The sequence below is a fragment of the Ovis canadensis genome, chromosome 1 (genome assembly GCF_042477335.2).
Source record: "Ovis canadensis isolate MfBH-ARS-UI-01 breed Bighorn chromosome 1, ARS-UI_OviCan_v2, whole genome shotgun sequence".
NCBI lineage: Eukaryota > Metazoa > Chordata > Mammalia > Artiodactyla > Bovidae > Ovis > Ovis canadensis.
The window spans coordinates 2,140,503-2,212,591 of record NC_091245.1 but is presented as its reverse complement, the minus strand read 5'-3'; the positions used below and the strand labels follow the sequence as shown (position 1 = coordinate 2,212,591).

Sequence of the window (72,089 nt, the reverse complement as noted above, 5' to 3'; positions counted from 1 at the left end):
TGAATTCATGAGTTCTCTAATGTTTTCAGGCTTTGGATTTAAGCCTCCTGCTTCTGGCTTTCAGTTTTATTTTTACAGTAGCCTCTAGACTTCTCCATCTATACAGCACCGATGATAAAACATCTAGGTTAAAGATGAAAAGTTTCTCCACATTGAGGGACACTCAGAGAGGTTCGCTGGGTTATAAGGAGAAGAGAAGATGGAGGAGGTAGTTAGAGGTAACTGGAATGAGATGCGGTGAGATCAAAAGAGAAGAGAGCAAACTAGCCAGTAGTCACTTCCTTATGTGCGCTCTATAGTTTGGCCCGCTCAGGGGTATTTACAGAGTTATACGGGGAAGAGGAGAGGGAGGAAGTGGACAGAGGTGACCAGGAGGATCAGAGAGAGGAATGAGTGGGAGAGAGACAAATCCTGCCAGTAACCTGTTCCTTAGGTGTTCCCCACCGTCTGGAACACACAGAGATTCACAGAGTTGGATAGAGGAGAGATGGGGGGGAAAAGAGACAGAGGCCACCTGGTGGAGAAAAAGGAGAGTCCAGAGGAGGAGAGAGTGGTCAAGCCAGTAATCTCGCTCTCAGGTAAACTGGGGTAGTGAAGTTTGGGTTTTTAAATGTACAAAATTGGCAATAAACACCTAAGAGCAAAGATTAAAAATCTAGAGTAGAGTTTGGATTTTCAAAGATACAATATTAAAGAGAAGCAGAAGGAAAAAGGAAGAAAGAAAAAAAAGAATTATTAAAAAACAAACAAACAGACAATCAAAAAAAAAAAAAAACCATCAAAAACCATCCAAAGACTATATATGGTGTTTGCCTTAAAAAAAAAAAAAAGGTCTTTAAAAAAAATTAGTAATAATAGGTTATAGAAATAAAAATTTGAGGAGAAATAGAAGACAACAATTAAAAAAAAAGTTAGAGAAAAAAGCAAAAAAAAAAAAAAAAGGAGTGCTTTTAAAAATATTAAAAAATATATATATATCTTGCCCTTTCTGGTATTATGGGCCGTGTGGGATCACTTCCAAGGTGGTTCCCTCTGATTAACTTCTTCTGTTTGCTGGTTTTTTAGGATCACTAGTTCAGTCGCGCTGTGGGGAGGGGGGATGCTGCAAACAAATAGCACTGTCGTGTGCACACAGTATCTCTGCTCCGCTTGACCTGTCCTTTCTCGCGGCGCACAAACCGCTCCGGTTCTACGATGCTCAGCTGGGAACCGTCTGGGGCCGGCCCTAGGCTGCGTGCACTTCCCCGGTCCAAGCCGCTCAGGTTCGGCGCTCAGGCAGCCCTCAGAGGCACAGATTCGGCTGGAACTGCGCTTTGTGCCCTTCCCAGGTCCGAGTAGCTCAGGAGTTTGGTGAGCGCGGTCGCCGCGGCTTGTCACCTTTTCTGCCGCTGCTGCTCAGCTTTCTGGGCGGACTGCTGGCGCACCCCGTGAGGCAAATTGTGACTGTCCAGCTCCCCCAGAAGTCTTAGCAAAGGAGCCTGCTTGCAGTTAGGTAAGCAAAGTCTCTCCGGGTCTGCAGTTGCCCCTTTCCAGACCTTACGGCTCTGGCTGCCTGTCCCCGGCGGGGGATGGTCTGCAGCCGGCTTTCTCCGTTCCGTCCTTTGTTCTGTGCTCGGTCCTGGCGGGGTCTTATGTTCGAGCTTTTCGCGTGGTAGCTATCCCACAGTCTGATTTGCTAGCCCAGGTTAGGTCGTTCTGGTTGCGCGTGGGGCGTTCCTGCCCGATTCTTACAAAGCTCTGCAGCCCGCGCCTCCCGCACATCCCTGCCCTGCCCCCACTTCCCAATGGCGGATGCAGGCGTCTGTGCTGCTTTTCCGCTGGGGGAGTTACTGTTGGGCTTGTAATCTGTTGGTTTTAATTATTTATCTATTTTTCCTTCCTGTTATGTTGCCCTCTGTGTTTCCAAGGCTCGCCACAGACTCGGCAGGGAGAGTGTTTCCTGGTGTTTGGAAACCTCTCTTCTTAAAATTCCCTTCCCAGGACGGGCTTCCCTTCCCGGGATGGAGCTCCCTCCCCACCTCCTTTGTCTCCTTTTTCGTCTTTTATATTTTATCCTACCTGTTTTTGAAGACAAAGGTCTGCTTTTCTGGTTGCCTGATGTCCTCTGCCAGCCTACATAATTTGTTTTGTGAAGTTTGCTCAGCGTTGAAATGTTCTTTTGAGGAATTTGTGAAGGAGAAAGTGATCTTCCCGTCCTATTCCTCCGCCATCCACCAACAGCATTTGAAACAAAAGTAAAAATAGATACATGGGATGCCATCAAAAATAAAAATGTGTGCATTAAAGACTTAAATAAAAGTGCGGAAAGACAACCTGTGGGATGGGAAAAATATTTGCAAATGTTATGTCTGATAAGAGTTTAATATTCAGAATATATAAGGAATTATTACAATTAAACAAACCGATAACCTACTTTAAATTTTTCATATTATTTAGTTTGGTGAAAAAGTCATTGTGGTTTTGGCTTGTGAATTTTAAATCACATAACTGGGCTCAAACACACCTTTATTAATCAAAATAGCCACCTTTACAGTCAACACAATTTTGCCCTTGTGAAATAAGTTAACTTTTTTCAATAGCATAAAAACCCATGCTTTAGGATTCAACAAGATCTTGGAAAAAAGCATTTTCTGCCTCCTGCTGGTTGTGGAAGAATTTTCCTTGCAAAAGGTGGTAAACTATTGAAGAATCAGTAAATTGGTGAGAGGTCAGGTGAACATGGCAGATGAAGAAAAACTTCATAGCCCAATAGGTTCAACTTTTGGCGCACTGGTTGTGTGACATGTGGTCAGGCATTGTCCTGGAGAAGAATTGGGCCCATTCTGTTCACCAATGCTGGTGGTAGGCACTGCAGGTTTCAGTGTATCTCATAGTTCGCTGAGCATACTTCTCAGATTTTGCCGGGATTCAGAAAGCTTTAGTAGATCTGATGGGCAGTAAACCACCAAAGATTGGTCGTGACCTTTTTTTTGGTGCAAGTTTGGCTTCAGAAGTGCTTTGGAGCTCTTCTCGGTTCAACCACTAAGCCGGTTGTCACTGGTTGTATAAAATCCATCTTTCATCGCATATCACCATCTTTTTTCAGAATTTATTTTTAATTGAAGGATAATTGCTTTACAGTATCGTGTTGGTTTCTAGCAAACATCAACATGAATCAGCCATAGGTTTACCCATGTCCCCTCCCCCTTGAACATCTCTTCCACCTCCCTCTTCATCCCACCCTTCTAGTGAGAGGGTAACAGGCAGGAAGTCTAGGGGTCCCCCAGAGGAGGACCAAATTTAAACTGTCAGACTTTTTTTTTTCCCTTCTCTATGCAAAATTAAAAGGAGGTTTCTGTGGTGACCCAAGGACTAAAGGGCAGATAAGACCAAGGAGGCTCTTGGAATGCAGGAATGGAAAAACCAGACCCTTATCATCCTTCCCTCCCCCATTTTGTAACTATTAAAGGATTTCAGGTCCTCCTGAGCAGTATATCCTGTCTCCCTTCCTACCCCACACAGGGAGAAGGTATTTGCCTTACTCTTCCCCCCACCCAGTATGCATGCCTCATCCAATCAGCAAATGACCCACAAGACCCTAACCCTACTCCCTGTACCCTGGGTATAAAAGCGGATTAAGGACCCCTGTTCAATGCTGGATCTCCCTTGAGATGGCCTGCTGTTCTAACAACATCTCCCACTCTAATAAACTTTATTTCCCTCTCATTCTGTCTCATGCCTGGAAATTCTTTTCCAACCCATGCCTGAACCACGACATTTTTTTTTCTTTTCTGTGTTGCCGTGACAGCACCTGGTTCTGACTGAACTTAACTTTATCTCAAACCTTGAGCTAACCAATGCGTTTTTCTCACGGAGATGTCTTTCTAAAGTTATGTTAAAGAACTATGTATTTGCTTGGAAATCTACCTTTCTTCAAGATTCATGTCCACTGTTTTATGGCCCAGGATGACTCACCTGCCAATGCTGTCTCAAAATGCATGTTGTGAATGAGGGCTCTGGTGCAACTCTAAGTTTTGAGGCATTTCCTTTCTCTCACCCCACTCCAGTACTCTCGCCTGGAGAATCCCATGGACAGAGAAGCCTGGTAGGCTGCAGTCCATGGGGTCACTAAGTCGGACACGACTGAGCATCTTCACTTTCACGCATTGGAGAAGGAAATGGCAACCCACTCCAGCGTTCTTACCTGGAGAATCTCAGGGATGGGGGAGCCTGGTGGGCTGCTGTCTATGGGGTTGCACAGAGTCAGACACGACTGAAGTGATTTACCAGCAACAGGTATATAGCTCCTTGCTAAAAACTAGCAAGGGGGCACTCTTTCTGTCTCCTTCTGATGTCAGTCAGAAGCTTTCTCTATCTCTCTTATACTTTATTTAATAAAACTGTTACACAAAAGCTCTGATCAATGAAGCCTTGTCACTGGCCCCACAGTGAATTCCTCTCTTCCAGAGGCCAATAATCCCAGCGTCATTCACTCATAGCAGCAACCTTTCTCTAGGTTGTTACCTAGTCCTGGTTTGAGTTCCTTGAGTCATACAGCAAATTCCCACTGGCTACCTATTTTACATGTGGTAATGTATGTTTCCATCTTACTTTCTCCATACGCTCCCACAAGTCACAATCTGATCAAGAAATAGTTTTTTTGTTGTTGCATAGAATAAGAGAAGATTGCATTTCAAGACAAGGATTTTTTTGATTTGCAATCAGCTCATGAGGCACCCACTGACTGAGCTTTTTTATGTTTCCAATTTGCTTCAAATGCCAAACGTCCACAGAATGGTCGACAATGAGTTCTCCAGCAACTTCTTGTGCAGTTATAAGGGGATAAGCTTTGGTGGTCCTCTCAGTTGGTTGTTGCCGTCTTTGGATGGTCAGCCAACATCCCCCTCAACGTCAAGGCCCCCATCTCCTTTGCAAAACTTCTTGACCCGCCACTGTACTGTGTGTTCATTAGCGATTCCTGGGCCAAATGCGTTATGATGTTGTGAGCTGTCTCTGCTGCTTTACCATCCATTTTGAACTCGAATAAGAAAATCACTCAGATTTACTTTTTGTCTAACATCATTTCTCTAGTCTAAAATAAATATAAAATACACAGCAAGTAATGACATTAGCAAAAAATATAAAGTGAGAAGCATGCATTGAAATGATGTATAATATAACCACATTTATTTAAGAATGTATTCCAATATAAAATGGCAAGTTCAACAATGCAAAACCACAATTACTTTTGCACCAATCTTAATACTTGAAGCTATTTCTCTAAAAGATGATCTATAGATTGCCATCAAACATGAGAAAATGCTCAAAATCTCTAATTGTTAGGGAAATAAAAACAACAGAGATAATACTTCACCACCATTTATGATGGCTCAAGTGAAAGAGAAAAGAGCACATATTAACTATTATGTGGATAAAATGGAACAGTTTTGCACTGTTGGAAGGAAGCAAAATGATACATCCACTTAGAAGTCATATAAGATTTCCCTCAAAATGAGAAAAGATAACCACACGATACAACAAAACAGCTGAAGATATACTAAAAGAAAGAAAAGAAAGAAAAAAGGCAGTCTCTCTGAGATATTTGCATGCCCATTTACATAGCATGTTTTTCAACATAACCAAAATGTGGAGGCAACCCACGTGTTCCTAGGTGGATGAAGGGATAAGCAAAAAGTTGTATACACATGTGATGGATTACAATTCAGCCCTGAAAATGACAGAAATGCTGTCGCATGCTGCAACATGGGTAAACCTTGAGGATTCTATGTTGAATGAAAGACCAGACACAAAAAGACAAATACTGTATGCTTTACTTATCTGGGCCATCTAAAGAAGTCACATGTGTGGAGACAGAAGGTAGAATGGTGACCACCAGTGGTGAAGGTAAGGGGGAAACAGGGAGTTATTATTTAGGGGGATGGAGTTCTAGGTTTGCAAGATGATAAAGTTCTGGAGATCTGATACACAGTGAGGTGAGTATGCTAACAGTACTGAACTACACTCAAAATTAGTTACAACAATTGATTTTTACATTAATAGGTAGAAACTTCTAAACTTTACTATAGGATCAGCATCAAAACTACAACGTGTTTTGTGTTGAAATGTGATGTGTTTATTTTCCACTGAAACACAATAAGCAAACTAGAGCTGTAACATGTATATTTTGGAGTTCAATATCTACTTAACACTGAGCTCAATTTATACACCAGCATTAGATGTGAACAAAGAACCAAGTATGTGTCAGCAGCTTGCAAAGCATTATATAGGATGAACCAAAAAAGAAACTACTTCTAACATTGTATAATTCCCTTCACTACAGTCTGAAACATAGGTTCACATAAGCAAACCCAACTTACAGGGTTTTAAAAATAATTTTCTTCCACAGTATAGGGCAATTTCTATTTCATCTAATATTTAACGTGCTTTCCTGATTTATTTGAAAGTGAAAATGAGTGTTGCTCTACTAAGAACCACTGACATTATACTGTTGGCACCATCAACCTGCAAGTATGATGAGAAATATACACTTGTGTAAAAAGATTGCACTTTTCTATTTCCTTTAGAAATTTAAATTAAGATGGTAGAAGACCCAAGATAATTCTTCTGAAATTTCATGGAATGAAAAACTATAAAATAAAGAGAGAGATAGGTGAGGGAAAGAGAGAGATTAGAAAGAAAGGAAAGAAAAGGAAAGAAGGAAGAAAGAAGAGGGAGGAAAGGAGGAGGAGAGAGGAGACGAAAGAGAGGAAGACAGGAAAACAGGAGATAGAATAATACAGCATGAAACAATCATAAACCATGTCATTTTGCCACTGAAAACTGGGGGAACTTTTCAAAGAATTGCAGCATTATATCAAGAGAATACGGTAATCTATGGAAGACTTAGAATTAAGTTTGGAGCCCAAATATGAGACAATGGGGACAAGAATCGGGTAGAGGCCTCTGAGTAGGTCCCAACTGAGCAACGGTGAGCGGCAGCCTGATGACGGGGTGTGAGCCCCTCCCCACAGTCCTCCTGAGCAAAAAGAGAAGATGGAGAGCTGTGGCCAGAGAGGCAGGGCCTGTCCCCACTGACCCTACTAGGGACAGAGCACCCTTGTGTCCAGAGGAGAGCCTCCTGGTAGTGGCCATGGGAGCGGATAACCCTTCCAAAAGAAGACACCTTAAGGAGGCCACTGGGTTCTGAGTCCAGACCACGTGCTGAGTTCCATGGAGCATGATGATGAAGCTCTGAACATGTGGCTCAAGGTTAAGGGGCCAGGCTCCCAGGGAGTGTGGGAGACAGAGAGTAAGGAGCTATGCTCTCTACAGGAAAGTGCACCTTCCCTTTCCTCCCCTGCTCCCTGCTGCAGCTACCAGGACCTTTGTCCTTATCCAGAGATGTCTGTGCTGATGAACGATCACAAATGGGAAAGTGTCACCTGCCAGGCTGGGTGGTATAAAGTGTCAGTTGGAGTTTGGGTATCCACGCTGACTCCCTAGGGCTCCCAGCCTCTGTCTGAGGGGAGAACCCAAGACAGGGAGCACTAGGAGCCTCTGAAGGTGCTCCCTGCTGCCTTGTTGGGTGGCAGCATCCGTGAACAGAGGCAGAGGAGGAAGAGCAGCCACATGCAGGGTTGAGGGGAAGCCTGGTCTTCTAACTCTTGACTGGCTCTGGTGACCCAGGCCATCACCAAGAATGGGCAAGGCCCAGTGTTCTAGGGCCCCTCTTCTAGGTGGTCCACGGAGACTGCTGAGCACATATTTACCTAGATTAGAAATGAAGGGGAAAGAGAGGCATCAGAGTTTGTGTTGTTTAATACCTTCACCAGAGGAAGTTGAACTTGGGACATGCATGCTGTTTCAAAGACTGTCTGCTAATCACTCTGCGCACTGTGTTATGCAGATTTCAAAATTAAGGTCTTGGGTAACATGGGTCATTAGTTCTCTAGTGGGAATGAAGACGCCTTATCTGCCTTTATTTCTCACACTTGCAGTTTGTGGAGCATCATGTGCTTCATAAAGAGTAGAATGCTACACTGGATGAAAGGGTGAATTAGATAAATAGGGAATGAATTTCTCAAACCAAACCCAGTCCCGTCCATGAAGCCATCTTGTCTTGTTCTCAGGACACTGTCTCTCTGGCCACCCTCCGTCACGTGGCTGAGTGTCTCTGCCCCAGTCTCCTCAGGGCATCCTTCACGTCCTTGTTTCTCAGGCTGTAGATGAGGGGGTTGAGCATCGGGATGACCAGGGTGTAGAAGACAGAGACCACCTTGCCCTGCTCCATGGACGCCACAGCTCCTGGCTGGGCATACATGACAAAAACGGTCCCGTAAAAGGGGGACACGGCTGTCATGTGGGAGCCACAGGTGGAGAAGAGCTTGTGCCTCCCTCCTCCTGAGCGCATCCTCAGGATGGTCACTGTGATGTAGCCATAGGAGATGAGGACCACAAGTGTGGTGCCCACGATGATGAGGCCACAGAGGCCTAACATGACCAGCTCATTGGTCGTAGTGTCGGCACAGGCAAGCTTGAGCAGTGGAGGGATATCACAGAGGAAGTGGTCGATGTGGTTGGAACAGGAGGCTGAATGTGAAGCTGGTCTCCAGGATGGAGTTGAGGCAGCCTCCACAGTAGGAGCCTAGCACAAGGCAGGCACAGACCGAGGGGCACATGGTGATGGGGTAGTGCAGGGGGCTGCAGATGGCCACGAAGAGGTCATAAGCCATCACGGCCAGGAGAAATGCCTCCGTGGTGCCCAGTAGGGCAAAAAAGAAAAATTGAATGATACATCCCTCAAAGGTGATGACCTTGGAGGAGGACAGGAAGTTGACCAGGGCCTTGGGGGTGATGACAGATGAGTAACACAGGTCCACAAAGGAGAGATTCTTGAGGAAGAAGTACATCGGGGAGTGCAGACGGGCATCCAGCGTGATGACCACCATCATGGTGAGGTTCCCCAGGACGGCCACCACGTACAGGGCCAGGAACAGAGCAAAGAGCAGGGTTTGGGTCTGCGGACCACCCTCAAATCCCTCCAGCACAAATTCCTGCAAAGACATCGCCGAGAGGTTTCCATCGCCTGGGGTGACATGGCTCTCAGCTGAGCAACAAGCAGCAGACAGCAGAGAGCAGGTGAGATGCAGTGAGAGGGAGCAGGTCACAGTCAAAAGGGAACAATTTCTTGGAAAACAGAAACCCTTCAAGGCCTTACAGCCCACTGACCAACAGACCACCAGCTGCTCTATTTGTCTCCTGATGAACTCAGACTGACCTGAAATGGCAAACATTTCCTCTGATTTACTAATATCTAAGTGTGCTTGGAGGGCTTCCTTGGTGGCTGAGAGGTAAAGACTCTGCCTGCAATGCAGGAGACTCAGGTTGAATCTCTGGGTTGGGAAGATTCCCTGGAGAAGAAATGGCAACCCACAACAGTATTCTTGGCTGGGAAAACTCATAGACAGAGGAGCTTGGAGATTTACAGTCATGGGGTCACAAAGAGTCGGACACAACCAAGCCACTAAATAGCAACAAAGTAAGCTCAAAACACTCACTCTGTGGGAGACTCTGAGTGTTTGCTCTGAGATGATTCCAGGGCTCATGTCAAGCTGAGAGTCTACTGTGCAAGAACGGCTTCCATCTTCTTGTCCTTGCTTTAAAGGACATGTTGTCCCTTCCCATGGGTTTGATCCTGAGCTGTGCCTTTTCTGAACCTTCTCTAGTATCTTATCCTGCATTTTTGCCCCTGAAGGAAATGGTAACTGACTCCAGTACTCTTGCCTGGAAAATCCTATGGATGGAGGAGCCTGGTAGGCTATAGTCCATGGGGTCGCAAAGAGTCAGACATGACTGAGCGACTTCACTTTCCTTTTTTTTTTAACTCATTCTTTAATTTCATAAATTGTTAAACACTTTGTGCCATCAGGATATTACTCAATGATAGTTCTGTCTCCAGGCTACTCTACAAGCATATCAGGGCCCTGCCCTCACCAGGCTAGTGTGGTGCTTTGCCTGTCTCTCCAGCAGGCCCTGAGATCTAACTCGGCATGTTTGGCACTGAGCTGGGACCTTGATAGAAACCATAATTAGAGATCTCTATCCTTGATATTTTAAAGGTTCTTTCTTGCAAGGTCCAGGTACTGGACAATCTATGGACAGGGGAGAGCCCAGCTCTATGGCCACAGACACAGCAAGACAGACACTGTAACACATTCAGCACATGGGTATGTCATCTCTCTGTCCTTACTCGATACATCTGGCTCCTTGGCACACCACGAGGGCTTGATTACTTTGAACAATGAGGACCATTAACATTGGTGGCTCAGATGGTAAGGAATCTGCCTGCAATGTAGGAGACCTGAGTACAGTCCCTAATTTGGGAAGATCCCCTGGAGAAGGGAATGGCTACCCACTCCAGTGTTCTTGCCTGGAGAATTCCATGGACAGAGGAGCTTGGCGGGCTACAGTCTCTGGGGTCACAAAGAGTCGGACACGACTCAGCGACTGATATTTCTACTTTCAACACTGTCACATCTGCACCCTTTGCATCTCCCATAAGGCGCCTCTTCCTGTCCCTGTCAGCCTAGCACTCCCTGCTCTGTCCTGAGCAGAGCTGAGCACTACACTCACGTGGGACATGGGAACCAGCTCTGTGATGGTCAGAGGAATGGTTGGGGGAAGATCCGTCCTAAATGAGAAGGAGTGGTGAAGCAAGGTGGATCTGAGCCACAGTGCCTCCTAGGAAGACAGAAAGGATTAGTAAGAGGGTGGACGTCGATTTTAGAGCTCTTTTCTGTTTTCTAGAGGTCATATCTGCCGCACCACAGTGCTGGCCTGGGGCTGGGGGTGTGTGGGCAGAGGATGGGTGGTCAGTGGTGCCTATAGAGGGTTGATGACCCTGAAGTTCCCTCAACCCTAAGTTTTCTTAGAAGGTGGTCTGAGAGCGTTCATTCTTTCCAACAAAACAGAAGGTAGATGAGCGTGTAACTTGTCCAGTTTTCCTCTCCTGGCAGTCCTGACTCCAGCTCTCACGTGATGGCAGAGGGGGCGGTCTGACCTGGGTGCTCAGGCAGGGTTCAATATAATATGTGTTTGAAACGGTGCTAAGAGCAGAGTTGGTGGTCTGCCTTACACTCCATGGCCACCCAGCCTTGCCTCCCACCTCTGTCCTGTGCAAACAGTCTCATTCATCACGGCCAAGCTTTTGCTGTCCATTCTGTTCCCTCCCTGGCCATACACACAACAGATTCACTGTGACCACAGTGACCATCTTCTCCCCACCACCCCAGGCTGGCTGTCTTGCTTCTATGTCCCCTGGGGTTGCTGTTCTGTTTCCAGGACAGTTTGTCCACCTCAGGGGCCTTTGATCATCACAACAGTGACCCCTAGGATGTCTGAGGAAGCCCGTGAGTAGAGGTTGACATGTCTACCTCAGAAACCAAGCTTGGTTTCTGAGAAAACAAACTCACACATTGCCTTGGCTTATTGAAATGACTCAATGGGCCTATGGTTGCTGCTTCAGTAGACCTGCTTGTGAGCTGAGCCTGAGATGTACCTTCCCAGATAAAGCGAAAAGTCTACTGATATCTGTAAGCCTCCATTTGTATTAACTACGCTTGACTCCTTCAGGTAAACTTGTTACTCCTACAGCACCAGCATCACCTGGAGAGTGTCAGAAATATAGAATCTCAGGCATTAGATTAAAGCCCGCATTTATATGAGACCCCCCCTTATTATTTCTACTTTCTTTAAATTTCAGACCTCTGCCATAATTGGCCCCGGCTCATAGTAGTAGGTGGGGGGGGGGGCAGAGTGTTAATCAGGCTTCAGGCTCCCAGGACTCATCTCTCAGTGATGCTGATCCACACCCTGCTAAGTGATGACTGAACTGCTCCTGTGATGTCAGAAGGGGCATGACTCACCAAGGACATTTTGCTCCCAGGGTCAACAGGGCCCCTGACCCAGGTCTGTGCTGATGATAATGAGTTGGTACAGAGGACTCTCCACCCTGTTCAGGCCTAGCTTTCTGTGCAATGAAGGGTAATTGAAAGGTTTCTGAGGAAGGCACCTGGGGTCACAGTGAGAGGCAGGCTAGGTACTCCAATTTGATGCAGGAAACGCTTGGGTCTTTAGTCTTGGTACAAGCAGGAAATGGGGTGGACTCAACTCATCTGTTCCTCTTTGTCCTGTCCCCTGAGCTGGCTAGTATTCATGGCATCTACGTCTTTAGGTCATTCTCCTGGGAAGATGCTCTCCACGTGGTGCAGCTGGGACTCTTGGCCTCAAATGGCCAATTAGCTGTTACTTGGCCTCTGATTGCACTGGGACTCCCAACTCCCCAGGTCCCAGAAAGATGCAGTCCTGTGGCCAAACTTCCTCTGATACATCTCAACCCAAACAGAGGAGTCAGGAAGCCCGATCTCCCTCCAGGAGTACTGGGGTTCATCCAATGGGGAGCAAGTTAACTTAGAGTGACCCAGTGGCCCTCTTTGGAAAGGCCTCCCCAGGACTGCAGGGGTGTCTTCCTGGCCCACAGCCTGCCTTCTTCCTCTGCTTCATCCTGGTATGTTGGTGTGATGAAGGGTGATGTGCAGGACTCCATGCCTGTGGAAATGACACAGCCCTCTCTGTCACATTGTGACCCTTCCTACCGTGCAGATTGAGTAAATGTGTCTGTTAAAACAAAACATTTATATCCTGGACAGAAATCCCAAACCAAAGTATAAAGGTGATATATGTGTAACATTAAAATATAGAAAGCGTGAAAGTAATAAGCAGAAAAAGTAGTATCATAAAGATTCTTTAAAAAAGAACAAGGCAGCTATATCTCAATAATCATTAGACTAAAGGATTTCAGGAGAAAAAAATGCTTATAAAGGGGTATTTATTAATGAAAATGTTCAATCCAAGTGCATATCTGAAAAGTTTAAGCTTTATATGACTAATATGATAAAAATATACATAGTAGAAACTGGCAGACTTAATAAGAAATGAAAAAATCCATCATGGTTGATATTCATCTCATTCAGTAAGAAAGGAAACAGAAAAATTGTAGTCATATGTTAGGATTGGTTCAAAATGTTAGCTAAACAGACCTACTGGACATAGATAGAACACTATAATCACAACTGCAGAATATACATTCTCTTGAAACTCAGGATATCACTGAACTAAGGTGTTTTTCAAATGAATTACTTAGAAGGAGGTCATGCTCATTGTTGTTTAGTTGCTCAGTCGTGTCCGAGTCTTTTATGACCCCATGAACTGTAGCCCCCTCTGCCCTTCTGTCCATTGGATTTCCCAGGCAAGAATAGTGGAGTGGGTTGCCATTTCCCCCTCCAGGGGACCTTCCTGACCCAGGGATCAAATCCACGTCTCCTACATTGCAGGCAGATTCTTTACCACTGAGCCACCTGGGAAGCTCCATGCTGCGTTAGGTGGGTCCCACATCCAAAGACTGGTGTCCTTCCAAGAAGAGGAAATGATATAGAAAGAAGACGCAGGGTGGTGGGCGTGTAAAGACGGGACAGAGGCTGGAGCGATGCAGCAGGGGAAGGAGGCCAAGGAGGCTCCAGAAGCCAGGTCGAGGCAAGGAAGCATGCTTTCCTAGAGATTTGTTAATTAGTTGTGGTGGTCCTGGCGGCTGACACCGGAGGGTAGTAAGGGAGCTTGCTTCCACCTGGCAAGGTCAGCAATATATACCTCACACCCCTATCTTAGGAGTATGCCCTCTCTCCAACTTTATGTCAAAATGTACTCTGTATAGATCTTGATCACCTTTCCCAAACCTTCCATTTTCTAGTTCAGTTATTTAAATTGCTTTAAACATGAAATTATAGCCTAACTGCTTGCAAACACATCTTTAGAAAGACACGAATTTACTCACCTTTTCTTTGTTTTTTTCAATAAAGTATGTTATGTAATGGATCTCCCCAACCGCCCCCCCACCCCCACCCCCCCACCTCTAATGTGTATATCTAGATGTGGATTCCGGAATCAAAAGACTCATAAGACGCTTTTTTTTCCCATCAACTGAGAACTTCCAGGTGTTCAAGGTGGATTTAAAACGGCATGAGTTTGAGCAAGCTTCAGGAATTGGTGATGGACAGGGAAGCCTGGGGTGCTGCAGTCCATGGGGTCGCAAAGAGCCGGACATGATTGAGAGACTGAACTGAACTGAACTGAATGAAACACAACCAGTAGTAGGAGTCTGTTTCCCTCATCCTTTCTTATGTTGATAGTGTGTTAAATCTATGCCTTTTATTTTCATTTGTGTTTCCTACTGCCAATGAGTTCTTATAAGTTTTCAAAGTATTTTTAGGTAGTCGAATTTAGTTATTTTTCTATTAGATGTTTGACAGTACTGCAGTTTCAATTGGGATGTCAATAAAAGAAATCTTGATTTTTTTCAGGTTCTTTTCCTCCTCCTCCTCCTATTCCTCCTCCTCCCTCTCCCTCTTCCCATCCTCCTTTTTTTTCAAGTCCTTTGGACATTCGTTGACATGGTGCATTCTATTTTCAATCAATTTGTTCATTATGTAAAAGCTGAATCCAGAATAGATAGCTGTAAAGCAATTATTCTCCAATTAAAAATAAATAAATTAAAGAAAAAGAATGAACAGCATTGACTTATAGAGCCGTGATGATGATTACCTTTGGAGAACAAGACTTGGGAGTGGACAAAATGACAGTGGCATTTAGGTAAAAATATTTATCCTGGATTGTGGTGAATTCCATGAGGAGATATGATGTGATGATTTTTTTTCTATAAATATATAAACATAAAATACAAACATGAATACTTCATTTTTCCTATCCTAGATGAGAAATAGGAATGCTATGACTGGAGTTCAAGGCAATGTTATCCATGCCCTTGGGGTGGTTGAACAGGAGCCCAAGAGAGCTTCTGCCCCAGAAGGAACAAAGATTTTGCATTAGACCTCCACCTCTCTCTTTTGTGAGAGATACTGTTTCTCAAATCTGAGTCATTCAAGCCAAAACTATTTCTACAGACATCAAACACACAAGGGGGACACTTTGGCCATGTATTTAAATTATTATTTTAATTGTTATTGCTGTTTAAATCTGGGTCATTCACATTTGGTTGTGGTGAAATACCAAAGAACAAAGTTTAAAGAATTAATTTCTCTTTGAAATGATCAGTTATCAGGCCACAATGAATATATATCCATCAATCATCTCTTCTATAACAGCCATTATTGAAGGTGTTTTATTTATGTCCATTATCTCAGGTGATCTTGCCACATAAACAGTTTTTAAGCTTCATTGTAGTTGATGTTGCTACACGAATAGTTTTTAAGTTGCAGTATAGTTGGTGGGTGTTTCAAGATGATGGAGTACAAGGATGTGCTACAATTACAACTCACTGCTGAACAACTGTCAACACAATGTTGGATCTCACCAAAAACAGACACCCCACATCCAAGGGCAAAGGAGAAGCTCCAGCAAGATGGTAGAGGGGCAAAATAGCGTTTAGAATCAAACCCCATGCTCCCCAGTGACCCTCAGATGGCTCAAAGAAACCTTGTGCCCACCAGAACCCAGAGACTCCATAGAGACTGAGACAGAACTGTGTCTGATTGTCTCCTGTGGAGGTGCGGGTCGGCAGGGGCTGCTGCAGGGGCAGGGGCTCCGGGTGCAGCAGACCTGGGAATGGCATGAGCCCTCATGGAGGAGGCCACCATTAACCCACATCAGTTCAGATCAGTTCAGTTCAGTTCAGTCGCTCAGTCATGTCCGACTCTTTGCGACCCCATGAATTGCAGCACACCAGGCCTCCCTGTCCATCACCATCTCTCGGAGTTCACTCAGACTCACATCCATCAAGTCAGTGATGCCATCCAGACATCTCATCCTCTGTCGTCCCCTTCTCCTCCTGCCCCCAATCCCTCCCAGCATCCAATGAGTCAACTCTTCGCATGAGGTGGCCAAAGTACTGGAGTTTCAGCTTCAGCATCATTCCTTCCAAAGAAATCCCAGGGTTGATCTCCTTCAGAATGGACTGGTTGGATCTTGCAGTCCAAGGGACTCTCAAGAATCTTCTCCAACACCACAGTTCAAAAGCATCAATTCTTCAGCGCTCAGCCTTCTTCACAGTTCAACTCTCACATCCATGCATGACCACAGGAAAAACCATAGCCTTGACTAGATGGATCTTACTCAGCAAAGTAATGTCTCTGCTTTTGAATATACTATCTGGGTTGCTCATAACTTTTCTTCCAAGGAGTAAGCATCTTTTAATTTCATGTCTGCAATCATGATCTGCAGTGATCTTGGAGCCCAATAAAATAAAGTCTGACACTGTTTCCACTGTTTCCCCATCTGTTTCCCATGAAGTGATGGGACCGGATGCCATGATCTTCATTTTCTGAATGTTGAGCTTTAAGCCAACTTTTTCACTCTCCTCTTTCACTTTCATCAAGAGACTTTTAGCTCCTCTTCACTTTCTGCCATAAGGGTGGTGTCATCTGCATATCTGAGGTTCTTGATATTTCTCCTGGCAATTTTGATTCCAGCTTGTGTTTCTTCCAGTCCAGCGTTTCTCATGATGTACTCTGCATAGAAGTTAAATAAGCAGGGTGATAATATACCGCCTTGACATACTCCTTTTCCTATTTGGAACCAGTCTGTTGTTCCATGTCCCATTCTACCTGTTGCTTCCTGACCTGCATACAGACTTCTCAAGAGGCAGGTGAGGTGCTCTGGTATTCCCATCTCTTTCAGAGTTTTCCACAGTTGATTGTGATCCACACAGTCAAAGGCTTTGGCATTGTCAATAAAGCAGAAATAGATGTTTTCCTGGAACTCTCTTGCTTTTTCCATGATACAACAGACGTTGGCAATTTGATCCTTGTTCCTCTGGCTTTTCTAAAAGCAGCTTGAACATCAGGGAGTTCACGGTTCATGTATTGCTGAAGCCTGGCTTGGAGAATTTTGAGCATTACTTTACTAGCATGTGAGATGAGTGCAATTGTGCAGTAGTTTGAGCATTCTTTGGCATTGCCTTTCTTTGGGATTGGAATGAAAACTAACCTTTTCCAGTCCTGTGGTCACTGCTGAGTTTTTCAAATTTGCTGGCATATTGAGTGCAGCACTTTCACAACATCATCTTTCACAATTAGAAACAGCTCAACTGGAATTCTCTCACCTCCACTAGCTTTGTTCATAGTGATGCTTTCTAAGGCCCACTTGACTTCACTTTCCAAGATTTCTGGCTCTAGATGAGTGATCATATCATCATGATTATCTGGGTTGTGAAGATTTTTTTGTACAGTTCTTCCGTGTATTCTTGCCACCTCTTCTTAATATCTTCTGCTTCTGTTAGGTCCATACCACTTCTGTCCTTCATCGAGCCCATCTTTGCATGAAATGTTCCCTTGGTAGCTCTGATTTTCTTGAAGAGATCTCTAGTCTTTCCTATTCTGTTCTTTTCCTCTATTTCTTTGCATTGATCGCTGAAGAAGGCTTTCTTATCTCTTCTTGCTATTCTTTGGAACTCTGCATTCATATGCTTATATCTTTCCTTTTCTCCTTTGCTTTTCGCCTCTCTTCTTTTCACAGCTATTTGTAAGGCCTCCCCAGACAGCCATTTTGCTTTTCTGCATCTCCTTTCCATGGGGATGGTCTTGATCCCTGTCTCCTGTACTATGTCACGAACCTCAGTCCATAGTTCATCAGGCACTCTATCTATCAGATCTAGTCCCTTAAATCTATTTCTCACTTATACTGTATAGTCATCAGGGATTTGATTTAGGTCATACCTGAATGGTCTAGCGGTTTTCCCTACTTTCTTCAATTTAAGTCTGAATTTGGTAATAAGGAGTTCATGATCTGAGCCACAGTCAACTCTTGGTCTTGTTTTTGTTGACTGTATACAGCTTCTGCATCTTTGGCTGCAAAGAATATAATCAATCTGATTTCGGTGTTGACCATCTGGTGATGTCCATGTGTAGAGTTTTCTCTTGTGTTGTTGGAAGAGGGTGTTTGCTATGACCAGTGCATTTTCTTGCTAAAACTCCATTAGTCTTTGCCCTGCTTCATTCCACATTCCAAGGCCAAATTTGCCTGTTACTCCAGGTGTTTCTTGACTTCCTACTTTTGCATTCCACTCCCCTAGAATGAAAAGGACATCTTTTTTGGGTGTTAGTTCTAAAAGGTCTTGTAGGTCTTCACAAAACCGTTCAACTTCAGCTTCTTGTGCTACTGGTTGGGGCATAGACTTGGATTACTGTGATATTGAATGGTTTGCCTTGGAGATGAACAGAGATCATTCTGTTGTTTTTGAGATTGCATCCAAGTACTGCATTTCGGACTTTTTTGTTGACCGTGATGGCTACTCCATTTCTTCTGAGGGATTCCTGCCCACAGTTGTAGATATAATGGTCATCTGAGTTAAATTCACCCATTCCAGTCCATTTTAGTTTGCTGATTCCTAGAACGTCAATGTTCACCCTTGCCATCTCTTGTTTGACCACTTCCAATTTGCCTTGATTCATGGACCTGACATTCCAGGTTCCTATGCAATATTGCTCTTTACAGCATCGGATCTTGCTTCTATCACCAGTCACATCCACAGCTGGGTATTGTTTTTTCTTTGGCTCCATCCCTTCATTCTTTCTGGAGTTATTTCTCCACTGATCTCCAGTAGCATATTGGGCACCTAATGACCTGGGGAGTTCCTCTTTCAGTATCCTATCATTTTGCCTTATCATACTGTTCATGGGGTTCTCAAGGCAAGAATACTGAAGTGGCTTGCCATTCCCTTCTCCAGTGGACCAAGCTCTGTCAGACCTCTCCACCATGACCTGCCCGTCTTGGGTTGCCCTGCAGGCATGGCTTAGTTTCATTGAGTTAGACAAGGCTGTGGTCCTAGTGTGATTAGATTGATTAGTTTTCTGTGAGTATGGTTTCAGTGTGTCTGCCCTCTGATGCCCTCTTGGCACCTACCATCTGACTTGGGTTTCTCTTACCAGGTGCAGGAGGGCCTAGAGGAGCTATCCCACGTTGAAGGTCAGGAACGGCGATGGTAAGGAGATCCCCCTTGTCCAAGGTAAGGAGCAGCAGCTGTGCTTTGCTGGAGCAGCTGTGAAGAGATACCCCACGCCCAAGGTAAGAGAAACCCACATTAGAGCCACCAGAACTTACACAGGACTGGGAAAGCAGACTCCTGTAGGGCACAAACAAAACCCTCTTCACACCAGGACCCAGGAGAAAGGAGCAGTGACGCCACAAGAGAGTGACCCAGACTCGCCTGTAAGTGTTCAGGAGTCACCAGCGAAGGCGTGGGTTGGCAGTGGCCTGCTGCAGGGTCGGAGGCACTGAGTGTGGCAGTGCGTGCATGGGACCTTTGGAAGGAGTTCGCCATTATCTTCATCACCTCCACCATAGTTTGGCCTCAGGTCAAACAACAAGGAGGGAACACAGCCCCACCCATCAACAGAAAACTGGAATAAAGATTTACTGAGCATGGCCCCGCCCATCAGAACAAGACCCAGTTTACCCCTTAGTCAGTCTCTCCCATCAGGAAGCTTCCATAAGCCTCTTATCCTTCTCCTTCAGAGGGCAGACAGACTGAAAACCACAATCACAGTGTTCTGACAAAACGTGGTCCACTGGGAAAGGGACTGGCAAAGCACTTCAGTATTCTTTCCTTGAAAGCCCTATGAACGGTATGAAAGGCAAAAGGATAGCACACTGAAAGATGAACTCCCCAGCTAGGATGGTGCCCAATATGCTACTGGAGATCGGTGGAGAAATAATTCCAGAAAGAATGAAAAGATGGAGCCAAAGCAAAAAACAACACCCAGTTGTGGATGCAACTGGTGATGGAAGTGAAGTCTGATGCTATAAAGGGCAACACTGCATAGTGAAGTGAAGTCTCTCTGTCATGTCCTACTCTTTGCGACCTCATGGACAGTAGCCCACCAGGCTCCTCGGTCCATGGAATTCTCCAAGAAAGAATAATGGAGTGGGTTGCCATTTTCTTCTCCAATATTGCATAGGAACCTGGAAAGTTAGGTCCATTAATGAAGGTAAATTAAAAGTGGTCAAACAGAAGATGGCAAGAGTGAACATCAACATTTTAGGAATCAGTGAACTAAAATGGACTGGAATGGGTGAATTTAACTCAGATGACCATTATATCTATTACTGTGGGCAAGAATCCCTTAGAAGAAATGGAGTAGCCATCATAGTCAAATAAAGAGTCTTAAATTCAGTACTTGGATGCAATCTCAAAAATGACAGAATGATCTCTGTTAGTTTCCAAGGCAAACCATTCAATATCACAGTAATCCAAGTCTATGCCCCAACCAGTAATGCTGACAAGGCTGAAGTTGAGAGCTCCTATGAAGACCTACAAGAACTTCTAGAACTAACACCCAAAATAGATATCCTTTTCATTAAAGAGGACTGGAATGCAAAAGTAGGAAGTCAAGAGATACCTAAAGTAACAGGCAAATTTGGCCTTGGAGTACAGAATGAAGCAGGGCAAAGGCTAGTAGAATTTTTCCAAAGAATGCACTGATCATAGCAAACACCCTCTTCCAACAACACAAGAGAAGACTCTACACATGGACATCACCAGATGGTCAGTACTGAAATCAGATTGGTTATATTCTTTGCAGTCAAATATGGAGAAGTTCTATACAGCCAGAAAAAGGAATACCAACAGTTGACTGTGTCTCAGTATATGAACTCATTGCCAAATTCAGACTTAAATCGAAGAAAGTAGGGAAAACCACAAGACCATTTGGGTATCACCTAAATCAAATTCGCTAGAATTATACAGTGGAAGTGACAAATAGATTCAAGGGATTAGATCTGATAGAGTGTCCGAAGAACAGAGGTTCGTGACATTGTAGAAGAGGCAGTCACCAAAATAATCCCCAAGAAAAACAAATGCAAAAGGACAAAATGGCTGTCTGAGGAGGCCTTACAAATAGCTGTAAAGAGAAGAGAAGCTAAAGGCAAATGAGAAAAAAAAAGATAAACCCACTTGAACGTAGAGTTCCAAAGAATAGCAAGGAGAGATAAGAAAGCCTTTCTCAGTGATCAATGCAAAGAAATAGAGGGCAACAATAGAATGGAAAAGACTAGAGATCTCTTCAAGAAAATTAGAGATACTAAGGGACCATTAAAGCAGAGACATTACTTTGCCGACTAAGGTCTGTCTAGTCAAGGCTATGGTTTTTCCTGTGGTCATGTATGGATGTGAGAGTTGGACTGTGAAGAAGGCTGAGCACCGAAGAATTGATGCTTTTGAACTGTGGTGTTGGAGAAGGCTCTTGAGAGTCCCTTGGTACAAGGAGATCCAACCAGTCCATTCTGAAGGAGATCAGCCCTGGGATTTCGTTGGAAGGAATGATTCTAAAGCTGAAGCTCCAGTACTTTGGCCACCTCATGCGAAGAGTTGACTCATTGGAAAAGACTTTCATGCTGGGAGGGATTTGGGGCAGGAGGAGAAGGGGATGACCAAGGATGAGATGGCTAGATGGCATCACGGACTCGATGGACGTGAGTCTGAGTGAACTCCGGGAGATGGTGATGGACAGGGAGGCCTGGCATGCTGCGATTCATGGGGTCGCAAAGAGTCGGACATGACTGAGTGACGGAACTGAACTGAACCGAACTGAACTGAAGGGACCATTTCATGCAAAGATGAGCTCAATGAAGGACAGAAATGGTATGGACCTAACAGAAGCAGAAGATATTAAGAAGAGGTGGCAAGAATACACAGAAGAACTATACAAAAAAGATCTTCATGACCAAGATAATCACGATGGTGCGATCACTCACCTAGAGCCAGACATCCTGGAATGCAAAGTCAAGTGGGCCTTAGGAAACATCATTAGGGACAAAGCTACTGGAGGTGATGGAATTCCAGTTGAGCTATTTCAAATACTAAAAGATGATGCTGTGAAAGTGCTGTACTCAATATGTCAGCAAATTTGGAAAACTCAGCAGTGGCTACAGGACTGGAAAGGGTCAGTTTTAATTCCAACCCCAAAGAAAGGTATCGCTGAAGAACGTTCAAACTACTACACAATTGCCCTCATCTCACATGCTAGCAAATTAATGCTCAAGATTCTCCAAGCCAGGCTTCAACTGTACGTGAACTGTGAACCTGTAGATGTTCAAGCTGGATTTAGAAAAGGCAGAGGAACCAGAGATCTAATTCCCAACTTGTTGGATCATCAAAAAGCAAGAGAGTTCCAGAAAAGCATCTACTTCTGCTTTATTGACTATGCTAAAGCCTTTGACTGTGTGGATCACAACAAACTGTGGAAAATTCTTAAAGAGATGGGAATACCAGATTACCTGACCTGCCTCTTGAGAAATCTGTATGCAAGTCAAGAAGCAACAGTTAGAACCAGACATGGAATAACAGACTGGTTCCATACCGGGAAAGGAGTACATCAAGGCTGTATATAGTCACCCTGCTTATTTAACTTATATGCAGAGTCCATCATGAGAAATATTGGGCTGGATGAAGCAGAAGCTGGAATCAAGCCTGCTGGGAGAAATATCAATACTCTCAGATATGCAGATGACACCACCTATATGGAAGAAAGTGAAGAAGAACTAAAGAGCTTCTTTATGAAAGTAAAAGAGGAGAGTGAAAAAGCTGGCTTAAAGCTCAACACTCAGAAACTGAAGATCATGGCATCTGGTCCCATCAGTTCAGTTCAATTCAGTCTCTCAGTCGGTCCGACTCTTTGTGACCCCATGAATCACAGCACGCCAGGCCTCCCTGTCCATCAGCAACTCCCAGAGTTGACTCAGACTCATGTCCACAGAGTCGATGATGCCATCCAGCCATCTCATCCTCTGACGTTCCCTTCTCCTGCCCCAATCCTTCCCAGCATCAGGGTCTTTTCAAATGAGTCAGCTCTTCACATGAGGTCGCCAAAGTATTGGAGTTTCAGCTTCAACATCAGTCCTTCCAATGAACATCCAGGATTGATCTCCCTTATAATGGACTGGATAGATCTCCTTGCAATCCAAGGGACTCTCATAAGGCTTCTCCAACACCACAGTTCAAAAGCATCAATTCTTCGCTCAGCTTTCTTTACAGTCCAACTCTCACATCCATACATGACCACTGGAAAACCATAGCCTTGACTAGACGGACCTTTGATGGCAAAGTAATGTCTCTGCTTTTCAATATGCTATCTAGATTGGTCATAACTTTCCTTCAAAGGAGAAAGTGTCTTTTAATTTCATAGCTGCAATCACCATCCGCAGTGATTTTGGAGCCCAGAAAAATAAAGTCTGCCACTGTTTCTATTTCCCATGAAGTGATGGGACCAGATGCCATGATCTTAGTTTCCTGAATGTTGAGCTTTAAGCCAACTTTTTCACTCTCCTCTTTCACTCTCACCAAGAGGCTTTTTAGTTCCTCTTTACTTTCTGCCATAAGGGTGGTGTTGTCTGAATATCTGAGGTTATTGATATTTCTCCCAGCAATCTTGATTCCAGCTTGTGCTTCTTCCAGCCCAGCGTTTCTCATGATGTATTCTACATAGAAGTTAAATAAGCAGGGTGACAATATACAGCCTTGACGTACTCCTTTTCCTATTTGGAACCAGTCTATGTTCCATGTCCAGTTCTAACTGCAGCTTCCTGACCTGCATATAGGTTTCTCAAGAGGCAGATCAGGTGGTCTGGTTTGCCCATCTCTTTCAGAATTTTCTGCAGTTTATTGTGATCCACACAGTCAAAGGCTTTGGCATAGTCAATAAAGCAGAAATAGATGTTTTTCTGGGACTCTCTTGCTTATTCCATGATCCAGCGGATGTTGGCAATTTGATCTCTGGTCCCTCTGCCTTTTCTAAAACCAGCTTGAACATCAGGAAGTTCACGGTTCACGTATTGCTGATCCTGGCTTGGAGAATTTTGAGCATTACTTTACTTGAGTGTGAGATGAGTGCAATTGTGCAGTAGTTTGAGCATTCTTTGGCATTTCCTTTGGGATTGGGGTGAAAACTGACCTTTTCCAGTCCTGTGGCCTCTGCTGAGTTTCCAAATTTGCTGGCAAACCACTTTCAGCATTGTGCAGCTATCTTCAGTATAGTCTGATATGTAGGTTAACACAATCATAAAGATAATCTGTAGAGTCTTAAAATAATTTTCTTCCAGACTTTCAGAGAATCTACTCCAGGCAATATTGCATTAGCTTTCATGACTTATTCCAAAGTCATAATTACTGTTTTTCTACTAAGAACTACTGATTTCTTTCATACCATTAGGTATGAAATAATGATGATAAATCTCCACTTGTATAGGAAAACAAAGAGTGTGTTTTTTTTATTTCCTTTAGAAATGTTAATTGAAATAGTAGACAACCCGAGTTTTGTCTTGTGAAAAGTCATGTGAAAGTTAAAGTCGCTCAGTCGTGTCTGACTCTTTGTGACTTCATGGACCATAGGGGCCATGGAATTTTCCAGGCCAGAATACTGCAATGGGTAACCTTTCCCTTCTCCAGGGAATCTTTCCAACCCAGGGATCGAACCCAGGTCTCCTGCATTGCAGGTGGATCAATCACTAAAAATAAAATGAGAAAATACAACAAAGGGTAGAGGAAAATGAGCTGGGTTGGGGAAAGTGGGAGAAGAGAAGGAGGGGTAAGTGGAGGGAAAGAGAGGTGGCTGGGGAAGGAAGGGGGAAGGAATGAAAGAAGAAGGAAAAGCAGAGAAAGGAGGAAGAGGTCAGGAGGAAACAGAGTAGAGAAAAAGAGAGGAAGAAGGGAGCGTGGGAAACATCATTCTTACAGCTCGAGAAGAAAAGGAGTGTCTGTAATGGCTGAAAACTGGAGAACTCCTCAGAGAAACAGGCATTACATCAAGTGAATACAGTAAACTGGCAGAGATAGAAACAATTTCACAGAAAGTCTAGAAATGAGAAGGAACAGGAACAAGTGAGCGAAGACCTTGGAGTGTGTTTCAGTTGACTATTGCGAGCAGCAATCTGCTCACTGGGCTATTAGCCCCTCTCCTGAGCAAAGAAGCAAGAAGACTGAGAGCTGTGACCAGAGACACAGGGCACGTCGCCCTGCCCCTACAGGGTGCAGACCACCCTCTCCAGAGGACAACGTCCTGGGCGTGACTATGGGAGTGGATGATGCTACCAAAGGGAAACCAGTGAAGGAGGCCGCTGGGCTCTGCATCCAGGCCATGTTGGTCCACAGAGAATGAGAATGGAGCTCTGAATGGGCAGGTTAAGTCTGAGGGGCCAGGCTCCCAGGGAGTATGGGACAGAGAGCAGGGAGCTGTGCTCGCCACCCAGAAAGGGCACCTCCTCTCTCTACCATCTGCTCTCTGCTTCAGCCACCAGGACCTCCATCCTTATTCAGAGATGTCTGTGCTGACAAAGCCCCATTTCTTAGGGTCACAAGTAGTCAGGACAGTGTCACCTGTCAGGTTGGTTGGTGAACTTTGGGTATCAGGCATCATGTTGACTCTCTGGGGCTCCCAGCTGCTCTCTGAGGGGAGAAACCCAGGACAGGGAGCACTGGGAGTGTCTGAAGCAGGAGTGCAGGTGCTCCCTGCTGCCTTGTTGGGTGGTGGCATCAGTGAACAGAAGGGGAGAGGAGGAACAGCCCCACTGCAGGATTGAGGGGAATCATGGTCTTCCTAACTCCTCTAATTGGCTGTGGGGATGCCCAGGCTATCTCCAAGGCTGTGTCCTAAGGCCCCCCTGCTGGGTGGTCCAGGGGAGATAGCTGAACACTTACTTACATTAGGTTCAGCAACAACTTGAAGGGAGAGGCCTCAAAATCTGTCTAGTCTATGCATTTTCACTGGAGGATGTAGAATTTGGGACATCCAGACTGTTCAAAGATTCTCTGTTCATTTGGCTGCCCACTGCGTTACCCAGAGTTCAAGATTATGGCCTTGCTTCATCTTTGCACTGTTACTTTTCTGCTGGCAAAAAGAGCCTTGCTCATTACTGCATCTCATACTTCCAATGTATGCTCCATGAAGTGCTCCTACGAAGGGTTGAATGAAAGTTTGGATGAAAAAAAAAAAATGAGCTGGATGTATGAAGGATGAATTCCTCAAACCAAAGCCTGTACCTCTCCCAGACCCCTCTTGTCCTGTCTTAGACTATCCAGTCTCTCTGGCCACCCTCCATCACGTGGCTGTGTGTCTCTGCCCCAGTCTCCGCAGGGCATCCTTCACCTCCTTGTTTCTCAGGCTGTAGATGAGGGGGTTGAGCATCGGGATGACCAGGGTGTAGAAGACGGAGACCACCTTGCCCTGCTCCATGGACTCCACAGCTCCCGGCTGGGCATACATGACAAACACAGTCCCATAAAGGAGGGACACGGCTGTCATGTGGGAGCCACAGGTGGAAAAGAGCTTGTGCCTCCCTCCTCCTGAGCGCATCCTCAGGATGGTCACGGTGATGTAGCCATAGGAGATGAAAATCACAAGTATGGTGCCCACGATGATGAGGCCACACAGGCCAAACATGATCAGCTCATTGATGGTAGTGTCAGCACAGGCAAGCTTGAGCAGAGGCGGCACATCACAGAAGAAGTGGTCGATGTGGTTGGAGCTGCAGAACGGGAGGCTGAATGTGAAGCTGGTCTGCAGGATGGAGTTGAGGCAGCCCCCGCAATAGCAGCCCAGCATCAGGCGGGCACAGACCGAGGGGCACATGGTGATGGGGTAGCGCAGGGGGCTGCAGATGGCCACGAAGCGGTCATAGGCCATCGCGGCCAAGAGGAACCCCTCAGTGGTGAGGAACAGGGAGAGGAAGAAGAACTGGGTGGCACAGCCCCCTAAGGTGATGACCCTGGAGGAGGACAGGAGGTCAGTGAGCGTCTTAGGGTAGATGACAGACGAGTAGCCCAAGTCCAGGAAGGAGAGGTTCTTGAGGAAGAAGTACATTGGGGAGTGCAGACGGGCATCCAGGGTGATGACCACGATCATGGTGAGGTTCCCCAGGACGGCCACCACGTACAGGGCCAGGAACAGAGCAAAGAGCAGGGCCTGGGTCTGCAGACCACCCTGAAATCCATCCAGCACGAACTCCTGCAGAGGCTTCACTGAGAGGCTTCCGTTTCTGTGGGGTGACATGGCCCTGAGCAAGACACAGGGCAGAGGGCAGGCGGGAGGCAGGGAGGGGGTGCAGGTCAATGTCACATGGTCGTCCTTCCTTGGAGATCAAGGACTTTCAGCACCTCGCTGCCCGCTGATAAAGAGACTATCAGCTGCCCAGTTCTGCTTCCAGATGAATACAGACTGACCTGAAAAGAGAACATTTCCCCTTATCCATTAATGCATAAATGTGGAAGTTCCTCTCTCTCTGGGTGACTCTGAGCTGCTGTTATGGGGTGTGTAGTGGCTGCCAGGAGCTTTGGAGGCTGAAAACTTGAAGTGTGAGGAGTGTTGCAGTCTCCTCTGTCTCTTCTCAATAAATGCTTTCCATCTCCATAGGGATGTTCCTGAGCTGTGTAATGTCCACTCCTCACTCAAGTATCTACTCCTGCACTTTCCTGCCTTATTAATTCATTCACTGATTTTATGAATGTTTATTGAACACCTCATGCCAGCCTGGTGGTGTGTGGTTGATGATTGTCCCTCCAGGCCAGGCTGGGACCAGAGCAGGAACCAGCACCAACCAGGAAAATTTCTCTCAGTCTGTCCTGCAGACCCTGAGCCCCATGGAGCATCAATGTGTGAACCTGGACCGCAGCTTCATTCTGTCTGCAGAACACTGTGCATCCTTGAGCATCTCAAGGGGCCTCAAGCCAAAGTCCTGATGTTTAAAAATATGAGAAGGGGACAGCAGGCAGACCCTGAGATCTATCTTGGCATGATGGCAAACATCAACAGAACTGTTTGCATCCTTGAGAATGTAGGGATTTTTCTTGCAAGGTACAGATAGCGGACAATTTATGGGGAGGGGACAGCCAAGCTTCATGGCCTGAGAAGCAGCAGGGCAGGGCTGTGACACATTTGGGATGTGGGGATGTCTTTCTCCTGTCCTTGTTTCTATGCCCTTGGTTCCTCAGCACATCTCATATAGTGATTGCTTGGAGCAGTGGGAGCCTCCAACACGGTCACATCTGCTCAGGGTCTGGGTCCTCCTGCTGGGTGCTTTTTCCTGTCCCTGTCACAGCCCAGACCTCCCTTGTCCACACTGGATGGGGCTGACCACCACACCATCATGGGACATGGGGACCCGCTGTGTGCTGGCCAGAGGAATGGTTGGAGATGCAGCCTAGAGAGGGAGCAGTGGGAAGGAGGGTGGGCACAGTGCCATGGTGCCACTCAGGAAGGTGAGGAGGATCAGGGAGAGGATGTAATCTATGTCAGAGCAAACCCCACAGTTCCTAGAGGGCAGGTCCGCAGCATGGCGGAGCTGGCTGCCTTTGCAGGGAGCGAGCTCAGGTGCACTGGGGGTGTGCAGTCAGAGGCTGGGTGGTCAGTGATGCCTGTGGAGGAGTGATGACCCCATGCTCCCTCTTAGCTTGAAGTTTTCTTGGAAGATGATCTATAAGAGCCCATACTTTGCAACCAAAAGTGTTACAAGGTACAAGGGTTAGTGGTCCCGCTTTCCCCTCCTGGGAGACTTACGTCTAATCTTTTCATGAGAGCAGAGAGGGACAGTCTGTCTGACATGTGCAGGCAGGGTCCACTCAAATTTGAATTTGGATATGTGCACTGAGGTTGGACAGGGTGCTGCCCTACCCATGTTGGCCACAAGCCCTATCCACCGAGGCCTGTCCTGCACACACACCCTGTCTGCCCGCCCAGGTCCTCACCTCATAATAATCTCAAAGTGACCAGAGTGACCACCTTCACCCACTATCCCCAGATTTGGTGACCTTGCTGTTATGTCCCTGAGGGTTCCCAGCTGTATTTATGTTGCTGTTTCCTGGGACATTCATCCACCTCAGGGGTCTTGAGTCATCACAACAGCGACTCCTCGCATGCCTGGGGAGCACATGAGGACTGCTTGGCACTTTCACCTGGGAAGCCAAGCTTCCAAGCTTGTTTTGAAGAACTGAGCACGTTCTTCTGGCTTGTTGAGATGACCAAGTGGGGCACTGTAGCGGCTTCAGTAAACCTGCCTCTGAGTTGAGCCTGACAAACACCTCCAGGGTGAAGCAGAGAAACCCAGCGCTGCTTTGGAGGATCTATTGAATATTTGTAGTGACTGTGTCCTGAATCCTTCCCTTGCAAACTCTCATCACTCAAGAGTGATCTGAGCTCCTGCAGCACCAGCACTGCCTGATGCTTGTTGGGTTCAGGATATCAGGCCAATGACTTAAAATCCACTTTTGTCCAAGGACCCCTGATTATATCTACTCTCGTTAAGCTCAGACCTGCTGCCCTAACTGCCCCTGCCCAGGGCAGTGGGGAGTGGGGTACCTTGTTGTCCAGGATCCAGGCTCCCAGGACTCACCTGTCAGTGATGCTGACCACACCCTGCTGAGTGATGACCACACTGCTCCTGTGATGTCAGGAGGGGCATGGCTCACCCAGAACGCTATGCTCCCGGGGAGGACAGGACTCCTCACCAGGTCTGTGCTGATGATAATGATGTGGTGCTAAGGGTCCCCTCCCTTGTCTACCTCTGTCTTCCTGTGCAGGGAAGTGAGAGGGAGGAGGGGACAGAGCAAGGAAGCAGGCTCTGGCTGCAGGAACTCCTGGGCCTTGATAGAAGCCGAGAAGGGGATGGACTCAGTCACCTGACTCTTCACATTATCTGTCCTCTGGGCAACATGTCAGGTTCCTGTACCTTGGGGTCACTCTGCTGGGAAGATGCCCTCTATTTGCAGGGCTGGGACTTGAGGCCTCGAATGGCCAATTAGGTGAGAGCTGGGCTTCTGAGTGCACTGGGACTCACAACCCCCTGGGTCCCGGGAGCTGCAATCCTGTGGCCAATCGTCCTTGGATGCATCTCAGTCCAGTACAGGGGAGGCAAGAAGCCTGAAGTCCATGAGGGAACCCTGAGTGTGGGTGGGCAAACAGTAGAGAAACACAGACAACTTATACGGACTCTATGGAAGTCCTTGGAAAGATCTCCCTGGGCAGCAGGTGGGATCTCCTGGCCCACAGCCCTTTCTCCTCCTCTGCCCCTTCTCCTCCTCTGCCCCTTCTCCTCCTCTGCCCCATCCTCATCTGTTCTTGTGAGGAAAAGTGACAGGTGGGGAGTCTGTACCCAGGGCAACAGCACAGCCCTTTCAATGACACCTATTACCATTAAGATCTTTTTTCATGCTAAAATTATCCTGTTTTTGGCTATTTGGATTCTCTTCAAAGCAGCCCTACACTCACTGAATATAGCTTAAATATATAACACCCATTAATACAAAATATTTTAAACTCAGTTGGAAAACCAAAACAAAATTATAAATGTAATATATGTTTAATGTTTAATTTAACACAGAAAATTTGAAATGGAAATGCTGGAGAAAATTGTATCATATACATTCTAAGATAAACAAGGCTCACATGCCTTAATAATTATTAGACAAACTAGACTTCTGGGAAAACGTTTATTCGTAAAGGGACATGTCATAATGAAAATGTTTTATCCACCTGTATCGTAGGAAAATTTAAATTTGTTTATAACTAACAGAAACTTAAAATACATGAAGTAAAAACTGACAGAATTAAAAAGAAATAATCCCACTTCTGGGCATACACACAGAGGAAACCAGAATTGAAAGAGACCCATGTACCCCAATGATCATCTCAGCACTGTTTACTATAGCCAGGACATGGAAGCAATCTAGATGTCCATTAGCAGATGAATGGATAAGAAAGCAGTGATACATATACACAATGGAGTATTCAGATCAAATCAGTCGCTCAGTCGTGTCCGACTCTTCGGGACCCCATGAATCACAGCATGCCAGGCCTCCCTGTCCATCATCATCTCCCAGAGTTCACGCAAACTCACGTCCATCGAGTTGGTGATGCCATCCAGCCATCTCATCCTCTGTCGTCCCCTTCTCCTCCTGCCCCCCAATCCCTCCCAGCATCAGGGTCTTTTCCAATGAGTCAACTCTTCACATGAGGTGGCCAAACTACTGGAGTTTCAGCTTCAGCATCAGTCCTTCCGATGAATACCCAGGACTGATCTCCTTTAGGATGGACTGGTTGGATCTCCTTGCAGTCCAAGGGACTCTCAAGAGTCTTCTCCAACACCACAGTTCAAAAGCATCAATCCTTCAGTGCTCAGCTTTCTTCACAGCCTAACTCTCGCATCCATAGATGAGCACTGAAAAAACCATAGCCTTGACTAGACGGACCTTTGTTAGCAAAGTAATGTCTCTGCTTTTCAATATGTTATCTATGTTGGTCATAACTTTTCTTCCAATGAGTAAGCGTCTTTTAATTTCATGGCTGCAGTCACCATCTGCAATGATTTTGGAGCCCAAAACAATAAAGTCTGACACTGTTTCCACTGTTTCCCCATCTATTTCCCATGAAGTCATGGGACCAAATGCCATGATCTTCGTTTTCTGAATGTGGAGCTTTAAGCCAACTTTTTCACTCTCCTCTTTCACTTTCATCAAGAGGCTTTTTAGTTCCTCTTCACTTTCTGCCATAAGGGTGGTGTCATCTGCATATCTGAGGTTATCGATATTTCTCCCAGCAATCTTGATTCCAGCTTGTGCTTCTTCCAGCCCAGCATTTCTCAGGATGTACTCCGCATAGAAGTTAAATAAGCAGGGTGACAATATACAGCCTTGACATACTCCTTTTCCTATTTGGAACCAGTCTGTTGTTTCATGCCCAGTTCTAACTGTTGCTTCCTGACTTGCATATAGGTTTCTCAAGAGGCAGGTCAGGTGGTCTGGTATTCCCATCTCTTGAAGAATTTTCCACAGTTTATTATGATCCACACAGTCAAAGGCTTTGGCATAGTCAATAAAGCAGAAATAGATGTCTTTCTGGAACTCTCTTGCTTTTTTGATGACCCAGCAGATGTTGGCAATTTGATGTCTGGTTCCTCTACCTTTCCTAAAACCAGCTTGAACATCTGGAAGTTCACGGTTCATGTATTGCTGAAGCCTGGCTTGTGTGGATCACAATAAACTGTGGAAAATTCTGAAAGAGATGGGAATACCAGATCACCTGACCTGCTTCTTGAGAAACCTATATGGAAGCCAGGAAGCAACAGTTAAAACTGGACATGGAACGATAGACTGGTTCCAAATAGGAAAAGGAGTACGTCAAGGCTGTATATTGTCACCCTGCTTATTTAACTTCTATGCAGAGTACATCATGAGAAACGCTGGACTGGAAGAAACGTAAGCTGGAATCAAGATTGCTGGGAGAAATATCAATCACCTCAGATATGAGATGACACCACCCTCATGGCAGAAAGTGAAGAGGAACTAAAGAGCCTCTTGATGAAAGTGAAAGAGGAGAGTGAAAAAGTTGGGTTAAAACTCAACATTCAGAAAACGAAGATCATGGCATCTGGTCCCATCACTTCATGGGAAATAGATGGGGAAACAGTGTCAGACTTTATTTTTGGGGGCTCCAAAATCGCTGCAGATGGTTATTGCAGCCATGAAATTAAAAGATGCTTACTCCTTGGAAGGAAAATTATGACCAACCTAGATAGCATATTAAAAACGAGACATTACTTTGCCAACAAAGGTCCATCTAGTCAAAGCTATGGTTTTTCCAGTGGTCATGTATGGATGTGAGAGTTGGACTGTGAAGAAAGCTGAGCACTGAAGAATTGATGCTTTTGAACTGTGGTATTGGAGAAGACTCTTGAGAGTCCCTTGGACTGCAAGGAGATCCAACCAGTCCATCCTAAAGGAGACCAATCCTGGGTGTTCATTGGAAGGACTGATGCTGAGGCTGAAACTCCAATACTTTGGCCACCTCATGTGAAGAGTTGACTCATTGGAAAAGACCCTGATGCTGGGAGGGATTGGGGGCAGGAGGAGAAGGGGACGACAGAGGATGAGATGGCTGGATGCATCACCGACTTGATGCATATGAGTTTGCGTGAACTCTGGGAGATGATGATGGACAGCGAGGCCTGGCATGCTGTGATTCACGGGGTCAGAAAGGGTCGGACATGACTGAGCGACTGAACTGAACTGAAAGTTTATATCTTGAAGTGTGTTCCTGAGCAGAAAGGCACACTTTTTTTCCCTCAACCTCATTAAATTTTACGTTAATTTTGTGTAATGGAGGCTCCTTTCCTTCCGACTTTCCTCATTGTGTCATCCAATTTCTACACTCAACTCTAAAGTTAAAAGCCTTCCCTTTAAGATGTTCTGCTTCCACGGGACTAAGGGAGTCTATGAGGTATTCCAGTGAGCATAGCATTGGCTAAATATCAGCAGAGAGAAGTTGTCCATGCCAATCCTTCTTTTTCTTCTAATTTCTTCACCAAGCCTCTGTTGATCTGGATTGTCTCCATTCACCGCTTCGAAGAGAACAGGAGTGTGAATCGTTCTTGCTGTAAATCATTCTGTCCTTTCACTTTTCTTGGTGAGCAACTGTATCAGGGAAAGTTTATTGTTATTTAGGCACTTATCTAGGACATTCTCAAAATGACTGTGCCAGTTAAGCTCTAATGAATAGCATTGACTTATAGAGTTATGATGACGATCAACTTTGGGGAGAAAACTTGGGAGTAAGCAAAAATGATGGTGGCACTTACACTTTGAACCTGAATGGTAGGGAATTCCATGAGTGGATATGCTGTGATGATTTTTTTTTCTGTAAATATATACACATATAATAAGAATAGAAATACTATTTCTCTTATTCATACCAGAAATGTGAATACTGTGGTGGGGTTCTGTGGCATCAGCTTTAGCAGCAAAGTCAACATGCACTTGGGGTAATGGAGCAGGAGTCCAGGAGAGCTTCTGCCCAACATAGAACCAGGAGTGTACCTCTGACCTCTGACCTCTCTCCCCTGTGAGAGGTACTATTTGTCAGATCTGAGTCACTCAAGCTGAAATTGTTCCTACTGATATCAAGCACACAGGGGAACACTTGTCCATATGTTATTATTGTTGTTATATTTAAAACTAGGTGACGGGGTCTTCCCTCATGATGCACTGATTAAGACTTTGCCTTGCAATGCAGGGGGGTGTGGGTTTTATCTCTGTTCCAGGAACTATGATCCCATATGTCTCATGGCCAAACAAACGAATAATAATAAATAAAACAGAAGCAATATTGTAATAAATTCAGTAAAGAGTTTACAAAAAGCTGGATCATGACTATTGACCATATTGGTTGGGGTGAAGTGTGAAGGAAAAAAGTTAAGGATTTAATTTTTCTTTGAAATAATCACCCATAAGGGCACAATGAATATTTATCCATCAATAATCTTTTATATACTAGCCATTGCCTAAGGTATGTTATTTGTGCACATTATCTCTGGTGAGCCTGGCCATATGAATATGTTTTTAATTACAGTATAGTTGAAGAAGGAATTCATAGGGCCTGGACTCCATCTTAGGCCTGTTCATGCTGATCACACTCAGCCACCTCTCCAATGGACTCTGAACTCTGGGTTTAGTGCCTATGAAAACAACAACAGAAGGATAAGACCCCCTCCAGACAGGGCAACCTTGAAGATCGTATCTAGGTTACTCATTGCCTAAGAGAAAACATACACTAATCACCCCTTCCTCCAGACAGGCCATAAATTTTTCTGTATCTATTGGAGTGTAACCTCGGGCTTATTGATTATTGGCTGTTTGTTTGAGCACATGAGCATGTAGCTCGTGAATGATGGGGTTACTGGGATTGTATTTTCCTTGGTTTATGTAAGTCTCAACGAATTTGGGGTGGTGGGTTCAGACACGTACACATGGGATATAAAAGATTTTCACAAATGCTGGTCGGGGTCCTTGGCTAAGAGGAGACTCTGCCTTGGGCCCGCCGGTGTAATGAACTGCGCTCCAGTGTCTGCATTGTCCTTCTGAGGGAGTTTGTTTCCTGGAATGCGTGGCTACAACATAGTCGACTGTAATACTAGGTTAGTTTCTGGTGTACTGCCTAGTGACTTGACAGTTATATTCCCTGGTGGCTCAGATGGTAAAGAGTCTGCCTGCAATGCGGGAGACCAGGGTTCGATTCCTGGGTTGTGAAGATCCCCTGGAGGAGGGCACAGCAACCCACTCCAGTATTCTTGCCTGGAGAATCCCCATGGACAGAGGAGGCTGGCTGGCTACAGTCCATGGGGTCGCAAAGAGTCGGACACGACTGAGTGACTAGGCACACCCAGCGCATACATTATGAAATGACCATCTAAAAAAAATCTAATACCCGTCTGTTCCCATGTAAGGTTTTATATTAATAATACAATGACTAAGGCATCCAGTCCCCTCACTTCATGGCAAATAGATGGGGAAACAGCGTCAGACGTTATTGGGGGGCGGGGGGTGGGCTCCAAAATCACTGCAGGTGGTGATGCAGCCATGAAACTAAACGACACTCGCTCCTTGGAAGGGAAGCTATGACCAACCTAGACAGCGTATTAAAAAGCAGAGACCTTACTTTGCCATATATCATTTCAAGAGTGTTTTTATTTTCTTCAGGGAAATACGCAGAAGGGGAATTGCTAGATCTCACAGACATCTTATTTTCAGTTTTGGGAAGAGGGGGAGCACGCCATATTACTCTCCACAGTGGCCGCAGAAAATTTCAACTCCAGCAACGGTGCCTGAGGGTTCCTTTTCTCTACATTCCTACCAATCCTCACTATTTTTCACTTTTTTATGATAATCGTTCAAATGGGTGTGAAGTGATATCTCAATTTGCTGTTGATTCGCATTTCCCTGAGGATGAGTGGTGTTGAGAGTCTTTTCAAGTGCACGTTAGCCCTTGTATGCCTCCTCCGATAAAGGTTATTTAGGTGCTCAGCCAATTTTTTACTGGGTGGTTTGCTTTTTTTTTTTTTTATTGAAGTATACTTGATTTACAATGTTTGCTTGTTTCAAGAGTACAACAAAGTAATTCAGTTTTTTTGTCTTTTGTTTGTTTGTTTGTTTGTTTTTGCTGTTGTTCAGTCGTTAAGTTGTGTCTGACTCTTTCTACCTGACGAACTGTACCACCCCAGCTTCCTCTGTTCTCCTATATCTCAAGAAGTTTGCTCAAATTCATGTCCACTGAGTTGGTGATGCTATTTAACCATCTCATCTCCTGCTGCCCCCTTCTCCTTTAGTCTCCAATCTTCCCAGCATCAGGGTCTTTTCCAGTGAGTTGGCTCTTCACATCAGGTGGCCAAAGTATTGAACCTTCCACTTCAGCATCAGTCCTTTTAATGAATATTCCAGGTTGATTTCCTCTGGGATTGACTGGTTTGATTTCCTTGCGGTCCAAGGGACTCTCAAGAGTCTTCTCCAACACCAAAATTTGAAAGGATTAATTCTTTGGCACTCAGGTTTCGTTATAGTCCAACTCTCACATCTGTACATGTCTACTGGAAAAGCCATACCTTGGACTATATGGATGATCGTGGGCAAAGTGATGTCTCTGTTTTTTAATATGCTATCTAGGTTTGCCACAGCTTTCCTTCCCAGGAGCAAGCATCTTTGAATTTCATGGCTGCAGTCACTGTCCACAGTGATTTTGGAGCCCAAGAAAATAAAATCTGTCGCTGCTTCCACTTTTCCCTCTTTTTTTGCCATGATGTTTTTTTTTCCCTCATGTTTGCCATGAAATAATGGAACCAGATGCCATATACTTAGCTTTTGAATGTTGAGCTTTAAGCTAGCTTTTTCACTCTCCTCTTTTACCCTCATCAAGATGTTCTTTAGTTCCTCTTCACATTCCACCATTAGGGTGGTGTCATCTGCATATCTGAGGTTGTTGATTCCAGCAATCTTGATTCTAGCTTGTTCTTCAACCAGCCTGGCATTTTGCGTGATGTACTCCACATAGAAGTTAAATAAGCAGTGTGACAATACAGCCTTGTACTCCCCCCCGCAACTTTGAACAAGTCAGTTGTCTCATGTTCAGTTCTAACTGTTCCTTCTTAATTCACATGCAAGTTTCTCAGGGGGCAGGTAAGCTGGTGCGGTACTTCCATCTCTAAGAATTTTCCACAGTTCGTTGAGATTCACAGTCAAAGAGGTTAGCTTAGTCAATGTAGCAGAAGTAGATGTTTTTCTGCAATTGCCTTACTTTCTCCAAGATCCAACAAACGTTGCCAATTTGATCACTGGTTCTTCTGCCTTTTCAAAATCCAGCTTGTATATCCTGAAGTTCTCAGTTCGTGTATTGCTGAAGCCTAGTTTGAAGGAATTTGAACATAACCTTGTTATCATGTGAAATGAGTAGTTGTAGGATCATTAAACCATTATATGATATTGCCCTTCTTGGGGATTGGAATGGGAACTGGCCTTTTCCAGTCCTGTGGCCACTGCTGAGCTTTTCAGATTTGCTGACATGTTGAGTGCGGCACTTTACTGTGTCATCTTTCATGATTTAATATAGCTCCGCTGGAATTCCATCACCTCCACTAGCATTGTTTGTATAAATGCTTCCTAAGACTCACTTGACGTCACACCCCAAGATGTTCGGCTTTAGGTGAGTGACCACACCAACATGGTTATCTGGGCCATTGAGATCTTTTTGTAGACTTCTGCATATTCTTGCCACTTCTTCTTAGTCTCCTCTGCTTCTGTTAGGTCCTTACCATTTTTGTCTGTTATCGTGCCCATGCTTACATGAAATAGTCCCTTGATATCTCATTTTCTTAAAGAGCTCTCTAGCATTTCCCATTCTATTGTTTTTCTCTATTTCTTTGAATAGTTCATTTAATAAGGCCTTCTTATCTCTCTTTGCTATTCTCAAGACTCTGCATGCAAGTAAGTGTATACCTTTCCCTTTCTCCCTTTCCTTTTGCTTCTCTTCTTTGCTCAACTATTTGCTAAATTACATTCTTTTTTACATTCTTTTTTGATTTAGACTATCACGGGCCATTAAGTAGGTTTCTCTGTGCTATCTAGTAGGTCCTTCTTGGTTGTCTCTCTCACACATAGTAGTCTGTGTATGTTAATCCCAAACTCCTGTTTGATCATTTCTCTGCCTTGCACATTTTCTGTTTGGTAACTATGTTTGTTTTGATATATGTAAGCATATTTCTGGTTTGCAAATATGTTCAATGGAGTATTGCTCAGCCAGGAAAACAATGAAATAATGCCATTTGCAACAACATGGATGGACCTAGAGATTATCATCCGACATAAAGTCAGACAGAGAAACAAACATTGTACCACTCATATGTGGGACTCCCTTGCTTTTTCTATGATCCAGTATATGTTGGCAGTTTGATCTCTGGTTCCTCTGCCTTTTCTAAATCCAGCTTGTATATCTGGAAGTTCTTGGTTCACATACTGTTGAAGCCTAGCTTGACGTATTTTGAGCATAATTTGTCTGGCATATGAAATGAATGCACCTGTATGGCAATTTGAACTATGTTTGGCATTCCTTTTCTGCCGGGAGCCAGTGTGGGGAATCCCGTTCCTGACAAGGTCATGTGGAAGAGAACTGTTAAGCAAGGGTTCAGGACTCGAGGGGCTCCCTAGACCTGCTCAAGCATCTACTCCAAAACCAGAATCTGTCTGTTTTACTATTTCATGACTTTCATCAGCTCCTCTGACATTAACAGGGGGCTATCCCCGACCACCATTCTCTGGAGAAAATCAACTTAGGGCTCTAGCTAATAAGTCTCCTGGACATGAGAGGAATATTTCAAATCAAACTCCCTCTGTTAGCATTCTAGCTTGCTTGGCAGGTTTATCCAGGCTCTTACAGCTATGCATGTGATTATTTACATGCCTCCCAACTGTGAGAGGCACAGGAAGCCTAAAACATATAGCCTTTCAAAGAGTTAAAAGTTATTAGAGTAGTGCTGGTGTAGGATTTCATTATTGGGCCAATGCTTGTTGCTAAGTTCCCATATCTCTTATCCACTATGCACCTGGGAGTGTACTAGTTAACATATTTGGAATGTATGGAAAACAAGTGTAGCCTTGAAATTAACCACATCAGACCTTTGAGCTAACTGGTTCTTTGTTGTAACTCACTGCACCTTTGCCCCATGAGAAATGTAACTCTGTTTAGCATTTTCTGAGGCTGAAATAGATTAGAAATATAAAGAAAAAAACATTTCAAGAGAAAATAAGTTTTCTGGTTGAGCAGCCTTTATCAAAAGAGGGTCATATAATGTTCACAGGCCTTCAAGGCCAGAAGATAATGTACACAATATTGTTTATGGGAAAGGTATGCAGAAAAAATCCTGGTTTTGATCAAGACAAAACAGATGTAATGTTTGGGCTGACTCTGTATGACTTTGCATCTTTCGTTTCCCTCTATGTACAAGTTAAGGTATAAAAGTACCTTTTAAAAATAAAATAATGGGCCTCGCTCACCGAAGAAGCTTGGTCACCCCATGTTTGTCTTTTTTTTTTTTTCTTTCTTTCTTTCTCTTTCTTACTCTCTTTTTCAGGCTGAACCCTTGGAACACAGAGGCTCTCTGTGTTCACTTTCCTGCCTGGGCTTCTAAGACTTTGTTAGCTTTCTGTGTAAGCTAAGGAATATCAGCCTCTTTCTCTCCTCTATTTTCTTATCTACAACATTCTTTCCTATCTCTCTCTAAATCATCCTCCGATGCCGTTTCTCCTTCAGGTTCCCCTGGCTCCTGCAGGGGCTGGACCCCGGCACTTTTCTTTGCAAATGAAATAGAAACTGACCTTTTCCAGTCCTGTGGCCACTGCTGAGTTTTCCAAATTTGCTGGCATAATGAGTCAAGCACTTTCACAGCATCATCTTTTAGGATTTGCAATAGCTCAGCTGGCATTCCATCACTTCAACTAGTTTTCTTTGTAGTGATGTTTCCTAAGGCCCAGTTGACTTCACACTTCTGGTTCTAGGTGAGTGACCACACCATCGTGGTTATCTGGGTCATTAAGATCCTTTTTGTATAGTTCTTCTGTGTATTCTTGCCACCTCTTCTTAATATCTTATACTTCTGTTAGTTCCTTGCCGTTTTTCCCCTTTATTGTACCTATCTTTGCTTGAAATGTTCCCATGGTATCTCCAATTTTCTTAAAGAGACCTTTAGTGATTCCCATTCTATTTTTTTCCTCTGTTTCTTTGCATTGTTCATTAAGAAAGCTTTCTTATCTTTCCTTGCTATTCTCTGGAACTCTGGATTCAGCTGGGTATATCTTTCCTTTTCTTCTTTGCCTTTTGTTTTTCTTCTTCTCTCAGCTGTTTGTAAGGCCTCCTCAGACAATCACTTTGCTTTCTTGCAATCCTTTTCCTTGGGGATAATTTTGGTCACCACCTCCTGTACAATGTTGCAAACCTCTGTCCATAGTTCATCAGGCATGCAGTCTACCATATCAACTCCCTTGAATCTATTCCAAAGAAGCAAGGAAAATCCCCAGAAAGTCTACTTCTGCTTCAGTGACTATGCTAGAGCCTTTGACTGTGTTGATCACAACAAACTGTGGAAAATCCTTAAAGTTATGGGAATACCAGACTACTTCACCTGGCTCCTGGAAAATCTGTATGCAGCTGAAGAAGCAATAGTTTGAACCAGACATGGAACAACAAACTGGTTCAAAATTGGGAAAGGAGTGTGTCAAAGCTGTATATTGTCATCCTGCTTATTTAACTGATATGCAGAGTGATATCTTATGGTGGCTGGTGTCAAATTTGTGGTATTCAAGGAAAATTTCACTCTGGGATCAAAGACACAGTCTTAGTCATTCAGAGCTTTGTACAGCAGAGAATTACTAAAGTGAAAGAATATAAAAGCTTCTACACCTCAGAAGGGGGAAGAAAGAATACATCCCCTTACTAGTTTTAGCAGGGCAGTATTTACTTTTCAGCTGGCTGCTAGGAAGATAAAAAGAACACTTCAAGACTGTACAAGGCTGTAAAAGTTTAACCAGAATCCTTCTCCCACAGAGTACATCCCAAGATAACATTCATCCAAGATTTGTCAAAGAGAATGGGTTCCTGGCAGAATGTCTCTGGGTGAGATATAGTGTTGCTGTGTAAGCAATGGATATGAGAAAACAGGTTCCCAGGCAAGATTTGTTACAGTTATAATCATTAACATACAGACAAAGAAAACCATACCCATGATTAAGATACCTTACTACTGCACATTCATTAGCTCCATATCTAAAGAAAAGCCAGCTCTTTAGGGCAAGATACACTGTTGCAAAAGCCTTAATGAAAGCATGAGCAAGATGAACTGTTGCCTGGGCAGCCTACATGATTAATACAAAAGAATGTGAACAAAAATGTTCACCTCCACCTTAAAGGTGCCTTGGACTCCCTATCAACCTGCCTAAGTTTTAACTCTCTCAAGAGTACATCATGCGATATGCCATGCTGGATGACTCACAATCTGGAATCAAGACTGCTGGGAGAAATATCAACAACCTCAGATATGCAGATGACACCACTCTAATGACAGAAAATGAAGATGAACTAAAGAGCCTCTTGATGAGGTGAAAGAGGAGAGTGTAAAAGCTGGCTTAAAGCTCAATATTTAAAAAAATCTAAGATCTTGGCATCCAGATCTCATCACATCATGGCAAATAGTTGAGGCAACAATGGAAACAGTGACAGATTTTATTTTCTTGGACTCCAAAATCACTGTGGATGGTGACTGCAGCCATGGAATTCAGAGCAAAGTTATGACAAACCTAGAGAGCATATTCAAAAGCGGAGATATGACTTTCTCAACAAAGGTCCATCTAGTTGAATCTATGATTTTTCCATTAGTCATGTATGGATGTGAGAGTTGGACCATAAAGAAGGCTGAGTGCCAAAGAATTGATGCTTTTGAACTGTGGTGTTAGAGAAGACTCTTGAGAGTCCCTTGGACAGCAAGGAGATCAAACTAGTCAATCCTAAAGGAAATCAAACTTGAATATTCATTGAAAGGACTGATACTATGGCCTAAGCTCCAATACTTTTGCTACCTGATATGAAGAGCTGACTGTCTGGAAAAGACCTTGATGCTGGGAAATACTGAGGGCAGGAGAAGATAGGCGCGACCAAGGATGAGATGGTTGGATGGCATTTATCAACTCAGTGGATATGAGTGTGGGCAAACTCTGGGAGATGGTGAAGGATAGAGAAGCCTGGAGTGCTGCAGTCCATGAGGTTGCAAAGTCAGACTCAACTGAGCAACTGAATGACAGCAAGAACAAAAACTCAATGAAGAATCGTCAAGCTATGAATATATATTTCTCTAAATATAAATGCTTATTTTTCTAAGATATTATACACATTGACAACTAACATGAAAATATGTTCAACAGCACTAATCATTAGTGAAATGAAAATAAAAAACAATGTGATAATACTTTGGAACTATCAGGATGGATATACAAAAGAAACAAAAGTATGTTTGTATGTTGTATGTATGTAAGTATATATGTTGACTAGGAGAAATTTGAACATTCTTGCACTGTTGATAGGAATGTAAAAAGTACTATAGAAAATTCTTTACAGGTTCCTTCAAAATTAAAAAAAAATTACTATAAGATCCAGTAATCACATATTTGAGTGTATATCCTGCCTCAATTTGATAGCAGTAACTACAAGAGATATTGACACACCTACATACATAGCAGCATTCTTCATCATAGGCAGAAGGTGGAAGAAGCACAAGTGTTCACTGGTGAATAAAATGGTAAACAAAAGGTTGTGGTGTATGTATGAGGGAATATTGTTTAGCTTTTTAAAAGATTAAAATACTGATATTTACTGCAACACGGATAAAACTTGAAGACATTTTGTTAAGTGAGATAACCAGACACACAAAAAGACAAACATTGTATGCTTTGCTTATGTGAGGCATCTAAAGTGGTCGCATTCATAGAGACAAATTAAAGTGTTGGCTGCCAGGGGTTGAGGCAGGGGAAATACAGAGTTACTGCTGAGGGGTATGCAGTTCAGTTTTGCAAGATGAAAAAAGATGAAATAAGTTCTGGAGATTTGTTACACGAGAAGGTGAATATGCTGAGCATTACTGAACTGTACACTTAAAAGCAGGTACAACAAAAATGTTGTTTTTTAAACACAATTAGAAACTTATAATCTTAAAAAAAGTTAGTATAGAAACAATTTAAAGTACAGTATGGTCCTGAAATTCAAGATGTTTATTTTACACTGCCGGGAGCCAGCACGGGAGATCCCACCCATGACAAGGTCATGTGGAGGAGACCTGACACGCAAGGCGGATCAGGACTCGAGGGACTCCCTGGACCTGCTCGAGCATCTACCCCAAACCAAAATCTGTCTGTCTACTGTTTACTATATGATGCCTCTCACCAACTCTTCTGACATTAACAGGGGGCTATCCCCAACCACCTTTCTCTGGAGAAAATCAACTTAGGGCTCTAGTCAATAAGTCTCCTGGGCATGAAAGGAGTATTTCAATTCAACCCCTCATCCCCCTGTTGGCATTCTAGCTTGCTTGGCAGGTCTATCCAGACTCTTGCAGCTATGCATATGATTGTTCACAAGCCATGACACGGGAAGCCTAAGCATTCTAAAAATACAGAGCCCTTCGAGGGGTGAAAAAGTTTTATTAAAATAATACTGGTGAAGGGTTTCATTGTTGAGCCAATGCTTGCTGCCAAGTTCCCATATCCCTTATCCATTGTGTGCCTGGGAGTGCATATAGTTAGAATACAGGAAAAACAAGTGGTAGCCTTGGCATTAGCAACATTAGACCTTGAGTTAATAAGTTCTTTCTTTGTTGTAACCCACTGCAACTTTGCTCTATAAAAATGTAACGGTGTTTAAGTATTCTTAGGGTGATGCAGATTAAGGAATTTAAGAAAAAAACACTTCAAGGGAAAATAAGTTTTCTGGTTGACCAACCTTTATCAAAAAAGAGTCATAAAATGTCAACAGGCCTCCGGGCCTAAAGATAATGTACAAAACATAAGACCCTTGCTTATGAAATGGTATGCAGGAAAAAACCTGGTTTTGATCAAGGTTAAAACTGATGGAATGTTGAGCTGATTCTGCATGACTCTGCATCTTTCACTTTGCTCTATGTACAACTCAGGGTATAAAAGCCCCTTTTGAAAATAAAGCTACAGGCCTCGCTCACCGAAGCTTTGTCTCCCCGTGTCATTCTTTCCTTCACCAACACCGTTCATCCTGAGAGTATCCCTGGACTTTGCTGAGGCTGGACCCCAGCACTACACTAACTCAATAATGTAACAGAACTATAAGTTACAGTTTGGAGTTGAGTGACTAATTAACACTGAACTCAAATTATAATCAGCCACTAGATATGGACTGAGAACCTATTAAGTGGCAGAATATTGCAAAGCATGTACAGAATTAAATAAGCAGGGTGACAATGTACAGCCTTGACATACTCCTTTTCCTATTTGGAACCAGTCTGTTGTTCCATGTTCAGTTCTAACCGTTGCTTCCTGACCAGCATATAGGTATCTCAAGAGGCAGGTCAGGTGGTCTGGTATTCCCATCTCTTTCAGAATTTTCCAGTTTATTGTGATCCACACAGTCAAAGGCTTTGGCATTGTCAATAAAGCAGAAATAGATGTTTTTCTGGAACTCTCTTGCTTTTTCGATGATCCAGCAGATGCTGGCAATTTCATCTCTAATTCCTCTGCCTTTTCTAAAACCAGCTTGAACATCTGGAAGTTCACAGTTCACGTAAGCATTACTTTACAGCGTGAGAGATGAGTGAAATTGTGCGGTAGTTTGAGTATTCTTTGGCATTGCCTTTCTTTGGAATTGGAATGAAAACTGACCTTTTCCAGTCCTGTAGCCACTGCTGAGTTTTCTGAGCTTGCTGGCATATTGAGTGCAGCACTTTCACAGGATCATCTTTTAAGATTTGAAATAGCTCAACTGGAATTCCATCACTTCCACTAGCTTTGTTCGTAGTGATGCTTCCTAAGGCCCAGTTGACTACACATTCTACAATGTCTGGCTCTAGGTGAGTCCGAAAGATATTATTATTTTTTTTGAAAGATATTCTTGTAAGATAGTATAGGTAAAAGAATACCTATTTGAACCCCCATAGAATGATACAGGACAAATGAGAGGGAGACAGAGAAGGGGGGGGGCATTGGAGGAGGAGGAGGGGGAGGAGGGGAAGAGGAGGGGGAGGAGGGGAAGTGGAGGGGGAGGGAGTGGGGAATGAGGATGATGAGGAGGACAAGGGAAAGTGGGTGGGAGATAGAACAATATTACGGCATGAGAGGATGAAAAGCACGATATCATGGAGAGGTAATTCGGGGAAACTCAACAAAAAATATATTGTATCAGATCATTACAGTAATATACTACAGAGGCAGAAATAATTTTAGAGAGCTCAAAGCGAAGGCAAATGGGGCCAAGAATCCAGCAGATACCTTGGAGTGTGCTGGAAATAAGTGATGGTGAGTAGCAATTTGATGCTTGGGTGTTGGCTCCTCCCCACAGTTCTCCTGAGCAAGAGATGGAGAACTGTGATCAGAGGCCACTCCCAGGTTCACTGGACAAGTTCCTGGTGGTGACCATGGGAGTGCATGACGCTGCTAAAGGAAGACGCCACGAGGAGGCCTCTGGGCTCTGAGTCCAGGCTGTGTGTTGGGTCCATGGAGCACGAGGATGGGTCTCTGAATGGGCAGGTCAAGACTGAGGGACCAGGCTCCTGGGGAGTGCAGGACAGGGCTAGAAAGTTATGCTCCCTGCTAAGAAAGTTCGCCATCTTTTAGCAACCCCTGATTTCTTCTGCAGCCACCAGGAACATTACCTTTATTAACAGACGTCTGTGTTGACAAAGCACCATTTGTCAGGGTCATAAGTAGTCAGGAAAGTGTCACCTGCCAGGCTATGTGGTAAAGGGTCAGTTGAGCTTTGAGAATCAGGCATTCACATTGATTCCCTGGGGTTCCCAGCTGCTGTCTGAGGGGAGAAACCCAGGACAGGGTGCACTGAGAGCCTCTGAAGCTGGGCACAGGTGCACCCTGCTTCCTTGTTGCTGTGGCAGTATCAGTGAACAGGAGCGGAAGGTGGAAGAACAACCACACTGCAGAATTAAGGAGGAACCTGGTCTTCCTAACTCCTCCTAATTGGCAGTGGTCATCTCAGGCTTCCACCAAGCAAGAGGCAAGGCTGAGTGTGCTAAAGCCCCCCTTGTAGGTGGTCCAGGGGAGAATTCTGAGCACACATTTGCATTCGATTCAGGAAAGATGTGAAGGAAATGGCCAGAGACTTTGTCTAGTTATGCACCTTCACTGGTAGAGTTGAGCTTGAGACACATACCATGCCTCAAAGACTCTCTGTTCGTCACTCTACCTACAAAGTTCAAGATTAGAGTCGTGCCCCATTGATGATATTAATTTTCTGATGCCAAAGAAAATGTCTCATTCACTTTGTATCTCGTAGTCAAAATGTGTGGCCGATGGTATGTGAAGGACTGAATGAAATGTTGGATGAAAGAATGAATTGAGGGAATAAGGAAAAAATTTCTCCAACCAAACCTAGTGCCTCCCATGAAGCCATCTTGTCCTGACGTCAAGACACACTGCCCCTTCTGGCCACCCTCCATCACGTGGCTGTGTGCTTCTGGCCCAGTCTCCACAGGGCATCCTTCACCTCCTCGTTTCTCAGACTGTAGATGAGGGGGTTGAGCATCGGGATGACCAGGGTGTAGAAGACAGAGACCACCTTGCCCTGCTCCATGGACGCCACAGCTCCTGGCTGGGCATACATGACAAAAACTGTCCCATAATAGATGGACACGGCTGTTGTGTGGGAGCCGCAGGTGGAGAAGAGCTTATGCCTCCCTCCTCCTGAGCGCATCCTCAGGATGGTCACTGTGATGTAGCCATAGGAGGTGAGGACCACAAGTATGGTGCCCACGATGATGAGGCCACAAAGGCCAAACAAGAGCAGCTCATTGATGGTAGTGTCAGCACAGGCAAGCTTGAGCAGAGGCGGCACATCACAGAAGAAGTGGTCGATGTGGTTGGAGCTGCAGAACGGGAGGCTGAATGTGAAGCTGGTCTGTAGGATGGAGTTGAGGCAGCCCCCACAGTAAGTGCCCAACACCAGGCGGGCACAGACCGAGGGGCACATGGAGATGGGGTAGCGCAGGGGGCTGCAGATGGCCATGAAGCGGTCATAGGCCATCACGGCCAGGAGGAATGCCTCAGTGGTGCCCACCATGGAGAAGAAGAAGAACTGAGTGGCACAGCCTGCAAAGGTGATGAGCTTGGAGGAGGAAAAGAAGTTGGCCAGGGCTTTGGGGTAGATGACAGACGAGTAGCACAGGTCTACAAAGGAGAGGTTCTTGAGGAAGAAGTACATTGGGGAGTGCAGATGGGCATCCAGCGTGATGACCACGATCATGGTGAGGTTCCCCAGGATGACCACCACGTACAGGGCCAGGAACAGAGCAAAGAGCAGGGCCTGGGTCTGAAATCCATCCAGTACAAACTCTTGCAAAGGCATCGCTGAAAGGTTTCCATTTCCATAGGGTGACATTTCCCTGAACTGGGCTACAGGGGCAGAGAGTCAAGAGCCGGAGAGAGACAGTGAGATGGAGCAGGTCAAGGTCACATGGTGATCCTCCCGTGGGTCACACACACCCTTCCGTGCCTCAGTGCCCATGGACCAACACACTATCCACTGCCCATTTCTCCTTTCAGATGAGCTCAGATTGATCTGAAATTGTAAACATTTCCACTGACTTGTGCCTTCATAGTCATGCATGGAGCCCTCTCTCTCTGGGAGACTCTGAGCTGTTGTCACGGGGTTTGTCCAGGGCTCCTCCAGAGCTGAGTGTCTACGGTGTAATTACGGCTTGCATCTCCTGGTCATTTATGAAGGACACGTTTTCCCTCCCCATGGGGATACTTCTGAGTCATGCCATTTCTACAGTTTGTTCGAGTATCTAATACTGCATGTTCTGTTCCTTATTTTGAGTTAAGTGAGTGAGTGAAGTCGCTCAGTCATGTCTGACTCTTTGCGACCCAATGAACAGTAGCCCACCAGGCTCCTCTGTCCATGTGATTCTCCAGGCAAGAATACTGGAGTGGTTTGCCATTTCCTTCTCCAGGGGATCTTCCCAACCCAGGGATCTAACCCAGGTCTCCCGCATTGCAGGCAGATGCTTTAACTTCTGAGCCACCAGGGAAGTCTCTTATTTTAGCCCTACTTTAATTTCAGAAATTGTAAAGCCCTTTTTGCCATCCTGACTCAACCCAGTGATGGTCTTATCTCTAGGCCAGGCCAGGACCAGAGCAGGGACCAGTCCTCACCAGGCTAATGTGGGTGATTTGTCTGTCACCCCTGTAGACCATGAGAGATATCTCAGCTTCATTGTCTCTGAGATTTTGAGCTCTCTGCATCTTTGAGAATCTAAGGGTTCTTTCCTGCTATGTCCTGATGTGGCATAGTTCATGGAGAGCAGCAGCGGACAGCCCCTGTCAGACAGGGACTGTGACACACTCAGGGCATGCCATGTCTTCCCCCTGTCCTTACTTCCATGCCACTGGCACCTTGGCACACTCCATGTAGTGATTGCTTGGAGCAATGGAAGCCACCAACATGGTCATATCTGCCTCAATGTCTGGGTCCCCCTTTGGGTGCTGCTTCCTGTCCTTGTCACAGCCCAGACCTCCCTTGTCTGCCACACACTCTCATGAAACATGGGGACCAGTTGTGTGATGGCCAGAGGAATTAACAGGATATCATGCAACTTAAGAGCAGGAGTAGGAAGGATGGATGATTAGCACAGAGCCACAGTGCCTCCGAGGGAGGGGAGGAGGATTAGTGAGAGGGTGAAAGCTGATTTTATAGAGTTTCATGTTTTCTAGAGGTCAGATCTGTAGCATCAGCGAGATATCTGACTTTGAAAGTGTGAGTTCCCCAGGAGTCGGGGTGTGCAAGCAGAGGCTGGAGGTCAGTGGTACCTATGGAGGAGTGATGACCCCTCACGTTCCCTCTGAGACTGAAGTTCTCTTAGAAGGTTGTCTATGAGAGCCAGGGCTCTCTCTCAATAGAGGATGTGGAAGAAATAGGCTGTCCTATTTTGGAATATTTAGGCTTTCCTTTCTGGAATATTTGACCCTAACTCTCACATGAGAGCAGAGGCGGACAGTCTGACCTTGGTTGCCCAAGATCCTCTCGCATATGTGTTTGAAGCTGGTGCTAAGTGTAATGGCCCCTACCCACCTTGGCTGCCCACCCCTGTGCAAATAGCCCTGTACTCTCAGTGGCACAAGGAATCGCCCCCTCTCCCTCTTCAGCTCTGCTTTCCTTGCAGTGAAGTGAGACTGAGGAGGGGACAGGGGTGGCCCACAAGATGCCAGTGATAGTCTGCCCAGGTCCTCTAGTTCTGGGTACCAGGAGGTCCCACAACACAGTTCAACCAGAGTGGACCATGTTGAACTTACCTCCCCCTCTCTCTGTCCCCTTAGCCGGCCAGCATCCGAGGCACCTGCACACTAGGATCTTTTGCTGGGGAGGATCTCTCCACCTGGCACGGCTGGGATTCGAGGCCTCAAGTGGCCAATTAGTTGCTGCCTAAGCTCTGAGTACGCTGGGACTCCCAACACCCTGAGTCCCTGGAAGAGGTAGTCCTGTGGGTAAAATTCCTTTGATACATGTCAGCCCACAACAAGAGGGGTAAGGGAGCCTGAAATTCCTCTGGGAGTGCTGCGATCCACCAGATGAGAAGCAAATCAGAGGGACCCAGTGGCCATCCTTGGAATGACTTCCCTAGGGCTGCAGGTGTGACCTCCTGGCCCACAGCTCTTCCTCCTCCTCTGCTCTATCCTGGCGTGTTGGTGTGATGAAGAGTGATGTGCAGGACTCTGTGTCTGCAGGAGCAGCACAGCCCACTCTAAGTCATAATATGGCCCTTCCCTCAGGGCAGGTCGAGTAAAAGTATCTGTTAAAACAAAATATTTTAATCCTGGACAGAAATCCCAAACCAAAGCATAAACGTGATTTATATTTACTATTAAAATATAGGGGCCAAACTGGTTGCACAGTGGTAAAGAATCCGCCTGCCGCCAAAGACACAGAAGATGTGGGTTCCATCCCTGGGTTGGGAATATCCTCTGGAGAAAGAAATGGCCACCACTCCAGTATTCTTGCCTGGAAGATTCCATGAACAGAGGAGCTTGTCAGGCTACAGTCCATCTGTCACATAGAGTAGGATATGACTGAGTGACTGAACATACACACATTAAAATATAGAAAGTATGCAAGTGAAAAGCTGGTGCTGGGAGCCAGCACGGGAGATCCCACCCATGACAAGGTCATGTGGAGGAGACCTGACAGGCAAGGCGGATCAGGACTCGAGGGATTCCCTGGACCTGCTTGAGCATCTACCCCAAACCAAAATCTGTCTGTCTACTGTTTACTATATGATGCCTTTCACCAACTCTTCTGACATTAACAGGGGGCTATCCCCAACCACCTTTCTCTGGAGAAAACCAACTTAGGGCTCTAGTTGATAAGTCTCCTGGGCATGAAAGGAGCATTTCAGTTCAAACCCCCCTGTTGGCATTCTAGCTTGCTTGGCAGGTCTATCTAGACTCTTGCAGCTACACATATGATTGTTCACAAGCCATGACATGGGAAGTCTAAGCATCCTAAAAATATAGAGCCCTTTGAGGGGTGAAAAAGTTTTATTAAAATAATACTGGTGAAGGGTTTCATTGTTGAGCCAATGCTTGCTGCCAAGTTCCCATATCCCTTATCCATTGTGTGCCTGGGAGTGCATTAGTTAATATAGTTGTAATGTAAGAAAAACAAATAGTAGCCTTGGTATTAACCACATCAGACCTTTGAGCTAATAAGTTCTTTTTTGTTGTTGTTGTTGTAACCCGCTGCACCTTTGCTCCATGAGAATGTAACTCTGTTTAGTACTTTCTGAGGCTGACACAGATTAGAGGTATAAAGAAAAAACACTTCAAGGGAAAATAAGTTTTCAGGTTGATCAACCTTTATCAAAAAACGGTCATAAAATGTCAATAGGCCCCCAAGGCCAGAAGATAATGTACACAACATAAGACTCTTGTTTATGGGAAAGGTATGCAGGAAAAAATCCTGGTTTTGATAAAGGCAAAACTGCTGGAATGTTTGAGCTGACTCTGCATGACTTTGCATCTTTCATTTTCTTCTATGTACAAGCCAGGGTATAAAAGCCCCTTTTAAAAATAAAGTTACGGGCCTCGCTCACTGAAGCTTGGTCTCCCCATGTCATTCTTTCATTCGCCGATGCTGTTCATCCTGAGGATATCCCTGGACTCTGCTGAGGCTGGACCCCAGCAAGCTGGAGAAACTTGTATCATGAATATCCCAAGAAAACCAAGGCTTTTGTGGCTTAATAAACATCAAAATACAAAATAGACCTCAGGAGGAAAATTTGCTCATAAAGGGGCATTTCATAATTCAAATGTTCAATCAAACTGGGTAATGTGAAAAATATAAATATGTATACAACTAATAAAGATTTAAAATATGTAATGTAAAAACTGACAGAAATGAAAACAAATGTAAATCTCCAAAACATGGTTGATATTTTATCATGCTTCTCTCCGTAACTGATAAAGCAAGCAGAAATATTGTTATCTGATAGAATTGGTTCAAAGTATCAACCACATGGAACTCCTTGGCATCAGTTAGTTCAGTACTCAGTTGTGTCTGACTCTTTGAGGCCCCATGGATTGCAGCATGCCAGGTTTCCCTGTATATCACCAACTCCCAGAAAATTGCTCAAACTCATAACCATGAGTCAATGATGCCATCCAACCATCTTATCCCCTGTCATACCCTTTTTCTCCTGCCTTCAATCTTTCCCAGCATCGGGGTCTTTTCTAATGAGTCAGTTCTTTGCATCAGGTGGCCAAGGTATTGGAGTTTCAGCTTTAGCATCATTCCTTCCAATGAATACTCAGGACTGATTTCCTGTATATTTAGCTAGTTTGATATCCTTGCAGTCCAAGGGACTCTCAAGAGTCTTCTCCAACACCACAGTTCAACAGCACCAATTCTTCAGCGCTCAGCTTTCTTTATAGTCCAACTCTCACATCTATACATGACTACTGGAAAAACCACAGCTTTGACTAGACACACATTTGTTGGCAAAATAATGCCTCTGCTTTTTAATATGCTGTCTAGGTTGGTCATAGCTTTTCATCCAAGGAGCAAGCATCTTTGAATTTCATTGCTGCAGTCACCATCTGCAGTGATTTTGGAGCCCCAAAATAAAATCTGTCACTGTTTCCACTGTTTCCCCATCTATTTCCCATGAAGTGATGGGACGAGATGCCATGATCTTAGTCTTCTGGATGTTGAGTTTTGAGCCAACTTTTTCACTCTCCTCTGTAACTTTCATCAAGAGGCTCTTTAGTTCTTCACTTTCTACCATTAGGGTGGTATCATCAGCATATCTGAGGTTATTCATATTTCTCCCGACAACCTTGATTTTCCAGCTTGTGCTTCATCAGCATGGCATTTTGCATGATTTACTCTGCATAGAAGTTAAATAACAAGGAGACAATATACAGCCTTGATGTACTGTTTTCCCAATTTGAAATCAGTGTGTTGTTCCACGTCTGGTTCTAACTGTTGCTTCTTGACCTGATTCCAGATTTCTAAGGAGGCAGGTAAAGCGTTCTGGTATTTCCATCTCTTGAAGAATTTTCCACAGTTTGTGGTGATCCACACAGTCAAAAGATTTGACGTGGTCAATGAAGCAGATGCAGATGTTTTATCTGGAATATTGAGCAATACTTTGCAAGGTAAGGAGCAGCGGCTGCGCTTTGCTGGAGCAGCCGTGAAGAGATACCCCACGCCCAAGGTAAGAGAAACCCAAGTAAGATGGTAGGTGTTGCAAGAGGGCATCAGACGGCAGACACACTGAAACCATAGTCACAGAAAACTAGCCAATCTAATCACACTAGGACCACAGCCTTGTCTAACTCAATGAAACTGAGCCATGCCTGCAGGGCAACCCAAGATGGGCAGGTCATGGTGGAGAGGTCTGACAGAATGTGGTCCATTGGAGAAGGGAATGGCAAGCCATTTCAGTATTCTTGCCTTGAGAACCCCATGAGCAGTATGGAAAGGCAAAATGCTAGGATACTGAAAGAGGAACTCCTCAGGTCAGTAGGTTTCCAACACGCTACTGGAGATCAGTGGAGAAATAACTCCAGAAAGAATGAAGGGATGGAGCCAAACAAAAACAATACCCAGCTGCGGATGTGACTGGTGATAGAAACAAGGTCCAATGCTGTAAAGAGCAATATTGCATAGGAACCTGGAATGTCAGGTCCATGAATCAAGGCAAATTGGAAGTGGTCCAACAAGAGATGGCAAGGGTGAATGTCGACATTCTAGGAATCAGTGAACTAAAATGGACTGGAATGGGTGAATTTAACTCAGACGATCATTATATCTACTGCTGCGGGCAGGAATCCCTCAGAAGAAATGGAGTAGCCATCATGGTCAACAAAAGAGTCCAAAATGCAGTACTTGGATGCAATCTCAAAAACAACAGAATGATCTCTGTTCGTTTCCAAGGCAAACCATTCAATATCACAGTTATCCAAGTCTATGCCCCAACCAGTAACGCTGAAGAAGCTGAAGTTGAACGGTTCTATGAAGACCTACAAGACCTTTTAGAACTAACACCCAAAAGAGATGTCCTTTTCATTATAGGGGACTGGAATGCAAAAGTAGGAAGTCAAGAAACACCTGGAGTAACAGGAAAATTTGGCCTTGGAATGTGGAATGAAGCAGGGCAAAGACTAATACAGTTTTGCCAAGAAAATGCACTGGTCATAGCAAACACCATCTTCCAACAACACAAGAGAAGACTGTACACATGGACATCACCAGTTGGTCAAAGCTGAAATCAGACTGATTATATTCTTTGCAGCCAAAGATGGAGAAGCTCTATACAGTCAACAAAAACAAGACCAGGAGCTGACTGTGGCTCAGATCATGAACTCCTTAACCAAATTCAGACTTAAATTGAAGAAAGTAGGGAAAATCGTTAAACCATTCAGGTATGACCTAAATCAAATCCCTGATGCTTATACCGTGGAAGTGAGAAATAGATTTAAGGGCCTAGATCTGATAGATAGAGTGCCTGATGACTGAGGTTCATGACATGTACAAGAGACAGGGATCAAGACCATCCCCATGGAAAAGAAATGCAAAAAAGCAAAATGGCTGTCTGGGGAGGCCTTACAAATAGCTGTTGAAAGAAGAGAAACGAAAAGCCAAGAAGAAAAGGAAAGATATAAGCATTTGAATGCAGAGTTCCAAAGAATAGCAAGAAGAGATAAAAAAGCCTTCTGCAGTGACCAATGCAAAGAAAGAGGAAAAGAACAGAATGGGAAAGACTAGAGATCTCTTCAAGAAAATTAGAGATACTAAGGAAACATTTCATGCAAAGATGGGCTCGATAAAGGACAGAAATGGTATGGACCTAACAGAAGCAGAAGATATTAAGAAGAGGTGGCAAGAATACACAGAAGAACTGTACAAAAAAGATCTTCTTGACCCAATTAGTCACAATGGTGTGATCACTCATCTAGAGCCAGACATCCTGGAGTATGAACTCAAATGGGCCTTAGAAAGCATCACTACAAACAAAGCTAGTGGAGGTGATGGAATTCCAGTTGAGCTATTTCAAATTCTGAAAGAGGATGCTGTGAAAGTGCTACACTCAATATGCCAGCAAATTTGGAAAACTCAGCAGTGGCCACAGGACTGGAAAAGGTCAGTTTTCATTCCAATCCCAAGGAAAAGCAATGCCAAAGAATGCTCAAACTGCCACACAATTGCACTCATCTCACACGCTAGTAAAGTAATGCTCAAAATTCTCCAAGCCAGGCTTCAGCAATACATGAGTCGTGAACTTCCAGATGTTCAAGCTAGTTTTAGAAAAGGCAGAGGAACCAGAGATCAAATTGTCAACATCCGCTGGATCATGGAAAAAGCAAGAGGGTTCCAGAAAAACATCTATTTCTGCTTTATTGACTATGCCAAAGCCTTTGACTGTGTGGATCACAATCAACTGCGGAAAATTCTGAAAGAGATGGGAATACCAGATCACCTAACCTGCCTCTTGAGAAAACTGTATGCAGGTCAGGAAGCAACAGAACTGGACGTGCAACTGGACATGGAACAACAGACTGGTTCCAAATAGGAAAAGGAGTACATCAAGTGTATACTGTCACCCTGATTATTTAACTTATATGCAGAGTACGTCATGAGAAACACTGGACTGGAAGAAACACAAGCTGGAATCAAGATTGCCAGAAGAAATATCAATAACCTCAGATTTGGATATGACACCACGCTTATGGCAGAAAGTGAAGAGGAACTAAAAAGCCTCTTGATGAAAGTGAAAGTGGAGAGTGAAAAAGTTGACTAAAAGCTCAACATTCAGAAAATGATGATCATGGCATTCAGCCCCATCACTTCATGGGAAATAGACGGGGAAACAGTGGAAACAGTATCAGACTTTATTTGGGGGGGGGGGCTCCAAAATCACTGCAGATGGTGACTGCAGCCGTGAAATTAAAAGACGCTTACTCCTTGGAAGAAAAGTTATGACCAACCTAGATAGTATATTCAAAAGCAGAGACATTACATTGCCAACAAATGTCCGTCTAGTCAAGGCTATGGTTTTCCCTGTGGTCACGTATGGATGTTTGAGTTGGAGTGTGAAGAAAGCTGAGCACCAAAGAATTGATGCTTTTGAACTGTGGTGTTGGAGAAGACTCTTGAGAGTCCCTTGGACTGCAAGGAGATCCAACCAGTCCACTATGAAGGAGATCAGCCCTGGGATTTCTTTGGAAGGAATGATGCTAAAGCTGAAACTCCAGTACTTTGGCCACCTCATGCAAAAGTTGACTCATTGGAAAAGACTCTGATGCTGGGAGGGATTGGGGACAGGAGGATAAAGGGACAACAGAGGATGAGGTGGCTGGATGGCATCACTGACTCTATGGACGTGAGTTTGAGTAAATTCTGGGTGTTGGTGATGGACAGGGAGGCCTGGCGTGCTTTGATTCATGGGGTCGCAAAGAGTTGGACACGACTGAGTGACTGAACTGAACTGAACTGAGCACATGAAACTTTAGGGAGGGCAAAAATGTCCATTGTATAATACCCATTACTGAAAAAATTAAAAAGGAAGTAATCTAAAGTTGTCTTTAAGAAGATTCTGCAAGTAAATTGTGATGTGTGATCATGTTTGAAACAATTGAAATAAGTGAACTAGAATATGGAAGAATTGGAAAAGAGGATCAAGATCTCTGCAAGTACGTTCTGACACAGAGCTGGAGAGGTGACATCGCCCTGAGACGGGAGACTGAAGGTGTGCTGCTGACCTTGTCAGGTGAAAGCGGACTGCCTCCCTGCCCTCCTGCGTCAGTGACCAGGGCTGCCATAACTGATCAACACACGGTGACTTTTCACAACATGATGCTTTCTTGCAGGTCTAGCAGATAGATGTCCAAAATGAAGTTGTCTCCAGGGCCTGCTGCTTTTGAAAATTCGAGACACTTTTCCGTGCCTTTTCCTGGCTTCTGGAGCCTCTGGCATCTTTGACACTCCTCCCCTGCCCCTGTTGATGCATCACTCCAACCTCTGCCCAGCTTTTACTTGTCCTTCTTCCTTGTGTCTTGCGTCTCTGTTTCATCTCTTCTTCTCAGAAGAACACCTGTCAGTGGATTTAGGGCCCACCTAATCCAGCATGACCTCATCCTAGCTAATTCATTTGGAAAGATCCCATTTCCAATTAAGATCACATTCTGCATTTTCAGGCAGACATTTATTGAGGGGAAGGGATCACTATGGAGTCTACTAGAATCCTGTTCCATGTGCTGAAGGTAATTTACTCTGCAGTTGCTGAATGTATTGTTCTGTCTATGTCAAGTAGAATCGATTTGATTGATAGATATAACCAATTGTAACATGACTACAATTTTTCTCTTGCATTATTGTTAAGAGAGATATGGTAAAACATCACCCATATCACCTATAATTTGGATATGTGTGTGTCTTAATCACTCAGTTGTGTCTGACTCTTTGCAACCCCTTGGAGTGTGCCCACCAGGCCCTTCTGTGCATGGAATTCCCCAAGCAGGAATACTGAAGTGCATTACCATTCTTTTTCTTTTTTAAAAAAATTTATTTATTTTAATTGAATGCTGATTACTTTACAATATTGTAGTGATTTTTGCCATACATTGACATGAATCAGCGATAGGTGTACATGTGTTCCCCATCCTGAACCTCCTCCCACCTCCCTCCCCATCCTGTCCCTCAGGGTCATCCGAGTGCACCAGCCCTGAGTGCCCTGTTTCATGCATCGAACCTGGACTGGCGATTTAGTTCACATATGATAATATACAGGATTCAATACTATTCTCTCAAATCATCCCACCCTCGCCTTCTCCCAGAGACTCCAAAAGTCTGTTCTTTACATTTGTGTCTCTTTTGCATACAGCAAAAGGGTCATCATTACCATCTTTCTAAATTCCATAAAAATGTGTTAATGTACTGTATTGGTGTTTCTCTTTCTGACTTACTCACTCTGTATAATAGGCTTCAGTTTCATCCACCTCATTAGAACAGATTCAAATGCATTCTTTTTAATAGCTGAGCAATAGGGCCTAGAGGAGCTACTCCACGTTCAAAGTCACGAGGGGTGGCGGTGAGGAGATACCCCTTGTACAAGGTAAGGAGCAGTGGCTGCTCTTTGCTGGAGCAGCTGTGAAGAGATAACCCACGCCCAAGGTAAGAAAACTCAAGTAAGATGGTAGGTGTTGCAAGAGGGCATCAGAGGGCAGACACACTGAAACCATAGTCACAGAAAACTAGCCAATCTAATCACACTAGGACCATAGCCTTGTCTAACTCAATGAAACTAAGCATGCCCTGTGGGGCCACCTAAGATGAGCAGGTCATGGTGGAGAGGTCTGACAGAATGTGGTCCACCGGACAAGGGAATGGTGAACCACTTAAGTCTTCTTGCCTTGAGAACCCATGAACAGTATGAAAAGGCAAAATGATAGGATACTGAAAGAGGAACTCCCCAGGTCAGTAGGTGCCCAATATGCTACTGGAGATCAGTGGAGAAATAACTCCAGAAAGAATGAGGGGATGGAGCCAAAGCAAAAACAATACCCAGTTGTGGCTGTGACTGGTGATAGAAGCAAGGTCCAATGCTGTAAAGAGCAATATTGCATAGGAACCTGGAATGTCAGGTCCACGAATCAAGGCAAATTGGAAGTGGTCAAACAGGAGACGGCAAGAGTGAACGTCAACATTCTAGGAATCAGCGAACTAAAATGGACTGGAACGGGTGAATTTAACTCAGATGACCATTGTATCTACTACTGTGGGCAGGAATCCCTCAGAAGAAATGGAGTAGCCATCATGGTCAACAAGAGTCTGAAATGCAGTACTTGGATGCAATCTCAAAAATGACAGAATGATCTCTGTTCGTTTCCAAGGCAAACCATTCAATATCACAGTAATCCAAGTCTATGCCCCAACCAGTAACGCTGAAGAAGCTGAATTTGAACGATTCTATGAAGACCTACAAGACCTTTTAGAACTAATACCCCCAAAAGATGTCCTTTTCATTATAGGGGACTGGAATGCAAAAGTAGGAAGTCAAGAAACACCTGGAGTAACAGGCAAATGTGGCCTTGGACTACGGAATGAAGCAGGGCAAAGACTAATAGAGTTTTGGCAAGAAAATGCACTGGTCACAGCAAACACCCTCTTCCAAAACACAAGAGAAAACTCTACACATGAACATCACCAGATGGTCAACACTGAAATCAGATTGATTATATTCTCTGCAGCCAAAGATGGAGAAGCTCTATACAGGGAGCAAAATCAAGACCAGGAGCTGATTGTGGCTCAGATCATGAGCCCCTTTTTGCCAAATTCAGACTTAAATTGGAGAAAATAGGGAAAACCACCAGATGGTTAAGTGTCTGTCTACAATGCGGGAGACCCGGGTTCAATCCCTGGGTCAGGAAGATCCCCTGGAGAAGGAAATGGCAATCCACGCCAGTACTATTGCCTGGAAAATCCCATGGACAGAGGAGCCTGGTAGGCTACATGTAGTTCATGGGGTCACAAAGAGTCGGACACGACTGAGCAACTTCACTTCAATTCAGTAGACCATTCAGGTATGACCTAAATCAAATCCCTGATGCTCATACAGTGGAAGTGAGAAATAGATTTAAGGGCCTAGATCTGATAGAGTGCCTGATGAACTATGGACTGAGGTTCTTGACATTGTAAGGGGACAGGGATCAAGACCATCCCCATGGAAAAGAAATGCAAAAAAGCAAAATGGCTGTCTGGGGAGGCCTTACAGATAGCTGTGAAAAGAAGAGGAGCAAAAAGCCAAGGAGAAAAGGGAAGATGTAAGCATCTGAATGCAGAGTTCCAAAGAATAGCAAGAAGAGATAAGAAAGCCTTCCTCAGCAATCAATCCAAAGAAATAGAGGGAAACAACAGAATGGGAAAGACTAGAGGTCTCTTCAACAAAATTAGATATACCAAGGGAACATTTCATGCAAAGATGGGCTCAATAAAGGAGAGAAATGGTATGGACCTAACAGAAGCAGAAGATATTAAGAAGAGGTGGCAAGAATACATGGAAGAACTGTACAAAAAAGGTCTTCACGACCCAGATAATCAAGATGGTGTGATCACTCATCTAGAGCCAGACGTCCTGGAATGTGAAGTCAAGTGGGCCTTAGAAAGCATCACTACGAACAAAGCTAGTGGAAGTGATGGAATTCCAGTTGAACTATTTCAAATCCTGAAAGATGATGCTGTGAAAGTACTGCACTCAATATGCCAGCAAGTTTGGAATACTCAACAGGACTGGAAAAGGTCAGTTTTCATTCCAATCCCAAAGAAAGGTAATGCCAAAGAATGCTCAAACTACCACACTATTGCACTCATCTCACATGCTAGTAAAGTAATGTTCAAAATTCTCCAAGCCAGGCTTCAGCAATATGTGAACCATGAACTTCCAGATGTTCAAGATAGTTTTAGAAAAGGCAGAGGAACCAGAGATCAAATAGGCAACATCTGCTGGATCATCGAAACAGCAAGAGAGTTCCAGAAAAAAAAAAAAAAAACACATCTATTTCTGCTTTATTGGCAATGCCAGAGCCTTTGACTATGTGGATCACAATAAAAGGTGGATATTTCTGAAAGAGATGGGAATACCAGACCAACCTGACCTGCCTCTTGAGAAATCTGTATGCAGGTCAGGAAGCAATAGTTAGAACTGGACATGGAACAACAGACTGGTTCCAAATAGGAAAAGGAGTATGTAAAGGCTGTATATGGTCACCCTGCTTACCTAACTTATATGCAGAGTACATCATGAGAAATCCTGGGCTGGAAGAAGCACTGGGATTAAAATATTTTGTATTGATGGATGTGATATATTTAAGCTATATTCAGTGAGTGTAGGGCTGCTTTGAAGAGAATCCAAATAGCCAAAAACAGGACAATTTCAGCATGAAAAAGGATCATAATGGTAATAGGTGTCATTGAAAGGGCTGTGCTGTTGCCCTGGGTACAGACTCCCCACCTGTCACTTTTCCTCACAAGAACAGATGAGGATGGGGCAGAGGAGGAGAAAGGGCTGTGGGCCAGGAGATCCCACCTGCTGCCCAGGGAGATCTTTCCAAGGACGTCCATAGAGTCCATATAAATTGTCTGCGTTTCTCTACTGTTTGCCCACCCACACTCAGGGTTCCCTCATGGACTTCAGGCTTCTTGCCTCCCCTGTACTGGACTGAGATGCATCCAAGGACGATTGGCCACAGGATTGCAGCTCCCGGGACCCAGGGGGTTGTGAGTCCCAGTGCACTCAGAAGCCCAGCTCTCACCTAATTGGCCATTCGAGGCCTCAAGTCCCAGCCCTGCAAATAGAGGGCATCTTCCCAGCAGAGTGACCCCAAGGTACAGGAACCTGACATGTTGCCCAGAGGACAGATAATGTGAAGAGTCAGGTGACTGAGTCCATCCCCTTCTCGGCTTCTATCAAGGCCCAGGAGTTCCTGCAGCCAGAGCCTGCTTCACCTGTGTGTCCCCTCCTCCCTCTCACTTCCCTGCACAGGAAGACAGAGGTGGACAAGGGAGGGGGCCCTTAGCACCACATCATTATCATCAGCACAGACCTGGTGAGGAGTCCTGTCCTCCCCGGGAGCATAGCGTCCTGGGTGAGCCATGCCCCTCCTGACATCACAGGAGCAGTGTGGTCATCACTCAGCAGGGTGTGGTCAGCATCACTGACAGGTGAGTCCTGGGAGCCTGGATCCTGGACAACAAGGTACCTCACTCCCCACTGCCCTGGGCAGGGGCAGTTAGGGCAGCAGGTCTGAGCTTAACGAGAGTAGATATAATCAGGGGTCCTTGGACAAAAGTGGATTTTAAGTCAGTGGCCTGAGATCCTGAACCCAACAAGCATCAGGCAGTGCTGGTGCTGCAGGAGCTCAGATCACTCTTGAGTGATGAGAGTTTGCAAGGGAAGGATTCAGGACACAGTCACTACAAATATTCAATAGATCCTCCAAAGCAGCGCTGGGTTTCTCTGCTTCACCCTGGAGGTGTTTGTCAGGCTCAACTCAGAGGCAGGTTTACTGAAGCCGCTACAGTGCCCCACTTGGTCATCTCAACAAGCCAGAAGAACGTGCTCAGTTCTTCAAAACAAGCTTGGAAGCTTGGCTTCCCAGGTGAAAGTGCCAAGCAGTCCTCATGTGCTCCCCAGGCATGCGAGGAGTCGCTGTTGTGATGACTCAAGACCCCTGAGGTGGATGAATGTCCCAGGAAACAGCAACATAAATACAGCTGGGAACCCTCAGGGACATAACAGCAAGGTCACCAAATCTGGGGATAGTGGGTGAAGGTGGTCACTCTGGTCACTTTGAGATTATTATGAGGTGAGGACCTGGGCGGGCAGACAGGGTGTGTGTGCAGGACAGGCCTCGGTGGATAGGGCTTGTGGCCAACATGGGTAGGGCAGCACCCTGTCCAACCTCAGTGCACATATCCAAATTCAAATTTGAGTGGACCCTGCCTGCACATGTCAGACAGACTGTCCCTCTCTGCTCTCATGAAAAGATTAGACGTAAGTCTCCCAGGAGGGGAAAGCGGGACCACTAACCCTTGTACCTTGTAACACTTTTGGTTGCAAAGTATGGGCTCTTATAGATCATCCTCCAAGAGAACTTTACGCTAAGAGGGAACATGGGGTCATCACTCCTCCACAGGCATCACTGACCACCCAGCCTCTGACTGCACACCCCCAGTGCACGGGAGCTCACTCCCTGCAAAGGCAGCCAGCTCCGCCATGCTGCGGACCTGCCCTCTAGGAACTGTGGGGTTTGCTCTGACATAGATTACATCCTCTCCCTGATCCTCCTCACCTTCCTGAGCAGCACCGTGGCGCTGCGCCCGCCCTCCTTCCCACTGCTCCCTCTCTAGGCTGCATCTCCAACCATTCCTCTGGCCAGCACACAGCAGGTCCCCATGTCCCATGATGGTGTGGTGGTCAGCCCCATCCAGTGTGGACAAGGGAGGTCTGGGCTGTGACAGGGACAGGAAAAAGCACCCAGCAGGAGGACCCAGACCCTGAGCAGATGTGACCGTGTTGGAGGCTCCCACTGCCTCAAGCAATCACTATATGAGATGTGCTGAGGAGCCAGGGGCATAGAAGTAAGGACAGGAGGAAGACATCCCCACATCCCAAATGTGTCACAGCCCTGCCCTGCTGCTTCTCAGGCCATGAAGCTTGGCTGTCCCCTCCCCATAAATTGTCCGCTATCTGTACATTGCAAGAAAAAATCCCTACATTCTCAAGGATGCAAACAGTTCTGTTGATGTTTGCCATCATGCCAAGATAGATCTCAGGGTCTTCCTGGTGTCCCCTTCTCATATTTTTAAACATCAGGACTTTGGCTTGAGGCCCCTTGAGATGCTCAAGGATGCACAGTGCTCTGCAGACAGAATGCAGCTGTGGTCCAGGTTCACACATTGATGCTCCATGGGGCTCAGGGTCTGCAGGACAGACAGAGAAATTTTCCTGGTTGGTGCTGGTTCCTGCTCTGGTCCCAGCCTGGCCTGGAGGGACAATCATCAACCACACACCACCAGGCTGGCATGAGGTGTTCAATAAACATTCATAAAATCAGTGAATGAATTAATAAGGCAGGAAAGTGCAGGAGTAGATACTTGAGTGAGGAGTGGACATTACACAGCTCAGGAACATCCCTATGGAGATGGAAAGCATTTATTGAGAAGAGACAGAGGAGACTGCAACACTCCTCACACTTCAAGTTTTCAGCCTCCAAAGCTCCTGGCAGCCACTACACACCCCATAACAGCAGCTCAGAGTCACCCAGAGAGAGAGGAACTTCCACATTTATGCATTAATGGATAAGGGGAAATGTTCTCTTTTCAGGTCAGTCTGTATTCATCTGGAAGCAGAACTGGGCAGCTGATAGTCTCTTTATCAGTGGGCAGCGAGGTGCTGAAAGTCCTTGATCTCCAAGGAAGGACGACCATGTGACATTGACCTGCACCCCCTCCCTGCCTCCCGCCTGCCCTCTGCCCTGTGTCTTGCTCAGGGCCATGTCACCCCACAGAAACGGAAGCCTCTCAGTGAAGCCTCTGCAGGAGTTCGTGCTGGATGGATTTCAGGGTGGTCTGCAGACCCAGGCCCTGCTCTTTGCTCTGTTCCTGGCCCTGTACGTGGTGGCCGTCCTGGGAAACCTCACCATGATGGTGGTCATCACCCTGGATGCCCGTCTGCACTCCCCGATGTACTTCTTCCTCAAGAACCTCTCCTTCCTGGACTTGGGCTACTCATCTGTCATTTACCCTAAGACGCTCACTGACCTCCTGTCCTCCTCCAAGGTCATCACCTTAGGGGGCTGTGCCACCCAGTTCTTCTTCCTCTCCCTGTTCCTCACCACTGAGGGGTTCCTCTTGGCCGCGATGGCCTATGACCGCTTCGTGGCCATCTGCAGCCCCCTGCACTACCCCATCTCCATGTGCCCCTCGGTCTGTGCCCGCCTGATGCTGGGCTGCTATTGCGGGGGCTGCCTCAACTCCATCCTGCAGACCAGCTTCACATTCAGCCTCCCGTTCTGCAGCTCCAACCACATCAACCACTTCTTCTGTGATGTCCCTCCATTACTCAGGCTTGCCTGTGCTGACACTACCATCAGTGAGCTGGTCATGTTTGGCCTGTGTGGCCTCATCATCGTGGGCACCACCCTCGTGGTCCTCACCTCCTATGGCTACATCACAGTGACCATCCTGAGGATGCACTCAGGAGGAGGGAGGCACAAGCTCTTCTCCACCTGCGGCTCCCACATGACAGCTGTGTCCCTCTTTTATGGGACCCTTTTTGTCATGTATGCCCAGCCAGGAGCTGTGGCGTCCATGGAGCAGGGCAAGGTGGTCTCCATCTTCTACACCCTGGTCATCCCGATGCTCAACCCCCTCATCTACAGCCTGAGAAACAAGGACGTGAAGGATGCCCTGCGGAGACTGGGGCAGAGACACACAGCCACGTGACGGAGGGTGGACAGAGAGACTGGATGTTCCAACACAGGACAAGAGTGGTCTGGGAGAGGTCCAGGCTTTGGTTTGAAGAATTCATCCTTCATACATCCAGCTCATTTTTTTTTCATCCAAACTTTCATTCAACCCTTCGTAGGAGCACTTCATGGAGCATACATTGCAAGTATGAGATGCAGTAATGAGCAAGGCTCTTTTTGCCAGCAGAAAGGTAACATTGCAAAGATAAAGCAAGGCCATAATCTTGAACTCTGGGTAACGCAGTGGGCAGCCAAATGAACAGAGAATCTTTGAACAGTCTGGATGTCCCAAATGCATAGACTAGACAGATTTTGAGGCCTCTCCCTTCAAGTTGTTGCTGAACCTAATGTAAGTAAGTGTTCAGCTATCTCCCCTGGACCACCCAGCAGGGGGGCCTTAGGACACAGCCTTGGAGATAGCCTGGGCATCCCCACAGCCAATTAGAGGAGTTAGGAAGACCATGATTCCCCTCAATCCTGCAGTGGGGCTGTTCCTCCCCTCCCCTTCTGTTCACTGATGCCACCACCCAACAAGGCAGCAGGGAGCACCTGTGCTCCTGCTTCAGATGCTCCTAGTGCTCTCTGTCCTGGGTTTCTCCCCTCAGACAGCAGCCGGGAGCCCCAGAGAGTCAACATGATGCCTGACACCCAATGTTCACTATCCAACCTGACAGGTGACACTGTCCTGACTACTTGTGACCCTAAGAAATGGGGCTTTGTCAGCACAGACATCTCTGAATAAGGATGGAGGTCCTGGTGGCTGAAGCAGAGAGCAGATGGTAGAGAGAGGAGGTGCCCTTTCTGGGTGGCGAGCACAGCTCCCTGCTCTCTGTCCCATACTCCCTGGGAGCCTGGCCCCTCAGACTTAACCTGCCCATTCAGAGCTCCATCCACATTCTGTGGACCAACACGGCCTGGATGCAGGGCGCAGCGGCCTCCCTAACTGGTCTCCCTTTGGTAGCGTCATCCACTCCCATAGTCACGCCCAGGACGTTGTCCTCTGGAGAGGGTGGTCTGCACCCTGTAGAGGCAGGGGGACGTGCCCTGTGTCTCTGGTCACAGCTCTCAGTCTTCTTGCTTCTTTGCTCAGGAGACATGAGAGGGGGCTAATAGCTCAGTGAGCAGATTGCTGCTCACAACAGTCAACTGAAACACACTCCAAGGTCTTCACTCACTTGTTCCTGTTCCTTCTCATTTCTAGACTTTCTGTGAAATTGTTTCTATCTCTGCCAGTTTACTGTATTCACTTGATGTAACGCCTGTTTCTCTGAGGAGTTCTCCAGTTTTCAGCCATTACAGACACTCCTTTTCTTCTCGAGCTGTAAGAATGATGTTTCCCACGCTCCCTTCTTCCTCTCTTTTTCTCTACTCTGTTTCCTCCTGACCTCTTCCTCCTTTCTCTGTTTTTCCTTCTTTCTTTCATTCCTTCCCCCTTCCCTCCCCAACCTCTTCTCTTTCCCTCCACTTGCCCCTCCTTCTCTTCTCCCACTTTCCCCAACCCAAATCATTTTCCTCTATCCCTTGTTGTATTTTCTCATTTCATTGTTAGTCATTGATCCACCTGCAATGCAAGAGACCTGGGTTTAATCCCTGGGTTGGAAAGATTCCCTGGAGAAGGGAAAGGTTATCCATTGCAGTATTCTGGCCTGGAAAATTCCATGGCCCCTATAGTCCATGAAGTCACAAAGAGTCAGACAGGACTAAGTGACTTTCACTTTCACATGTCTTTTCACAAGACGAAACTTCGGCTGTCTACTATTTCAATGAACATTTCTAAAGGAAATGGAAAACCAGAGTCTTTGCTTTCCTATACAACTGGAGATTTATCGTCATTATTTCATACCTAATGGTACGAAAGAAATCAGTAGTTCTTAGTAGAAAAACATCAATTATGACTTTGGAATAAGTCGTGAAAGCTGATCCAATACTGCATGGAGTAGAAATTCTCTAAAAGTCTGGAAGAAAATTATTTTAAGACCCTACAGATTATCATTATGTCTGTGTTAACCTATATATCAAACTACAGTGAAGATAGCTGCATAATGCTAAAAGTGGTTTGCCAGCAAATTTGGAACACTCAGCAGTGGCCACAGAACTGGAAAAGGTCAGTTTTCATTCCAATTCCAAAGAAAGGCAATGCAAAAGAATGCTCAAACTACCGCACAATTGCATTCATCTCACACGCTAGTAAAGTAATGCTCAAAATTCTCCAAGTCAGGTTTCAGCAATACGTGAACCGTGAACTTCCTGACGTTCAAGCTGATTTTAGAAAAGGCAGAGGAACCAGAGCTCAAATTGCCAACATCTGCTGGATCATGGAAAAAGCAAGAGAGTTCCAGAAAGACATCTATTTCTGCTTTATTGACTATGCCAAAGCCTTTGACCGTGTGGATCACAATCAACTGTGGAAAATTCTGAAAGAGATGGGCAAACCAGAGCACCCTATCTCTTGAGAAACCTATATGCATGTCAGGAAGCAACATTTAGAACTGGACATGGAACAACAGTCTGATCCCAAATGGGAAAGGAGTATGTCAAGGCTGCATAATGTCACCCTTAACTTATATGCAGAGTACATCATGAGAAATGCTGGGCTGGAAGAAGCCCAAACTGAAATCAAGGTTGCCGGGAGAAATATCAATAACCTCAGATATGCAGATGACACCACCCTTGTGGCAGAAGGTGAAGAGGAACTAAAAAGCCTCTTGATGAGAGTGAAAGAGGAAAGTGAAAAAGTTGGCTTAAAGCTCAACACTCAGAAAATAAGATCATGGCATCCGGTCCCATCACTTCATGGGAAATAGATGGGAAAACAGTGGAAACAGTATCAGACTTTATTTTTTGGGCTCCAAAATCACTGTAAATGATGATTGCAGCCATGAAATTAAAAGATGCTTACTCCTTGGAAGGAAAGTTATGACCAACCTAGATAGCATATTCAAAAGCAGAGACATTACTTTGCCAACAAATGTCTGTCTATTAAGGCTATGGTTTTTCCAGTGGTCATGTATGGATGTTTGAGTTGGACTGTGAAGAAAGCTGAGCACCGAAGAATTGATGCTTTTGAACTGTGGTGTTGGAGAAGACTCTTCAGAGTCCCTTGGACAGAAAGGAGATCCAACCAGTCCATACTAAAGGAGATCAGTCCTAGGTATTCATTGGAAGGACTGATGCTAAAGCTGAAACTCCAGTGCTTTGGCCACCTCATGCAAAGAATTGACTGATTGGAAAAGACCCTGATGCTGGGAAAGATTCAAGTCAGGAGGATCAGGGGCCGACAGAGGATGAGATGGGTGGATGACATCACCGACTAGATGGACATGAGTTTGAGTAAATTCTGGGTGTTGGTGATGGACAGGGAGGACTGGTATGCTGAGATTTATGGGGTCACAAAGAGTCGGACAGGACTGAGCGACTGAACTGAGCTGAAGCGAACTGAAACCCATTCTATACTTTGCAGGTTGCTGCAACACAGTCCATTCTCATTTCATATCTACTGGCTGATTAAAACTGGAGTTTACTGTTACCTCATCATTGAACTCCAAAATATAATTGGCATAACTCTAGTTATATTAATGCCATAGGTGTAGAATAAACACTTTACATTCAAGATCATGTTGCATTTTAAATTCTGATTCTGCATTAACTCTTAACAATGCTTAACAACTTTTATCATGTTTGTGTCTAAAAGTAATCTTTTGGTTGTAGCTAATTTTAAGTGTACAGTTTAGCCAGTCTATCAGTCAGTCAATTCAGTCGCTCAGTCCTGTCTGGCTCTTCACGACAGCGTGGACTGCAGCCCGCCAGACTTCCCTGTCCATCATCAACTCCTGGAGCTTGCTCAAACTCATGTCCATCAAGTCGGTGATGCCATCCATCCATCTCATCCTCTGCCGTCCCCTTCTCCTCCTGCCTTCAATCTTTCCCAGCATCAGGGTCTTTTCCAATGAGGCAGTTCTTCACATCACGTGGTCAAAATACTGGAGCTTCAATTTCAGCATCAGTCCTTCCAATGAATATTGAAAATTGATTTCTTTTAGGATTGGCTGGTTTGATCTCCTTGCAGTCCAAGGGACTCTCAAGAGTCTTCTCCAACACCACAGTTCAAAAGCATCTATTCTTTGGTGCTCAGCTTTTTTATGGTCCAAATCTGACATCCATACACGACTATTGGAAAAACCATAGCTTTGACCAGATGAACCTTGGTTGGTAAAGTAATGTCTCAGTTTTTTAATATGCTGTCTAAGTTTGTCATAGCTTTCCTTCCAAGGAACATGTGTCTTTCAATTTCATGGCTGCGTCACCATGTGCAGTGATTTTGGAGCCCAAAAAATAAAGTCTCTCAGTGTTTCCACTGCTTCTCCATCTATTTGCCATGAAGTGATGGGACCAGATGCCATAATCTTCATTTTCTGAATGCTGAGGTTTAAGTCAGACTTTTTCAGTCTTCTCTTTCACCTTCATCAAGAGGCTCTTTAGCTCCTCTTCACTTTCTGCCATAAGGGTGTTGTCATCTGCATATCTGACATTATTGGTATTTCTCCCGGAAATCTTGTGCTTCACCCAGCCCAGCACTTCACATGACGTACTCTGCATATAAGTTAAATAAGCAGGGTGTCAATGTACAGCCTGGATGTACTGCTTTCCTGATTTGGAACCAGTCCATTGCTCCATGTCCCATTCTAACTGTGGCTTCTTGTTCTGCACACAAGTTTCTCATGAGGCAGGTAAGGTGTTCTGGTATTCCCATCTCTCAAAGAATTTTCCACAGTTTGTTGTGATACACACAGTCGAAGGCTTTAGCATAGTCAATGAAGTGGAAGTAGACATTTTTCTGGAATTCTCTTGCTTTTTCTATGATCCAGTGGATTATAGAATTGGCAATTTGATCTCTGGTTCCTCTGCCTTTTCTAAATCCAGCTTGAATATCTGGAAGTTCTCAGTTCATATACTGCTGAAGTTTAGCTTGGAGAATTTTGGTACCTCAGACAATAAAGAACCTGCCTGCAATGCAGGTGACCCAGGTTTGATCTCTGAGTCAGAAAAAATCCCCCAGAGAAGGCAATGGCTACCCAGTCCAGTATTCTTGCCTGGAGAGTCCCATGGATAGAGGAGCCTGGTGGGCTATAGTCCATGGGGTCAAATAGAGTCAGACACGACTGAATGACTAACACTTTTCTTTACCTTTTCTAAATCCAACTTGAATATCTGGAAGTTCTTGGTTCATGTACTGTTGAAGCCTAGCTTGGAGAATTTTGAGCATTAATTTGCTAGCATGTGTAATGAATGCAATTGTGTGGTAGTTTGAACATGTTTGGCATGCCCTTTCTTTAGGATTGGAAAGAAAACCTGCTTGTGTAACAGGTCTCCAGAACTTTTTCATCTTGCAAAACTGAACTTGCATACCCCTTCAGCAAAGACTCCCTATTTCCCCTTACCTCCAGTACTAGAAGCCAGCATTTTACTTTCTGTTTTTTGAATGTGACTACTTTAGAGACCTCATGTAAGTAAAAGAGAATATTTGTCTTCTTGTGTCTGGTTATGAGACAGCATAATGTCTTCAAGGTTCATACATGTTTGCAGTAAATTTATGGATTTACATCTTTTTAAAAGCTGAATAATATTCCATCATATGTTTATGCCACATTTTATTTATTTATTCATCCACCAATGAACACCTTGGTTGTGTCTATCTTTTGCCTATTGTGAAAAATGCTGCTATATACATGGATGCACAAATATCTCTGATGGTCACCTTTTTTTATTTGGGGGAAATGTATACACAACCATGTGACTACTGAATCATAGAGTAAATATGTTTTAAGTTGGAGGGAACCTCCAAAGAACTTTACATAGTGGCTATACCGTTTCACATTCCCATCAATAGTGCAAAATGTTCCAATTTCTTGACTTCCTAGCCAATCTAACTTCTCTTTTTCTTTCTTTTTGAATACTCATTCTAATACTTCTGAAACATTATCTTGTGCATTTCACTAATGATTATTGGTGTTAAGCATCTTGTCACACTTTGTTGGAAACATGTAGTTCATCTTTGCAAATTTTCTATTGGGTTATTGGTCTTTTTAATTGTAGAAAAACATTTTATATTCTGATATTACCCCTTATCAGATATAAGATTTGGAAATGTTATCTCCCATCATAAGGTGTTTTTTCCACAGTGTTTCTTAAGTTTTTTTAGTACGTTGATTTCTCATCTTCATTTTGTCTGCTTTGTCTACTTTTTTTTGTTGTTTTTGGTCTTTTGGTATCATTTTCACTACATTAAACCAACAAGAAGAGTCAACAGTTGTATATGCACACCAAATATAGGAGCACCAAAACCAAAACATATACCAAGAAACATGAGGGGAATAATTTAAAGTAATACAATAACAGTAGGGGATTTAACCACTGAATTCAATCAATGGAAAGATCACACAGACAGAAAATCAATATGGAAATACTGTCCTAAATGACACTTTGGACATATGGATTTAGTTGAAATATACAGAATATTTTATTCAAAACAGAAGACTACAACTTTTTGTCAGGTGCATGTGGAATGTTTTTCCAGGATAGATCACATACAAGGCCACTAAACGATTCACATTAACTTTAAGATAATTGAAATTATATCAAGAATTTTTTCTCATCACAGAAACATGAAGAGAAATAGACTGCAAGAAAAAACAACAACCAAAAAAAATGAACTTAAAAAAATGCTCCTAAAAAGCACATAGGTGACTAAATTAATCGAAGAGGAAATTTTAAAAAATATGGAATTAAATGAAAATGAAGATGAAACTATTCAAAGTCTACAGGATGCAACTAGTGGAGTTTTATGAGAGAACTTTACAGTGATAAAGGCCTACTTCAGAAAATAAAAATATCAAATAAAAAATCAAATTTTACAACTAAAGGGGCTAGGGAAAGAGAAAAGACAAAATCAAATTTACTGGAAGGAATGAAATAATAAAGATCAGCCCCAAGACTAAAGAGACTAAAAACCAATAGAAGAGGTCAATGAGACTAAGAACTGGTTCTTTTAATAGATAGAGAAAAGTAATAAACCTGTAGCTAGATTCACTATGAAAAAAGACAGAGGGCCCAAATAAGTAAAATCAGATGCAAAAAGAAGATACAAGGAACACCACAGAAACACAAAAGATTATAAGAGATTATTAGTAACTATTATATGTCAATAAAACAGAAAATCTAGAAGAAATGAATAAAAACTGTACAACCCCTCAAGACTTAATTAGGAAAACATAGAAAATATTATAAGTCCAATAATCAATAAGGAGATTTAATCAGTAATGAAACATCACCCAGTAAAGACAAGCCAAGGATCAGATGGCTTCAGGATGAATTCTAGAAAACATTAAAAATAATTAATGCCAAAGTTTCTCGAATTACTCCAAAATATTGA

General features: G+C 44.6%; 3 protein-coding genes and 1 pseudogene across 3 annotated transcripts; 1 reads left to right on the top strand and 3 right to left on the bottom strand.

The window, feature by feature from the left end:
* Positions 1–8,134: 8,134 nt before the first annotated feature.
* Positions 8,135–11,120, bottom strand: LOC138436737 (olfactory receptor 9S13-like; annotated as a pseudogene).
* A 15,015-nt stretch (positions 11,121–26,135) lies between these two features.
* LOC138428724 (olfactory receptor 9S13-like) lies at positions 26,136–27,086 on the bottom strand. Its single transcript, XM_069569520.1, has one exon. It carries the CDS (start codon positions 27,084–27,086, stop codon positions 26,136–26,138), a length of 951 nt encoding a protein of 316 aa, XP_069425621.1.
* Positions 27,087–46,577: 19,491 nt separating this feature from the next.
* Positions 46,578–47,516, bottom strand: LOC138428720 (olfactory receptor 9S13-like). The gene has a single exon (XM_069569505.1). The coding sequence runs from the start codon at positions 47,514–47,516 to the stop codon at positions 46,578–46,580; it is 939 nt and encodes a 312-aa protein (XP_069425606.1).
* Positions 47,517–63,686: 16,170 nt separating this feature from the next.
* On the top strand, positions 63,687–64,637 carry LOC138437058 (olfactory receptor 9S13-like). The gene has a single exon (XM_069583615.1). It carries the CDS (start codon positions 63,687–63,689, stop codon positions 64,635–64,637), a length of 951 nt encoding a protein of 316 aa, XP_069439716.1.
* Positions 64,638–72,089: the final 7,452 nt, after the last annotated feature.

What these genes read in the sequence shown, in the direction of transcription:
- LOC138428720 (XM_069569505.1), bottom strand. Translation starts at nt 47,516, where the DNA reads ATGTCACCCTATGGAAATGGAAACCTTTCAGCGATGCCTTTGCAAGAG.
- LOC138428724 (XM_069569520.1), bottom strand. Translation starts at nt 27,086, where the DNA reads ATGTCACCCCACAGAAACGGAAGCCTCTCAGTGAAGCCTCTGCAGGAG.
- LOC138437058 (XM_069583615.1), top strand. Translation starts at nt 63,687, where the DNA reads ATGTCACCCCACAGAAACGGAAGCCTCTCAGTGAAGCCTCTGCAGGAG.